At 46.8% G+C, this 71928-nt stretch overlaps 3 long non-coding RNA genes across 3 annotated transcripts; 1 reads left to right on the top strand and 2 right to left on the bottom strand.

The window, feature by feature from the left end:
- Positions 1–18249: 18249 nt before the first annotated feature.
- On the bottom strand, positions 18250–26107 carry LOC147584621 (uncharacterized). Its single transcript, XR_015251778.1, has 2 exons — positions 25793–26107; positions 18250–19070 (listed from the first exon to the last, which is right to left on the bottom strand). It is a non-coding gene; the product is annotated as an uncharacterized LOC147584621 (long non-coding RNA).
- A 1402-nt stretch (positions 26108–27509) lies between these two features.
- LOC147584620 (uncharacterized) lies at positions 27510–31882 on the top strand. Its single transcript, XR_015251777.1, has 2 exons — positions 27510–30187; positions 30317–31882. It is a non-coding gene; the product is annotated as an uncharacterized LOC147584620 (long non-coding RNA).
- A 12138-nt stretch (positions 31883–44020) lies between these two features.
- On the bottom strand, positions 44021–46928 carry LOC147584619 (uncharacterized). Its single transcript, XR_015251776.1, has 3 exons — positions 46821–46928; positions 46273–46460; positions 44021–44154 (listed from the first exon to the last, which is right to left on the bottom strand). It is a non-coding gene; the product is annotated as an uncharacterized LOC147584619 (long non-coding RNA).
- Positions 46929–71928: the final 25000 nt, after the last annotated feature.

Genomic DNA, 71928 nt, shown 5'->3' with positions numbered 1-71928 from the left:
ACCTTAGCTGCTCCTTTTTGGTTCTTCTCAATCTCTTAGTTTTCAATAGCATTAAAAAAAAAACAAGGCACGCTGAAAGTTTTCCGCACATCTCTCCTGATTCTATTCACTCCGTTTTGGGTAAATCCTTTACCTTCTCTCCGCTTCGGGAACTTCCTATGTGATGGCTTTCAGATGCGTGAGCAATGACAGCCTCCTCTGGTTTGTCCAGGGGCCTGTGTCTTGCCCTCTGATGTCTCCTCAGTGTTGTTCCCGTAATTTCTTTACCACCTCCGGAGACAGCACAAGAGTTTGCACTCCCTAAAGTGCCCAGGGCACTGAGAAAACATCCTGCATACAGTAGGGCTTTTGATAACAGCAAATTGATGAATTGACGCCAGAGGAAAATACTAAGGAATCGTCCTTGTCTCTCTAGTAAAACATAAACCTTGGTGCGGAAAGAGTTGTCTCCTGGCATTTTCATCTCCAACTGGACAAGAAAGGCTAGAAATTCAGCAGATACCTATCAACAATCAGATGGCAACAAAACTTGTTTGAAAATGGAAAAGGAGCAGTATTTAAATATTGGCAAATATGCAACTCTTCTTAACCCAGTAGCATTTTACATAGAATAGCTCAGGAGGCATTAACACTAAGAATCTGGGGAAAGTTCTGCCTTCTTTTCTCCTGTAGGAAGAAAAACACTTTCTTCAGTCTTACCCTCAAGATTCTTCTGGAATATAAAATCATCAGGGGCGCCGGGGTAGCTCAGTCCATTAAGTATCTGACGGCAGCTCAGGTCATGATTTCATGGTTTGTGGGTTTGAGCCCTGCGTCCGGGAGGGGGTAGGCGGCTCCACGCTGATAGTGAGGAGTCTGCTTGGGATTCTCTCTCTCTCCCTCGCTCTCTGCTCCTCCCCTGCTCATGCTTTCTCTCTCAAAATAAATTAATAAATAAACAAATAAACTTAAAAAAAAATCTTCAAGAACTTTCTGAATTCAAGCCAGGTCTTGACCGCATCTGAGATTTTTCCACAGTAAGCTTTCTAATCGCTGGGCAGTCTGTCATAAGAGGGACAGTGACATTATAAGATGCAAATCGGCAGACACAGGGCAATAGAGAAGGTTCTGCTGATGGTTAGGCTTTGTGATGGGTCAAAGCGAAAACAGGCCTGACAGGCAGGCGCGGCCAGCGTCAGAACAAAACTGTTTCTAGGGCTCCTCACGTGGGGCAGACACCACACTGCTCTCTGTCACTCTCAAACTCGGTGTCCTCCGGAAGCCATCAGAAACCAAGAGCACTCCTGCCGTACCCATTGGGAACATGCGGCAGAGAGGGGCTAAGTCCCTCATTCTAGAAACTGACAACCCAGTTGTGTTCATTTCCAACTCTTGGTTTCCAGAATGTGTTCTGCTCTTTAGAGAGCCGGCCTGTGCCGTAACCCTCATTTGGGTCTGCACTTAACTCTCTGAGAGGCTCGGAGTCTCCCTGCCATGCATCACATCTCCTTCCCCAGCTCTCCCCTTGCTCCTAGACGTGGCTGATTCTGTGGAGCCCCAGAAACTCCTTCCAAGGCCTTCTTACCCACCTGAAGCAGAGAACTGCTTTTCCGTTGTTAACCACAGCATGCCCTCTCCATCCAACATCTAGCAGGTCTGTTTCCACAGTTAAGCCTTCACCTTTTCCTCTTGTAGTCCCTACCCTGGTGCTCATTTGGATGCTGATGACTGCTTTATTTAATTGCCCATAAGCCAGGCACTATTTTAGCTTCTTGGGATAAACACTACTGAACAAAATCAACGCAGCGCCCTGCCCTCACAGAGCTGACCTTCTATCCCAACGCAGGCAAACAATCAGTACCAAACATAATGGGTAACTAAGTGATAGAGCATGTTATACAGTGTTAAGAAATACAGTAGAAAAAAAATGGAGAGCAGAATAAAAGGGACCCAGAAATACTAACAGCAAATCATAATGTTACACGGACTTATCTGAATAGGTGACCTTGAGAAGGTAAGATTTGGGCAAAGATGTGAAGGAAATCTGGTGGAAGAGCATTCGGGCCTAAGAGCCCCACAGTGCAAATGCCCTGTGGCAAGTAACTCTGGGTATGTTTAAAGAAAAAGGAGGAAGTCAGTGCAGACAGAGCAGGAGGGAGAGTGTTGTTGAAATGAAGTCAGATTTAGGGTCTTGTGGCCATTATAAAAGAACTCTGGTTTTTATTCCAACTAAAATGGCAAAGTGCTGCAGGTTTTAAGGAATTGAAGGGCCTAATGTGCCTTGTTTTCAAAAGGTCATTCTAACTTTCGGGTTGAGAATAAAGAGAAGAAGAGGAAACTGGGGCAGAACGGTCAGGAGGCTATTATGGTGGTCCAGGCAAGAGCTTACAAATGCTCAGAGCAGGGACAGCAGTGCAGGGGGAGAAGCAGTTGGATACTGGGTATGAAGTCCTCTGAGAGCAGAACCCAATGTGACAGATGGTTGTGTGGCCTGAACGATGAGGAAAAAAATGTTGCTGCCACCACGGTAAGATGGGGAAGGCTGTGCGGCAGCTGAGGACGGACAGACCAGAAGTCAGAGTTGGCCGTGTTGAGTCTGAGGTGCTACCAGACAGACAAGTGGAGATGGTGGGAAGTGAGATGGCTGGGCGAGGGTGGGCCTTGGGAACGAGGTCTGAGTCAGGCCCGTACACGTGTGAGCCCCGAGCACACTGGGGGTGGATAATTAAGGCCCCGAGACTGGAGGAGAATCCCCAGGAAAATGCGTGGTGATCTGGGAGAGAAGAAGGGCCAGACATCCGTCCTTGGACACTCAAACTGTAGGAAGGCAGGCGGAAGAGACATTGCCAGCAGAAGAGACAGAGAAGGGACAGCCAGTGTCATCAGAAGACAGACGAGAAGGTGCAGTGTCCTGGAACGACCAAGGTGGAGGCAAAGACCAAATGTGTTACATATTCAGGTCAAGAGAGCCAAAGACTGAGACTGGGGTGGTCCTGGGGGTCTTGGTACGAGCAGCTTCGTGCAGAAACTGACCTGTGGGCACGATCTGGCCGTGTTTGGGAGAGGACGGGCGGGGGGAGTTTACCCAGAAAGCAGAGGCAGCTCTTGCGAAGAGTTTTGCTGCAAAGCAAAGCCAGAGGGGAAATGGAGTCAGGAGACGGTCAGCTTAAGACCAGAGAGATGCCTGCATGTTTCCATGGCGATGGGACTGGTGCAGTGGAGAGGAGCAAGCTGGTGATGGAGACCGTGGGGTGATGGAGACCGTGGGAAGCTCCCGGGAGACCCTGGGAAGAAGGGGGAGAGGGCTGAGAGGCACGAGGGGGCTGGAAGTCACCGCGGAGGCAGCAGGGAGGAAGCTCAGGTGGGAAAGGAGGCCAAGCCCAGCATCCAGGTGCAAAAGAACGTCTCCCCTCCAGCGGTGAAAGTCACATATCAAAATAATAGCAAAAATCAAACTCATCCTCGATTATTTTTCTCGACTCCACCCCCTCTCGTGCATTTGCTGGGTCTTGTCATTCACCAAGATGCCTTCTCACTGTCCCCACCAGAGCCATGGCTGGCAGGCAGCATCAGCTAGGAGGGCACGTGCCCTGGGTGGAAAGAGGGACCAGGAGTCCGTGGGGAGGACTGATCGTAATGGAGTCATTTCCCAAATCCTTGCTTTGCATGGACTCTTTCCTCTGGCTCAAAATGGCACCCTGGAAGCCCCTGTCCTTAATCACCCCCTCACATTTGCCTGTCTCGTCTCCCACTGCACTGGAGGCGCATGCACGCCCGCCCTGACTGCGCTGGTACTGGGCTGGGCCGGCGCAGGGCAGCCAGGGTCCTTGACCACGAGCAGAGGAAGCCTAGGAAGGAGGTGCCGAGGGGCAGCGCCCCGAGTCAGGTGGGTGACAACTCGTGGCAGCTCTGTGCTGGCTGCACCTGCCAGCCCACCTGTGATGGACTCAGAACAACACGGTTGTCACAGGAGAGTGTTTAGTCAAAGTACGAAACCAAGATAGACTTAGTCTGTCAAAAATAAGCCCACGTTCACCAACTGGTTTGACCTTGGAGATTGGCTCATCCTGTTGGAGTATGCGATACTCATTTTAGGTGAGTGTGTGGGGGGGAACCTTCAACTCCAAAGTTTTTGTTTGCTTGTTTGTTTGTTTATTTTCAGAGAGGGAGAGAGAGAGTGGAGCAGGGGAGGGGCAGAGAGAGAGAATCCCAAGCAGGTTCTGTGCTGTCAGTGCAGAGCCTACCGTGGGACTCGAACTCACGCACCATGAGATCATGACCTGAGCCGAAACCGAGGGTCAGATGCTCAACCGACTGAGCCACCCAGGTGCCCCTTCAACTCCAAAGCGTTTGCAAAACTACCTCCGGAACAAATACACCGCAATGCACGTTCTAACGGAAAGTGAATCCATGCAGCTGTGAAACGTGATAAAATGCTCGTTTTCAACTTAAACGTGTACACGCTGTCCCACATTCCTTGAGGAGCCACAGGACCAGAGATGTGTGCAGCCTCCAGGTTCTCTGATCCTGTCCTCAGATGCTGGAGCAGCTTGCTCTCCACGCACAAGTCCCGCGGGGTCGCCTGAAGAGAACCCCAGATGCACAGAAAAGGCTGTATCGCTGCTTTCTGTGCCTACCGGAGAAGAAAAGTTTCCATTAGGCCTGCGAGTTGCTTTCTTGCTGCCGTGTCCCTGGTGGCGACATCGCTGGGGAGGAAGCCCCAGTCTGGTCACTGTAAGAACCTGACCAGCTGAACAGCCAAAATGCCTTAAAATCGTTCATAGGGGTCCCAGCGTCCACACACAGAGGCTGACCACCCGTTAGGACGTGCTCGTTGCTGTGGCTTCATCACCTTCCTGTCCATCCCTAGGACACGAACAATGCTCTGCCTTGTGCTCTCTCGACACAGAAGGGTCTGTGTGTCAACTGGGTTCCTAGCACCATAGAAGGATCAGTTTTCTTTGTTTTCTTTTTTAATTTTTAATGTTTATTTATTTTTGAGACAGAGAGAGACAGAGCATCAGTGGGGGTGGGGCAGAGAGAGAGGGAGACGCAGAGTCCAAGGCAGGTTCCAGGCTCCGAGCTGTCAGCACAGAGCCCGACACGGGGCTCGAACCCACAGACCGCGAGATCATGACCTGAGCCGAAGTCAGATGCCCAACCGACTGAGCCACCAGGTGCCCCTTATTTGATATCACTCTAATGTTCGCTTCCCCAAATGATAACGCTAAAAATAGTCTTTTTAAAGAAATGTTCATTTATTTGGATAAAGAGAGAGAAAGAAGGAGAAAGAGAGAGAGAGAGAGAGGGAATCCCAAGCAGGTTCCACGAAGTCAGCACAGAGCCTGACACAGGGCTCGAACTCATGAACCATGAGATCATGACCTGAGCCGAAATCAAGAGCCAGACACTCAACCAGCTGAGCCACCCAGGAGCCCCTCAATACAGACGTATAATAAGGCATTTCTCCCCTGGGGGCAAAAACAAAACAAACCCCTCAGCATTTTTAACTCAAGACAGAGGACAGACTCAGACTGTTCAGAGAGCATTTAAGTCAAACCCATTTTTATCCCTAATTGTTACAATAATGAATTTACAAAAGGAAGTATACGTCAAGAAACACCTTGCGAGGCACACGGAACACATGATGAGAACTTGAGTTTTTCCCTTTTATGGAACCTTCTGTAGAAGGAGATAGCATGTCTCCCTTCCCGAGTGTCAAATGCTGAATGTGCAGGTGGCCGGGCGAGGGCATCAGAACCGTTTGGGGGGACGCCCCTCTGTTCCCACCTGAGCCACGGGAGGGGACGCCCACCTGCTAGACGAGGCTGCTGGTCCTCATCCAGAGCATCGGGACGCGTGCCCCGAGGTCTTTCCATGTGTGTTTCCTTCCAGGAAGTGTCAGCCAAGAGCTGCGTGAAACCTTCCCCAGCTTCCCTGTAATAGCCTGCAAGCCCCAAAGGGAACGAGCAAAGGTCACCCCGAGCCTCTTCAGAAGGAAGGAAGTGTAACATGTTGAGGTATTCGTCGTCATCCACACATACGTGTGGAGGGTACGGGGTGCGGTACTTGCCTCTAATTTTAAAACCTACCCCGCTCCATGGAACACAGCTCACATTCCCCTCTTCGTGCGGCACGAGGACCTTTCAAGTGGCGGCAAAGCTGGAGGAAACTACCTCCTGAAGCACTTTTGCTACATCTGTAACGTGGGACATTGTCCTTAGCGAATATTTAGTCAACGAGTCACAGTATCTGCTGCTGTGGGGGAGGCACGACAGGTTCATCTGGGTTTCTCGCCTTAAAGAGTTGATGGTCTGGTAGGAGAGACACATGAGGCCACGCCAGGATCATTAAGTGGCTTCCCTTTGCTTTTAAAACGAAAATGCATCCTCTCCTCGTGACCCCTCAAGATAGGCATCACACCCATACATGCCCTTGCTCTGCGTCGACCACACACAGTTCCCGTCTCTCTGGGACGTGCTATGCTTGGATTCATCCAAACCACCCTTCGGATCTCGGCTTAAAGTTTACTTTCTCAGCGTGCCCAGTGTCCTGAGGATGAAAATCAGATGCGACGCTCGTGCTGAACTTCTTCCGTACGCCCCATTCACAACGCGCCTGCTTTGTGCGGCCGTGTAAAAGCACGGTGTGCATCTCCTCTACTTAATTGCGCTCCGTGAGAGACAAAGAACATGGGTGGTGTTCACCCTCACGCCTCGGCTCGCATTATTCCCGGTCCACACTAGGCACTCTGTAAATAGGTTTGATCTGTAGACCAGTGCGTTGGAAAATGCGTGTTGAAGCAATCCACCTACACATCCTCAAAATGCCATGCCGGATAAGTGGATAAATGTTATTATTCCCAGGGTGTGCGGACGGAGAAGCCAGGGCTGAGAGAAGTCTGGGGATATCTGGACGACGGTTTCTTAATAACTGATTTCTGGGAAAGCGTTTTTCCCAAAGCTCCATAAAGATGTCAGTATCTCCACCAGAAATATCAGGATCACAAATCAGGGAGGAGAGGAAGTTTGGGAGGCGAGTTGGACGTAGCTCCCAGGCATTGCTGTGATGCAGGGACGGTCCCAAAGCCGTGCCTGCAGTCTTGGCGACGGACGAGAATCTTGGCTGCGGGATCGCGTTGTACGCTGTTCGACAGGACCCGATCCCCCCAGGCTCTTGAGCATCAGCAGCTGCCTTACCTGAAGTGGGACAAGGAGACCCAGCTCCGAAGGGCAAGCGTGTCCCCTCCACGGGTGAGTCTTCCAGTGCTGGGGGCACCGTTACTTTGCACCTGCGGTCCCAGCGTCACCTCCAGGAAGTAAAGTGATTGAAGACACGGGAAGTGTTCACTAGTGTGCAGCGGCTGACGTGCTGGCCGTGGCTTGTCACGTACAGAGACGTCACGTGGAGGAGGAGGAGACCTGGGTGAGGGCCGGTTCCCTGGTCCGTAAAAGGTACATTTTTTTGTCTGTAAAACAGGAACGAGTGTTTGATGTGAAATTATCAGGCTACCTGGTCATTGCCACCACTTTGTAATGCCAAACTCAAAGGATTTACTGAGTAACTAGTTAAGAAATTGGACGTTTGATATTGCTTTTGGCTCATCTATCTAAAATGCCACTCTGGGGTGCCTGTGTGGCTCAGCTGAGCATCTGACTCGATTTTGGCTCAGGTCAGGATCCCAGGGTCGTGGGATCAAGCCCCACAATGGGCTCCGTGCTGAGTGTGGCACCAGCTGGGAATTCTCTCTCTCTCCCTCACCCCTCCCCTTGTGCACTCTCTCTCTCTGTCTATATAAATATAAACAAACACATAAGCAAACAAACAAACAAATGAACAAAAGGCCACTCCTGGGATGCCTGAGTGGTGCAGTCAGTTGAGTGTTCAACTCTTGATTTTGGCTCAGGTCATGATCCCAGGGTTGCGGAATCAAGCCCCTGCCTAAGATTCTCTCTCTCTCTCTCTCTCTCTCTCTCTCTCTCTGCCCCTCCCCCTGCTTGTGCCCTCTCCCTCTCTGTCTCAGTAAGTAAGTAGGTAAGTAAGTAAATAAATAAATAAAATGCTACCATCACTTCGTTTATTGAAACAAAATCCATCATCCAAATTTTAGTTAAAACCTTCCAAAGAGACGCCAGCTCAGGGAACTCGAGCAGATCTTGTTGGAACCCCTCCAATTCGTCTATAGGGCTAGTGTGTAATCATTCCTGAGCAGTTTTGCTTGGGAATCACTGCTCCTGCGGAGACTGCGAGATCCCTGGCAGGAGAGTAACGTGTTGGAAGGAATCCGGCTCTCATGTTATCTCCTTCTTCCCCATCATCCGTGGCCACAGCGTGGCTTGAGGCTTTTGCTCTGGGCCCGCCCAGAAGGGCGTGAAACCCTGGCTCAAAACTGTCCCTCTCTCTCTGTCTCTGCGGCACACGCCCATGCACACATACGCACACACGCCCCTCCGAGCCACCTTACCTCGTGCCACAGTTGGAGGACACTCTATCCCAGGGGTTAGACCCCTGGACCTGGGTCTTCTGGTGGGCGGGGCTACGGCATCTTAGAGCAGCACACAGCCAGCCGTCGGCCACTCCTCTGCCTCCTGTCTTCTGTGAAGTCCTGAAAGGTGGCTGGATGGCTGGGCATCGACAGACGAGAAGGCCCATACTGTGCCGACGGACCCCAGTCTCCCAGCCCAACTGGCTGTGATGCCCTAGGTGGCGGTGGCCTCACAGAGTCCACACAGAGGCCACGGAGGAAGGAGAAGGGAGAATAAGGCTTAGGTCCCATAACCTGGCTTCGTCATTAACCCAAACTGTTGAACTGAGCATTCACCAGACATCGGGGGCCGGGGGTGGGGGGGGGCGTCGAAGGGGTGCCCGCTGTTTGTAAAGTAATATTCATTTGCTCTTGGGTGTAGACATTCGTGAGCCCGGCAACCCCGGCAGGGATTCTCCAGGTGACGAGGGCAAGAATAAAACCTGCCTCTGAGGCCCACCCCAAATTGCTGGAACCTTCTGCTTCACAAATATGGTTGAAATGAAGATCTGCTTTCAAATTACAATGATCAGAAAACTAGCACGTTCTCAGCGGATGTGTTTGGAGGTCCCCGTATCTGAAGATTTCTCATCCATCGAGTCTCCACAAAAGGTGGGTCCTGGTGTTTTCTGGTGTCAGGCCTGTGTTCCCCCTGTTCAAGGAGAGGCAGGACATTTGATAAACACTAACTCCATCTTCGAGGTCAGACGTCACTGGAGCATCTTCTCTAGGTCTGTAAACAAAGGCAGGCGCTCTCCCCTTTGGGGCCCAGGATGTTCCTGCACTTGTCTGACCCCATACATGTTACACTGTGTTATGAGTTTTTTAACTCTCTCTCTCTGTCTCTCTCTCTGTCTCAGCTGTGCTCTCTCAGATGGCACAAATCACGACCGATGCTTTCCTGTCGTCCCAACATCTGTCCCAGTGGCAGATATGGGAAGTGAGTGAATCGGCCAGTGACGGCCACCAAAGCTGTCCTTTCTCACACCTGCACCAACCAGATGAAACAGGTTAATTTAAAATAATCGGTCCCCCACATAACGTAAGATAGTATTATACTTTTCTTTGAAATACCTTCTGCTGCTTTTTCTCCCACGGCACTAAATGATGTGGATAGTAAACAGATTTCTGGATTGAGACCTGCCAACACTTTTCATAGTCTCTTTTTCCTTCTAGGTGCTCTGCCAAAGCACTTGACAGAAGGCACCCTCATAGATTTGTCTTCCTAGACGTGAGGTTCACAACAGCAAGTGAGCTCCGACCAGTTTCTACCGGAGCCTCGGCGGTGCAGGAACAGACCGGGGGCTCGTTCTTACTGGGGGACTGAAGGTAAGCCACCACCGCCATAAGCTCACACCTGCAGACAACCGTTGTTGGCGAAGATTTCTCCCCTTCTTTCCGCGTACTCCTTCTGCGGTTACCCTGTGTACAGGTTTGGGAACTTACAAAGCAAATCACAAAACATAACAGGATGGCTAAGGGCTGATGAAGGTAACGTTCTCATCTAGAGGTGGAAGAGATTGGGGAGAAAGAGGTCTTTGTTTCTAGAAGGACCTCGGGAGTCAGAGACGTCCTGCTCCGAACAGTGAAAGCGTCCGCCGTTTTCAATGCGAAGGTACCGCTGTCGCACGATATCCCTGAACCGTGGGATACAGACACTTGCAATTATTTATATCTGCATCAAAACTTTTGCGGAAAAGCTCTGCTTTCAGATTCTCACTGAGCAGACTTTAATTTCATTGTTTTCGACAGACTTATTTATGTTTACCACCTCAGGCAGCTAACCAGAAACCCAGGGGAGGTACTTTTAACTGAAAAACAGTACGTGGTAGACGCACGTTGCTCTGGATTTCCTCGACTTATTTCCCCCTTCTTTTGCTAACGGAAGAACTCTCCTCGTGGGGGCTTTTTGGGCGGTAGAGACAACAGGTGACGCTGCTCCCCAGTGCGACGCTGCTCCCCAGTGTGCAGTCACACGCAGGCTGTCCCATCAATGCAACCCACACCCCTGCCTCCGGGCCAAGTGTGGGCAGACCAGAGTTTGTGCAAGGACTTTAATACCGAAGCTATCAGGCTGACCAATTTTGCGAGCACTGGTAAGCTAGTAGTGAGTCACAACTGATGCGGGGCCTCCCGCCTGCCAGTAATCTTGGCCTCTGCCCATGCGGGCTGCCGAGATGCTCCTTCACGTAAACCGTCTCCCGCGGCTTTGCCACAAACCCTTAACTGGTCCGCCTGCTTTCTCCCTGGCGGGCTCCAGCCTGCTCCCCACACAGCTGTCAGAGTCAGCTTCTAAAGTGCAAATGATTGTTTTTACTCTTTTGCTTAAGAACCTTCAGGGCCCCAGGCTAAAGTGCCAGGTCCCGGAGGTTTGTAAGGTGCACCCCGGTCTGTGTGCACCGGCTGGAGCCTTGAACAAGCCACCCGTGCTCCTGCTCCAGCCGCACCCAGCCACCTGCAGATCCGGGAAGACTGTGCTTTTCTGTCTCCCTGTCCTTTCCCCCTCGGCCGCACCGGCTTGGGGTTCCTGGGTGCCCTGTCCCCTCTCGCTGCAGCCATGCCATCTTTCTGCAGTGAGCGACCACACTGTCCTGGGTGGCCTCAGTGCACACTTTGCCCCCCCCCCCACTAGTCCCACATCAGCATCAGGCCCAGGAAATGCCCTGCGGTTAGCAGCTCCTCATCGATGGCCGAGAACCTGCAGCTTGAGGAGCAAGGGGTGAAGTCCCAGGAGCACTCATGGTTATGGTCCAGGGAGGGCCAGCAGACTGAACGAGCCCTGTGGACGTGAGCATCCCGAGACAGCTGCGGGCAGGTGTAGGGGGACCACCCCGGGCCTCTGTGTGTCCCGCTCCCTGCCCGCTCCCAGCCCTGGGCACCTGTCATACAGGGGCTGCTGCTTCTGGGGCCCTGAGAGGCTTCAGGGAGGCTGTGGGGGCGGCCAGGAACGCCGGGGCCGGAGGAAAGACAGAGGGAAAGAACACTGGAGGATTTCACGCACATCAACGATCACGTGTGGGGCTGGGGGTCGCAGTGCCCCCCTCTGAAGATAAGAGGCACGCAGTCCTGCAGGAGAAAGTCACCGGAGAGCACAGGAAGGCAGGGGAAGTGGGGGCGAGCAAGGAAGACGAACACCAGTGGGGGAGGACCGCGAATAGCCAGTAACCCGGTGTGTTCGTCTCGCAAATTCCGAGGCCAGCTGCTGAGAGCTCAGGGTTTAGGTGGAGAGCCCACGGGAGGGGAAGCATGCGGGGGTCTCTGTGTCTCTGGCAAAGACCCTCAGGGCTCTGCGGATGAGCACCAGCTCCTGAGCACAGGGCTGACGAGCACGTTCAGAGAGGGCTCATCCAGAGAAGGCACCTTAAGTCTTCCCAAAGACTTTTTTAAATCAAGTATTTTACAAAAACAAGCAGGTGTGTGTGCGGGTGCGTGTGTGATGTAAAAAGGGCTGTATGTGGATTATCTCTCCCAGTCTTTCCACCTTTCCTCCCTGCCAAAAATGGGAAAAGTTTTTATTTGGTTGAAAGGCTAGAGAATCTCCAAGTTCAGTGATGCTGCTTGGAAACCTTTATGCAGACCCAAATCTGGTCAGTCCCCCGCACTGGCAATGAATGACTCCTCCGTTGTACCTCAGGACATGCGACTTTACAAAAGCCATCAGACAAATCTCTAAAAAGAAATCTATCCCCAGCAAACGTGCAGGGTACGTCAGATCACATGGTAAGAGCGGCCCTAAAACCCTCTTTCTGGAATTAGTTTAAACACCCGCCTCTGTGTGTTGGAAATGAAATCAACATGGCAGACTCAGAGTCGCATTTCTGGACCTTTGACCTGACGTTTTTAAAGATCTTTGCGAGTGTGGTTTGCATGTGTAGAATTTGAAAGCGTTGGCCATCACTGCGTTTGACCTCAAACCATTTTTACCAGCTCTATAAATAGAAAGTATTGATGTTTTTACACAGGGCTGTTCACTGTCTTGCATTTTCTCGGTGAAAAGCTAAGTGTGCTTCTGTCTACAGCGACCACTGCCCTCACCACGGAATCAAGTTTCCATTCCTTCAAAAGAATAAAACACAAAAGGAGTGCATCCAGCTTGTTGAAAGAGCGTCTCCTGGGGGTGCCTTCCCACTTATTTTAGAGGCACCCCGTCTTTTCTCTCTCCCCCGACCCATGTGGCCATCAACGCCCAAAGCCGTGCTGTCTTTGGAATAACGCACTTGGTTCTAGAGCTTCTGAAAGATCCTTAAATGCAGTGCAGGCTTGGCCTCCCCCGGAGAACAGAGGGAACAGAGGGGCCCCGGTCTCTGATCGTTGGAGCCTCCCTCAGCCCAGGGGTGCAGGAATCAGTCACTTCCTGAACGGAGCATCACTATCACACTGCTTTGCTTCTGAGCTTCAGGAGGACTTATAAATATGCATTTACAAATGCATCCCTGCGGTGGGGCAGACATAAATCCCCATAAACTGTCGCCATGCAGAAAGTAAATTTTACAGTGCTTGCCACGAAGACCGACTCTTTTCTCCTTCTCCAATTAAAACAACTTAACGTTTTGTTTTCGTTTTTGTTTTTGGAGTCTGAGATTCTCTCTCCCTCCTTTCCAATTTGATTTTATGACCTTGGAAAATTTCTCCTGGTGACAGTGTGGTTTTTTGTTTGTTTGTTTGTTTATCTTTTAGCCTACATCCTGTCAATGTTCCCCAGACCCCAGTCCATTCACCTACATTCTGTTTATGCCTCTGTCTACAATATTCATCGTAAGACAGTTCGCAATGCAGGGTTGTCCGCAGCATGACTTCCATACACCCCTGCAAATATCTGCTCCCGGCCAAGCATTACTGAGGAGTTTCTGTGCGCCGTTGACAATAGATGTAAGGCTCCTGCATTTTCTCAACTACAGAGACAATAGAGAGATGCAAAGTGATATTGCAAATTACGTCTACCCCCCCCCCAAAAAAAAAGGTAGAGGGAGAAATTAGCCACTGCCCTTCCTCTGCCCCTCCCAGATGCCCACCCCTCCCCCATGCCACCATCTGTGCTGGCTCTGGCACTAGATTTCTCTGTTAACAAAGCCCCACCTCGTGATTCTGCTTGGATTCACCGCCCCGGCCCCCCTCCCTCTCCTTGTGCCCCCAGAAAACACGATTCCCTAATGCTGATCCCTTTGTCTACAGAGTCATGATCTGAAAAGGCGTGCTGCCCCCCCCCCCTTCTTCCCAGGCTAGGTTTCCAGTGCTGGTTCAGGTCACAAATCAGGAGAAAAATCAAGGGTCCTGTCCTTCCCGATTCCTTTCAGCAGTTTCTAGAACCCACCTCAGACAGAATTCAACTCAGAGCGCGTGTAACCCGAGAATACAAGGACACGCTTCCTGGTGGCTACTGGGCTCCTTAGAAACACCACTTCATCATGCAATCAGCGTTTTATTAAAAAATTAATGCCTGTGAAATGAGTTTTTGATACAAAGCCGTGTGCCTGTGACTTTTTTTTTTGTTTTAAAAACATCAGTCTCTTCAATAATTCATCTTTTATTTCTTTAGCCTTGCTAAATATTAAACAGGTTAAAGTTAAATATTTGAAAACTCGAGGCAGCTCGAGTCCCTCAGAGAAGGTCCAGGCGAGGCGCCCTAGTGCGGCTGCCTCCTGGTAGCGTTTGTAACGTGCGGTGACGGGTGCTGGTGGCCTCTGTGGGCCAGATGTGTCCTTTGCTTGGATCTTCCCTGTGGGGCAAGCGACGTGGGTACCCACGCGTGCATGCCAACCTCTGAGCGGCTGCCAGCGTCCCGTTACCTGAGATTGACGGTAGAAACGAGGATTCTGAAACACGGGAGGATGTGTACCTGTTATCAGCGGCTGGGCCCACTCAGCTCCGAGAGAGAGAGAGAGAGAGAGAGAGAGAGAGAGAGAGAGAGAGAGAGTGTGGGCACTCCCCATATGCGGTCAGCTCAGCCGCGGGGTTATCCGTCCCCCAGCTTTAGTTCACTCACTTGGGGGGGTCACCACATTCCCCGCCCCCAATCTGATTCACTGAGGCAACAGCAGGGTCCCTTTCTTGCTGAATCATCTACATGATTTCACCTGAGTTGATCTGAGCTAAGAGATGTAAATGCCTTTCCTATCTGGTCCCCTGACAACACACACCCTTTTCATTATTAGCAGTATTAGTTTCCAGTCGGCCGAGGAATTAATTTTAGAGTGTGTGCTTGGGACATAACTTCCAGGGTAATTTTCCTCGGATGGTTTCTAAGCTGGCTATCAGCATTGCTACCTCTCCCTGACACCTTATGAAGACTGATGGCAATTACTACACTATTGACGTTTAAAAAAATTCTTTTCCTTGCAAATAGCACGTGCCCATCGAATGAGAGATGGGGGTTGCTTTAAAGTGTGTTGGGCTTTCAATGTCCACCATGGCAGAAATGAATGCTTGCTCAGAAATGGCCACTCAGAAACCTCAGCGCAGACGCAGAGACCGTGCATCTCCCAGTCAGAACAAACATCAAAGAACAAATCACTGAAGGTCAAACCGTGCTGTGCTGACGGCTCTGGATCCAGCCCTCAAACAATATTTCCACCTACTGGAAGAGAGCAAACTTGTAAACTTGACCGTGTCTAATCTGACCTTCTGCGTCGAGGGCATCCGTAGAGGAGCCTATGATGTCATCCCCAGGAAAACAGGTGGAAGGAAGGGAGTATGGCTTTGTGAAGAGCGTAGGTGCTCGGCTAGCAGGCGTGGTGCTGACTCCACCCGGGCTTCCCTCCCTCTGTCCCCTTCTTGGTCCGCGGAGCTTGACCAGCTCTGGAGCACACAGGCTTCTGATGCTCTTTCGAACAGAGCCTTCTGATGACAGCAACAGAGCTTTTCACGAGGCAGAGAAAGCTGTAGGCAGCCGAGTGGACTGGACGGAAACACAATGAAAATGCTAATGGGAGGCTCAGATCCACTGCCATGTTTTATTAATGACATCTGCACCATATTTGTAAAATAATTTGCATAATATGTTAATTCTCTGAAAGAAGGGGGGGATGGGAGCTCATAATAGCATAGGAAATCAGCACTTTCCCCCACTATTCCAGAGCTTCGTAAGGCTTTCAATTGTATTTTTTTTTTTAATAGGGATCCTTATTGGGCTTAGGTTCCATTTAAAAGTCAGTCAAGATTAAAGTTTGAAATCTACTTTTTGGGATATAAGCTCGTTAGTAAATGTTCATCAAGGCTTCAGACCCCGTAGAGTAGTTTTGTTTTTAAGACGAAGGAAAGATTCAGCAGCGACCGAGCCGCACGTGAGAGGAGACCAAGAGGGCTGGGAGCTCACAGAAGCACTCAGAATCTGGTCCTGCCACTGGCACGAGGCTTCCTGGGTTTATACTCGTTTCAGTCATCAATTTGCTACTCTGGCACTTTTTTTTTTCTTTCACACAGTATGGAAATACCACACTACAACTCCTTTCTTAAGTAGAGGGATTTGTCAAAATTGTTCTAGAACTTTCTAAGGGGGCAATGAAAATACCGGGCAAAGGAACCAGTTGAAGGAAAAAGACTTTGGGGCAGCGCAGCGCCCTTGAGCACAGGACAAAGCTGAAGAGATGCGGATTCAGAGACCCAGGAGTAAACGCCAGGGCGGCTTTGATTCTAAGGATGCTGGGTGATGACTATGCTGATAGCACCCCTGCCCCCTGCCCCCTGCCCGTGCACAATTGAGCTTCCCCTTTTTAAAGTTTAACAGGTTACCCTTTATTAACACTAATGAGTGCTGGTCACGTAGCTATGCCCATTTCAGTGGTTTCAAAAAATAAAATTTGAATTCTCCTTGTTCCTAGTCCACTGAAGTTTTTGCAAGTTAGCAGAGTTCGTTCGTAAATGACTCTGCAACTTTGCAAGCCAGGGTGCTACGTAGAATCCCGGTGATCTGAAGCCTAGAAAGGAGGCTTTCTGAAGAGCATTCCTCAGACCAGAAATGCTTAGTCGCTGGAAAATCTGGGCAAATTTTACTCTGCGTCCACTGCTGTAAACTGATGAGGCCCAAACAGAACAGTGCAGATCCCTCTCTTTTTGCCTTTGAATTCTGGAACACGCGACTCACAGAATCAAAGTAGTATTTAAAGTATTTAAACATGGCTACATAAGGGAGCGCCCAGGTGGCCGCCAACTTCGGCTCAGGTAGTGATCTCAGGGTTCATGGGTTCGAGCCCCGTGTGGGGCTCTATGCTGACAGCTCGGAGCCTGGAGCCTGCTTCAGATTCTGTGTCTCCCTCTCTCTCTGCCCCTCCCCCGTCTCAAAATAAATAAACATTAAAAAAAATTTAAACATGGCCACATAGGTATGGGTAACAACCAAATACTCTAAGAAGGTACAGAAAAAAGAATGAAAAAAAAATTGTAGGTGCATGACCAACTCCTCTGTTTCAGGAGTTTTGTGGCCATCCAGCACCAGTAACTGTTGGGAGGAAGGGGTTATTCTTATCGGTTGGTCCAAGAGAAACATTTGTTATTTTGAGAGTTGCCAAATTGCCCTGAGTACATAGCTTCTCCCTTGACTTTTAACACGAAGCTGATTTCAAGCTCTTGTCATAATTTAGTTATTCTAGTTACTGAATGAGCTTAACACACATACTTCGTACACATAACTTAACACACATAACTTCACCCATTCCTTTCTCCTCCATTGAACACCTACTGTGCGCCCAGATACTGTGCCCTGTGGTAGGGCTGGCGTGTGAGAGGGTTCCTCCTTGAAGGCTGGGGAAGTGTGTTTCTCCTTTCTACCCACACTGTATTTCTGAGGCTTAATTGCTAAGTGGGCCTTGCCTTTGACAACCTGATTTCTTTCTATAAAAACCAACATTTCCTGCAACAACAGAACTAAGTCCTCCATTGGAAAGTTCAACAGACTTACGGGTTCTTCAAGCACCCTCTCTGATAGTTCCCCCGAAACAAGCCAAAGACTGACGCCAACATCCCGTGGAAGGCTGTGCCTTCTTCCAAACTCGCCCCTGCCAATGGGAGGCACCACTGAATGTGTGTGCCCGCCCCCCAAATTCATGGGTTGGAATCCTAACCCCCAAGATGATGGTATGGGGAGGTAAGGCCACTGGGGAATGATCAGGTCATAAGGGCAGAGCCCTCCTAATTAGGATTAGAGCCCCTTTTTTAAATGTTTTTTTTTTAATGTTTATTTATTTATTTTGAGAGAGAGAGAGAGAGAGTGCACTCAACGGAGGGAGGGGCAGAGAGAGAGGTAGAGAGAGAATCCCAGGCAGACTCTACACTATCAGCTTGGAGCCGGACACAGGGCTCAATCCCATGCCTGTGAGATCATGACCTGAGCCAAAATCAAGAGCCAGACACCCAACTGACTGAGCACCCCAGGCGCCCAGGATTAGTGCCCTTTGAAAAGAGACCCCACAGAGCTCCCTCACCCCTTCCACCGTGTGGGGACATATAGTGACAAGCCTGCAGCTGGGAAAGACCCCTCACCCGCCCAGCCTGCCACCCCAGTCCCAGATTTCCAGCCCCAGAACTGTGAGTGATAACGCCGTGCTGTTTACAAGCCGCTCTGCCTGCCGTATCCAGTTCGAGCAGCCCAAACAACTTAGACGCTAGCAAACTGCTGAATAAAATGCACTCTGTCTTCTGCCCTGACAAATAGATCTTCATAATTACAAAATAAATTAAACGTGCCTAGGTCTAGATGTTCTGATGGTGGGGCAGACATGTTTGGGGAGGCAATAAAATATTCACACACAAAATTAATAAATTATCATGTATTTATTTCATGCAATTTTCCTTGCCTTTATTTGAATAAAAATCACTGATTATGGTCGTATAATGAGGATATTTTTCACATATTTGTGTTCTACTGATGATAATGGCAGGTTAAGCAATCTTTCTTGGGTCATGGTTTTAAGAGCTTTGTAGGCAAGGTTTTGTTATTTCAATTTGGAAAAATATCACGCTGCCAAAGCAACGGAAGTGGAAATGATAAATACAATATTTTTAAAAACACTTTTAATATTTATTTTTGTGAGAGAGAGAGAGAGAGAGAGAGAGAGACCGGGGGTGGGGAGGAGAATGTAAGCAGGGGAGGGGCAGAGAGAGGGGGACAGAGGATCCGAAGCAGACTCTGTGCTGACAGCAGAGAGCCTGATGTGGGGCTGGAACCCACGAACTATGAGATCATGACTTGGGTCAAATTCGGGCGCTTAACCGACTGAGCCACCCAGGCGTCCCTGATAAATAAAATTCTTAAGGCAATTCACAGGTTGGAAAATAAAGCATGAGCTCTACATGTCATATCTGAACATTCCAATGCGGCTGTATGGGATGAATCATTATTGCAGAAAATATTGAAATATTATAATTTTGTCATATAAATGACTATTACTAACATAGCAATTTTCTCTTGAATCAGTAGCTGGACCCACAAAGTATGTCTTGAGTCTTTCAAGTTTTTCAATGCAGGGAAATTTTAAATAAAACCCCAAATTGGAATATGTCGTTCATGGTCAGAACAATCTCCTTAGACATTCATCTGGGGGTGATGTACCCAGGAATTTTCCTCATGTTAGTCCTGCAAAATACAAACCATACATTCATGAATGGCAAGAAAGCACATAGAAATATTCAAACAAGCTGAAAAGTGCTTTTGAAAATGTCATAGAAGTCTCATTAACTACTTTTATTAAAACAATTCACAATTTTGTGTTCAATAACCATTGAGTTCCCATGTAAAAAATGAGTATCATGTTCAATCTGGTAACATCTAGACCTACACGTATACAGATTTAAGATCCAACTGGACCTATTTAATGTTGCAAAATGTTCCTCTCTGCATCTTTCTCCACCTTTGTGAAATCTGCACTAATTCACAAACACCTTTGAAACAAAAACTGATACCTGAAGAGAAGTGAGGTATGGAATCTCCCCGTTGCTGGGGAGTGACACTTGATTATGCAAGAGTCTGTAGCATCCTTGCTCTCTGAGACGAAGGATTTGACAAGCTAATTAATTTGTCTTTTCTTTTACCTCAGTCTTTCTGACTCACACTCCCTCTGAGCTGACACCCAGCCCCCACCTTCCATGCTGGCGGCTCAACGCAAGCCTTCCCTCATTTAGTCACCTCTCATGTCAAGGTCATAGCAATGGGTGCGGAGAAGGAATTCTGGGGATCACACCGTGCTCCCTGATGAGCTATTTAGGGTTCTGGGCCGCCCGAGACCACACTAACAGCCACGGTAGCTGACGAGGAGCTGGGCACCGGCTGAACTAAGGAAGGGGCGACTTGAACAACTGTCCAGCCATGCCATCGGGAGCCAGCTGATGACCACATTTGCCTGGCACCTGTAAGGCCCTCAGAATATTTATTAAGTGGGTGATGAGTGAATCAATGAAGGCAGGAAAAATGAAGAGAAAGCCATGCTTGCCATAAAGGCAGACAGGTGCATCAGCAAAGACGTGGCAGTTTGGGGAAGGGTCTCAGAAGTGGGGTAACTGGAGGAAAAGAAATCCACCTCCCAAGGAAGGTGCGCTTTCCTCTCTGGACTTGACCACCAGGCATTTTGTCCCTACGAAGCGACAGGATCTTAAGCAGGCCGGGGGTTCCTCCTGTTTACGTTGAGTGCTGTCCGGTTATAACCATGGCCAACTTTTACACATTTGGTTAACAATTTGAGGCTCTGCTTCCGAAATCTCAATGCTTCCTTTGCAACTTCAAAGAGAAATCCCAGAATCTAGCCAGAAAGTGAGGCTGGCCTTATGGTATTCCCACGCCCCTCTGAAAACAGGAAGACAGCACAGTGATCATGACCACCCCGCACAAAGGGGCTCCCGCCTAGACCTGTCCTTGGCTCCAAAAGCGGCGAGGGCTTCTCTCACTCTGGACGGGTGACAGGTGCAGGCAGGGAGCAGAAAGCAAGATGAGGTCAAGAAACCAGAATTGATCTGTAAATAGAAAACAAACACTCCTATGCGGTCACAACCTACGGGGATCGCGGAAGAGCCACGTTTGTATCTGTTTGGCCCGAGCACACCTGCCTTCCCCGCTGGGTCCTCAGCAGCGCTAGGGAAGAAATTCCGTGTTTCCCATCTTTGAATTCTTGGAGCTTCCCACTCTGCCTGGAACATGACAGGTGTGCAAGAAATGCCTGCAGTTGACTGATTCTCCATACCTTCCACAAGTTCTGCATTAAGCTCTCACCACTCCCGCCATGTCCTGGAGCTTCAGTTTTGTTCCCCCCTCCTTTTTTTATACCAAATAGGCAGAATTTCTAGATGACTCAGTGAGTGAGGTTCACCTCTCCCAGGTACTGTTTTTTTTTTTTTTTTTTGGAAAAAAATTATTTTGGGGCGCCTGGGTGGCTCAGTCGGTGAAGCGTCCGACTTCAGCTCAGGTCATGATCTCGCAGTTCGTGGGTTTGAGCCCCGCGTCCGGCTCTGTGCTGACAGCTCAGAGCCTGGAGCCTGCTTTGGATTCTGTGTCTCCCTCCCTCTCTGCCCCTCTCCCACTAGCGCTTTGTGTCTCTCTGTCTCTCAAGAATAAACAAACATAAAAAAATTTTAAAAAATTATTTTGATACAGCCTGTATTACATTAAGGCCTTTAAACTCGAACTTGAATCAGAAACAGCCCAGAGTTTTATTATCGGGGACCAGCAAGGGTCACAGAAGACATACGGTTCTATTTTCCATCTATTTTCAGAAGGATGGGCTGAACATTCACCACACCAAAGCAGTGATCTCCAACATTTAATTAAAAAGCTTCAAAAAAAAACCCACAGACCGGTTTATTCTGGTACGTTCCTGGGGCTTCGTGTGCTGTTAGAACTTCCATCCATCTCTGAGCCTAAGGCCTTCATGCAGGGCCTCAAACATAGTAGCTGCTCAATAAATGCACGGGGAAGAAAGAAATGTAATAAAGGAAAGAAGAGAAGGAATGGAAATCAGGCATGAACCCGGAGGGTCTGCTTCCTGCCCTGCCTAAGTGGCAACGCCAACTCTGAGACTTTTTTCAGGCTCTGACCTTTGTGGGCAAGAGTTCCCGAACTTCAGAGGGTCCGTGGGTAGCGGCTTGTCAAACCACTGACCCCAGAATCTTTCCGTCACCCGCTGTTAACATTCCTATTCAGCAGGTCCGGAGTGGGGTCTGGGACTCTGCCCTCCTCACAAGATTCGGGTACCAGTGATGGGGGCAGCCCGGGGATCAACAGGGACAGAGAACCGCCGGCTCCCAAGAGCACAGGTTCAAGCTCTGGCACAGACACCAAACTGCTTCCTGAGAAGGACTACAACTTTACATGCAGCTGTCCCTACAGCCCCGCTCTGTGCCGAGTGGGGTGGCCTTCCCTTCGGGTTTCCTGATTTTTTAAGGGAAGAATTAACTCTGTCCCTGTTTATCTGGCCACCAAGGTTCCTGTGTCTGTCCCCACTCAGCAATTAAGGCGATCCGTTTCCATGCTAACGACCGTCACTGTTATCTCCGGCCGTCCAGCTGCCATCAACAGCCTGCTTTCGGGGAAATAATACTGGGGAAGATAATCTAAGGGAAGCTGTGATGTAGATATGCTAAGTTCCATCTTTGGACCCAATTAATGGCCGGAAAAAATAAACGTGTTCATGAAATTATACCTCAATATCATGTCTGATTTTTACTAAAAGTTGCCCCAAGCTATATGTAAATGAATACTATCGATGTACTTGCCGTGAAATGATGGTGATATGACTGTGCAGTGTAGTGTCTGAATCTTGCCGGCTGGGCGTAGGCCACGCGGAGAGCGATCTTCCCTTCTGTGAGTTACCGGGAGCTGCTACCTCTCACGTGCTATGTTTCCTGCTCCCCGGGGCCGCCAGGAAGCTCAAAGTTTGGGTTTATTTTATGCACCTCGCCGCTGTAGCCTGCTTTGTTTCTGATGCACTGAATTTTTCACATGGTGTTTGTTTGTTTTCTTCTGTTTTGTTTGCAAGATGCCTGAACTCCCTTTTAGAGAGAGGACAGATAGGGGTTCCCGCGAAGTCACAGTGTTACTGTGATAAACGGCAAATGCGTGCAGTGTTACTTTATTATCAGTTATTACGATGAACACGATGAAATAGTCGCCCATGGTAACCACGAATGATCCTCGTGTGTGGCCCCCGTGGCCACTGCCCGGCTTGTACTGCTAGCGTCCGTCCTTTCCTCCCCACCCTCTTCTCTCAGAAGGGACCCAGAAGGTTCTCCTGTTCCTCCTCCGTGGAGTTCTGAGCTGCCCTCTTCCAACTTCTCCCCACCTGAGTTCATGGATTCACCTCTTGGCGGGTTTCACCTGCCTCTGAGCCCACGGCTCCCAACCCAAACTTCCAGCTACAGAATCTCTTCAAGTTCCGGAACCCGTCACAACCAAATAACACCCTGCTACTGTTGTGAAAGTGGGTAAATACTACACACGTCGAGAGCATGAGATTGCATTTGGAGAGTTCACTGTTCTCAAGGAAGACGAAAAAGCACAAATTGGGATAGTATCCGTGCGCCTTGATTGAAAGCTCTACTCTGTCATGTGGGTTGTCTAGATCCTTACTTCTCCGCGCAGATCCTTGGTTATCCCTCTTGCCCATGGCTTCTACCTGTTACTTGAAAAATCCATTCCCCGGGCAAATAGGTTGCAAAGCCCCTCGTCTTCTCGGAGACACTCGTTACAGGGGATTTGGGGGCGGGGGAAGGTATACTTGTAACGTACTGAGTCTTGTGTGTTCTTCATTGTAAGATGCACCGTTGTTTCATGTGCCACCAGGACAGGAAGAAAAATAATGCCCATAAAACTGTGAGACAAGGCTTTCTTCTCCTTTCAGATTTCTGATTTCTACTGATTGAGGTTTTCAATATCTTATTGAGGTGTAACTGACACTCAACAAACTGCATATCTACTGTTCAGTTTTTGTGTGTGTTTACCTGCGATGCCATGGCCACTATCAAGAAAATGAACTCACCCGCCACGTCCAGATGTCTCCTCCTTCCCCTTCGTCGTACCTCCCTGTCCCTCCCTCCCACCTCCACCCTTCTCCCCAGGGAAATGCTGATCTGATTCCTGTCTCTACACAACATTTTGCTAGAATTCCATTTACGTGGAATTGTACAGATTCTTCTTTGTATCTGACTTCTTCCTTGCAGCGGAGTTAAGAGTCATCTACTTAGAATAAATATCACCAGTTCATTTATTTAGTGCCGAATGGTGTTCCATTGTGTGAATAGACTGGTTTGTTTATCTGGTCACCTTTCATGGGGTTTGGGGTTGTCTCCACCTTTTGGATATTACAAAATAACCTGCTATAAATACTTTCGTACATTCCTTATGTGAAAATATGCTTTCATTTCTTTGGTTTTATGACCAAAAATGCAGCCTATCTTGGTAAATATTCTGTGTGCATTTGAAAACACTGTGTATTCTGCTTTGTCTACAATTGTCAGGTCAAGTTGGTTGGGAGCGTTGTTCAAATCTTCTATGTTCTTATCGGTTTTCTATCTTTTTTAATGTTTCTTTCTTTATTTTTGGGGGGGGGGGAGTGGAGGGACAGAGAGGGAGAGAGAGAGAAAGAATCTCAAGCAGGCTCCACACCATCAACACAGAGCCTGATGCGGGGCTCAAGCCCATGAACTGTGAGATTATTCTGCCCTGGGCTGAAATCAAAAGTTGGATGTTTAATCAACTGAGCCACCCAGACTATCTCTTTATCTTTTTGTATCAATTACTGAGAGACAGGTATTGAAATCTCCGGGTTTTCTGCTTCTTCTTGCACATCTCTCGGTTCTTATCTCAGGTATTTACAAGCTCTTTTTGGTGCATAAACCTTCAGAAATGCTGTATTCTCTTGGCGAATCGATTCCTTTGCCTTTATCCAATGAACTTTCTTATCCTGTAAGTGTTTTGTTGACTGAAATATCGAGGGGTTCTCACTACCCCCTCATGCTGTAGGATTTACAGCTAAGTCACACGTCATTAGGGCAATGGCAGATTGGCCACCTGTGCTTAGCAGGTGCATAGGGATTTCAGGGATGTTACAATGCACAACATCAATGTATGCTTAGAACTGGTGATACACGGACATTACAGCGCGGTTGTGAAACTGATTCTTTTTAACGGAAATCTCGCAGGAATGTTCTCTGGCAAGTCTTCATTCACCTTGGGTTGCTGTTTCGACAGTCCAAACTCTTTTCAGCAGTGCTATACAGTGACGTGATAGAGGCAAAGTATCGTTTTGGGCACACTGTTAAAGGTGGTAGGTTGTGGGTGGCGGGGGGTGGGTGGGGGAGCACCTGGAGGGCTCAGTCAGGTAAGCCACCGACTCTTGGTTTGGGCTCGGGTCATCATCTCACGGTTCATGAGTTTGAGCCCCCTTCAGGTTCTGCACTGATGGTGTGAAACCTGCCTGGGATTCTGTCTCCCTCCCTCTCCCTCTCTCCCTCTCTCTCTCAAAAATGAATAAATAAACTTAAAAGAAAAACAAGATGGAATGGTTGTTTCTGCTTCTCCCTGAGGGGACAGTCACGAAGTCCTCGGCTCGGGCTGCCTTCCTCACGGGGACACTATCCTGCCTGTGCCCGTTATTTTGTGAAAGATTTCCTTACTCTTGTAAGTCTGTCTGCATTCCGGCCATCACCGCACGCGGAAGACGACGCCCCAAATGGAAACCGTTGTCTTCCCCCACACTCCCCGGTGTCTACACCCATTCTCAGGTAATGAAATAAATGTGGATATGGTCACATGCATGCCAGCATGTGTGTGCGTGTGTGATCCCTATTCATTTTGCCCACTATGCTCTTGCCCTGAAGTCCCTGTGCCTGTCACCTCTCCTGGATCCCTTCCCTCCTTCTCTCCTTCCCCACATCACACCTGTGCTTCAGCGGCCCTCAAATCCCCATTATGCCTCGGGCGTGCATTTTCCCTTCATTGATTTGTGCCAAGAATACACTTAACTTTTAAATTTACATCTAGAAAATTATTTCTCCTCCACTGACACAGCTCCAAGTGTGTCCCTCAGCAGGGATGCCCCAGGGTCCCAGGGCACAGTTAGCGGCTCCCTTTCATCTGTGCCCCCTCCCCACTCATACCTGCGCTCAGGTGCTGGCTGACCGTTCCTGGCTCCTCCTTGGGGCCGCGTTCTAAGGAAACATCACCTATTTTGTTAACGACGTCTCCTCTACTGTCTGTCATACGCCTCAACCTGTCAGCTGAAGGCTGCACGTGTGACGGCTTTCCTACCCTCTGCCACTCTTACAGACCCCATCCGGAGTCTGGCCTCCTCCAGTCTCCCGGGGGAAACTCACAGGTGCCTACTTGCTCCTCCCTCCTCCGCCTGTGCCGCAGCCAGTCCCGGCTGGCGCCGAGGTCTGTACGCTGCTCTCCGGTCACCTGTCTGGTGTCGTCCACGCCCTCAGTCTTCCCGTGACAGGGTCATGCTCCAGCCATGCGCTGCCCTTGGGTGTGTGCCTGCAGCTCTCAGGTTATCTTATTAACTCTCCATATAATGGGAGGGGATATTTATCTACCCTTTGGAAGAGCATTATTTCTGGGAAAAGAGCCTGGATTCCTGGCAGAGGGTAACCGGGAGGACCATTGCCCTGTAAACAAAATCGCATCCGTGCCGCACCTAAACGGTATGTTCTAAAGGGCTCTGTGCCTGCAAGCCAGCCCTGGCCACGGCAGGGCCCGGGCATTCCGCAAATGTTTGCCAGGACCCTGGCCCCTGCTCTCTAGAACATTCTGGGTTCTCAGTAGTGTGAAGCAAAAGAAATAATTTCCCTAAGCTTACACTGGTAGATCGAGACCAAATGAGAAACTGATAAAAATAACTCTCAAAACTCAGCATGTACAGAACTAAGATTGCATTTTCATGACCTTGACCTTGAATTACAGCCATACCCGAGAATGGGAAACAACATTGATCGAGTATTTTGGAAATCAGTAAAAAAAATAAAAATGGCAGATGGTCAGAGGGGAGAATTCATACTTTTATGTACTTTTATTCATTCATTCGAGTCAAATCCAGTCCTCTCCTCTGCCGGAGGACAGGAACGGAGACCTTCATTCAGGTATTTCCAAACAATTAAAGTGCCCTGGTTTTTAATGTATTATCCCCAAACGGGAAACTTTTCTTAATCTACTCATCGTTAAACTTGGGAAAATCTTCTCGGTTTAGCTTGTGAAATAATTTGCCTAATGCTTAAGCTGATTGATATTTTATTTTTGCTGGAATCTCGGACATTTTCAAAGTCAGTCGGCTTTTACAAAAGGACGAACATCCCCCAGGCACAGTGTGCATATAAATAGAAGCTGCACACGTCAGGCTTCCTCTCCAGATCATGATGTTAAAGATAAATTTTAAGTAGTTTTTCGAAGTCTCAACAAGTAGGTCTACCTTCTAAGGAGCCGTATACATTTTATGCAGATGCCCAGAGCTGTCCCAATACATGTGTTAATGTCCTGAAGAGAAAGTAATCTGAATGTATTGCCTCAAGGTAACGTATGTGGATTTTTAAATTTAATATTGCTTGCTTTCCCATTCAAAAGAGCGTTAACCATCTTCCAGTAAAGAAAGTAATACAATTCGGAGGAATTCTTTCAACTACATAATTTTCAATAATCCATAAATGCCTTAGGATTTATTTTAAAAGAAAGAGTCATCACCAGATTGCTTACATTAATTCTTATAAAGCCACGTTCAAAATTCATTTTGGGCCTCTGACAAAGCTTTTATAGTAAGGATGTTTTGTTTTGTTTTGTTTTGTTTTTTTCATTTATTAGATTCACTTATGTGACAGTTAACAAAAGCTGTTTACTTGAATGCTCAAACAGGCTATCATGTTTTCAGTGTGTTGAAAAATGTGTGTTATATTTGCCTTTTGATTATTAAAGAAAAAAAAAAGACGGAACGGACTTTTCAGCTGGTCTGCTCCTTCTTGGAAGTTTCTAGTTTACTTTTGGCCCCCCAGCGCCGGTCTGTGCCCCCAAATCCAACAGAGATGTTTTTGAGAACAGTTTCTGTTCTCGAACAAAACAAGAGTTTATGATTCACTTTCAGACTTTGTTCCTTCAGGCTAACTTGTTTGTCTGAGAAAACAGATTCCCGACCCCTGCGCTCAGAGCAGGATCCTTGTGCCCCTGTTTTTACTCCTCTGTGGCTCAGACGACGCGACTTTTGGCCCATGAAACATGCACGCGAGGCAAACGGAGAAAAACATGATAATCTTGTGAGGTCTTTTCCAGCGACGCACCGTCCCCAGCAGAGGACAAGGGCAGGCATGTAAACTGACCCAGCAACGAGGGACAGAGACACTTAAAATCCCCCACCCTGCCGGCTGCCGGAGGTGTCTCTGCCCTGTGTATCTGGCCTGCCGGGACCTGCCAGCCTGTTACATTTGGATACATTTATCCCAGCCATTGGCAGCTTCTTCCTGTTTTCTTCCTAGCGGCTCCCTCCAACTGCTCCGTTCATCCTCTGCTGGGTGCTGGCTCCCTGCTGGAGTCTTCTGCCTCTGCTCCAGTTGTTTAAAATTACTGTCCCCTTATCTCCCAGCCGGCCACCTGCTCTGAGCTCTAAACGCAGGTGGCTACGTCTTCCAGTGGAAAGACAGAAACCTGCTCCCTAGCCTCTACTCGTAGGAACACAACCGCGTGGAGGGTTTGCCATGCAAATCAGCTAGAAGGCCCAGTCCCTGCATTTCTACACAGTAAAGGAGAGATAAGGGCCAGTGACGTTTAAACACCTCTCCCTTCAAGCTCGGAAAAGAAACAGGCATTGTTGGCGAGTGGTAAGTATGGAGCACCAATGTCCTACGGGTCATGCGGCTCAGCGAGGCCTCAGTGTGCACTGACACCGTGGGGAGCTTGGCCGTCACCCCACAACTGTGCAGGTGTAGTTGCTGTCGTGATGCAGGGGCACCCACAAGCTTCGGGGCGGTGGGATCAACCAGCTCCCCGGAAGGAAATTGTAGGCCCAGCATCTGACCGGAACTGGCCCCCGTTAGGCAGAGAAGGAAAACAAAATACCCACCCGTGCGTCTGATTCGTGCTTTGAGTCAGGAGGTCCCTCCCGGGCAATGCAGGTGCAGGGGGGGAGCCTGGGCCTGGTCTGCTCTGCGCTCGCCCCCTCCTGCCTGGCGGGAAGACACAGGGGGCCTGCAGGCAAGGCGGGAATAGTGATCAGAAGAAGGTTCTGGCTTCCTGCCACCTCCTCCCTGACCGCTTTGAACCTCAGAGTCCCCTTAGCGCCAGATGGGTTTGCCCCCCGCAGGGTGTTTGAGGATCCCATAAGAAAGCACTTGAGGAAACTCTGAAAGGATTGCCCGGGGCTCCTCCGTTCTTTGCGACTCCATTTCTTCTAGATCTTTCCCCAGCTACTTTTGCCCAGCTCTCCTCCGCTCTGTCCTCCCCAGCGATCCCTTATTGGCTTCAGTTTCTCCTTTTACCAGCTTTTCTCCCTTCTGTCTCTATTTTTGTGTTCTCTTTCTCTGTCCTCTGTACCGGGGCATTCAGAAAATGTCAACAAAAGCTTACTTTACCATTTCACCCTCGCTGGCAAGAAAAAGAGGGCTACAACCAGATGCATCTAAATTAGAAATGTTCCAAACATACACACGATCCTGCCTGCTAGAGACAATGAAGGACGAGACTGTACCGCTCAGATAACTTTGCTGAGAGATGAGAGAATTGTGTGTGACTTTCTCCTCGGCGTTTTCAGTCTATTTGGTTTTTTTTATTTTTATTTTTTTTTAAAGAGAGAGAATACGAGTGGGGGAGGGACAGAGAGAGAGAGAGGGAGAGAAAGAATCCGAAGCAGGATTCTTCACTGTCAGCGAGCAGCTCGATGCGGGGCTTGATCTCACTCGCCATGAGATTGTGACCTGAGCCGAAACCAAGAATCGAATCTCAACCGACAGAGCCACCCAGGTGCACTAAATGTTTTCAGCCTAAAGTAAGCTTATCCTGGGGCATCTGGGTGGCTCAGCAGGTTAAGCAGCCGACTTCAACTCAGGTCATGATCTCACAGTTCCTGAGTTCAAGCCCTGCATCAGGCTCTGTGCTGACAGCTCGGAGCCTGGAGTCTGCTTCGGATTCCATGTCTCCCTCTCTAAGCCCCTCTTCCATTCGCGCGCTCTCTCTCTCTCTCAAAACTAGTTAATTTTTAAAAAAAAATTTTTTTTAAGTAAAATAAGCTTATTCTAAGAAGCTAGATTCATTTCCTGTTAATACACAGACCAAGTGCCGAGGACACACGCACGCGTGTATGCGTGAAATCTTTTTCCGTAAACTACTGTTGACTAAAAAATACTCGCAGGCTGCAATGGTAGAATAAAGCATAATTTAGAAATTATTTTTCATATTATTACAATAGGAACCGAAAGAGGAGATGGTGGGGAAGAGAAGAGGGACAGAGAGGGAGAGCAGGAGGTGGGGAGGAGAGAGGGAGGGACGACAGGGAGATCCATCTGAATGTAAACCCATGGTGCATAATGGATGGCACTAGTTCCCAAAATCCTGTCTGTAAAAAACATTGTCAGGGAAGTTTTATGTCAATTTTAAACCCAGATCCTTGTCCCCCACCCCGTGTCTTCTGACCTGGGAAACCCGGGCTGGCGTCCTGGGGGACCTGGGCTGGCGTCCTGGAACCGACCCGGCTCACACGCCCTGCAGGGAACCTACCTACAGGGGTTCACTTTCAGGTTAGTAAAATTGTCTCCAGATCCATGTTTCATGCTAGATTCCTCCAGGGAACTCTGACGATAAGGGGGTTGGTTGCCAGATGGGGTCCAGGCATCAGTCCTTATAAAATCTTCCTCCATGATCCCCAGGCTCAGCCCACGTCTGAGGTGACTGTCTGGAGGGTATCAGCTTTGGGCTCAGAAAACCTAGGACTCCAACACCCTGCTGTGTGACTTTCGACACATGAGTCCACGTCTCTGGGCCTCTGTGTTCACCTCTGGAAATTAGGGGACAAATCGTTTCGGCCCCAGGGATGGGAGCAGTGGTTCTTAAGCTAGGCTGCCTCTCACAATCATCTGGGAGGTTCTGCCTGGGTCAGACCCCACCCCAGCGGAGTCAGAATGTATGGCAGCAAAGCCAGGCTTCAGTGTTCGTGAAGCTTCCCGGACGACCTCCTGCTCGAGAGCCCGAGGTTGGAGACCAAGTGCCCTCTCATGCTGGTATCAATGCTGTGCTCCTAGCAGTAGGGCCTGGGGGTTTTGTGGGCGGCCAGGAGCGGCTGGGGTTGCTTCAGAACCGGCACCTGCAGGTGCGGGGTCATCTACTGGAAGCAGGCAAGCGTCCTAGTGGAACAGAATAGTCGGGAGAGAGACAAACAAGGGGTTTGCTTGGGTCTAGCACAAGACGGGAAGCTGAAAAGACTGGATGTGCCGTCACTTAGCAAAAACTTTGGTTGCAACTTGTGGTCATTTTTTTTGTGTGTGTCTTGGATTGAGGAGTTGATGCTGGGGCATCTCGAATTCTCCTCCTGACTTTTGAACTCTCACCTGTCCTCTTCCCGGGCGAGTTACTGATGCTGATGTTCTCAGTCTTTCCATCTATGAAAGGGGAATTTCTTTGGTATCCATCTGACCTGACACTCTGTGTGATAGGAGCCATCATATAACGCACACCGAGTGTAAAATCTCAAGAAAGGTGTGTGAGCTTCTGGGGGGTTCTCCCACTAGGACGGTCTAACTTAAAAAAGAAAAAGAAAAAGACCAAAGGTATTTTCTCCATACCACTCACATAAAGACCGTGCTTTCCGCGTATTTCTACAAAGACTGCTCTGTGTAAATTTTATGATTGTTACGCACTATAATAATTAAGTAACAAAAAGCTATGGGGAAGATTACTTTCCCTGAGAATCAGAACAGTGATAATGAAACAGGGCCAGTAATCTGGCTTTAATGAAATGGGGAATCCAACCCACTACATCAGAGAAAGCAATAAAATGTGTTCCCATATCAATAAAACTCAATTCTCTATGTTCTTATTATGTAAATCAATACACCCTGCTCCCCGAAGAAGACAGAGCCTTGCCCTGCTGTGGGTTTTTGTTTTGTTGTGTTGTGTTTTTTCGGGGATACCTTACAGCTTACTTCGTATGCAATTAGTGAATAAACAGGTCTGTTTCTGAAAAGTCCGTTCATCACATCACTAGATTGCCTGGATGGCATTTTCAACGGCGAAACAATTTGCACAGCAGATATACGCTTACGGGAAATTAGGCAAATGGTGGAGCTTTAATGCATACGGGCAAGAAATTAATGTAAAATTTGTGGGTGCTCAAGCCACTCTTTCTAGTAATCCTTCCAAATCTGTATTTCATCTAGAAAGCTTTTATTTTAAAACCAATTTAAAAAGTCAATAATCATTAAATATGCAGAGACATCTGTGTGCTTCCTGCGTCGTATTTCATTCGAAATTAGGCCATCCGTGTTTTGTCTGTCTGTCTGTTTGTTTGCTGCATCTGTGGGGAACGGGGTGATGTCAAAATCAATTATGCTGGATCCCCCAACGCCGATGGGTCCCCCCCCCCCGCCCACGCCTCCCCTGCAGATGTTACATGAAAACTGCTCTTTCCCCGTTGGGCCCTTGAGGGACGGGGGAAGAGAACGCTGCCCACTGTGCGTGGCCCAAACCTCCTTCCCGGGGCCCGGCCTGCCCTCTCCGGATGGCCTCTCTCTGATGTCTGCGTGCTGCACAGTTGGCTCTGGGGGCCCATGCTGCCTGTTCCCCACTCTCGAACCCGTATCGTTCGGTGGGCCTCTTTCCACCTTGACATTTTGACACACTGACAACGGCCGAGAATTTTCCTACCTGCCCCTGCGGATTCCGAGGACTGGTTTTCACGGGACAAGGTGACCCCCTTTGTAAGGGCATGTCCTCGGGGAGCCCGTGGTGACCTCACCCAGGCCAGGACGCACTAGGTACAGAATATAACTTCTTGCTATTTGGCCTCTGGAGTCACTCATTCATTACACAAAGTCTTTATCTTTGTGCACATCCTGGAACAATACTCTTAAATAAATACTCTCCGAGGCATTTTACTCCATGGTTATTTACTTTGCATTTCCATGATCTCAATGGAACACAGAAAGGGAGGAGATAGAAGGCTTGGCAAACAATAATTTGCCACCATCTACGCACAAGGGGACAACTGTGAGGTTCATTGTTCTGTTTTAAAAGAAAAACACGTCATTGACTTGACATAGTGCATCTGTGTGCGGACCAGAGTCACTTAGGAAATTCCACTTGGCAAAGCCCACGAGGTGACCTCTGTCTCCGGAGAACAGAGGCCACGTGGCCATGATTCGTCTTGCAGACCCAGCTCTCAGCCCGGAGGTCTCGGGCAAGTCCTTGAGATTCTGAGTCTGTTTCCTTCTTCGGTCAGGGAATAGGTGTCCCACCTTCTCCTCCCCGTCCTGTGTTGAAAGTGAGAAGCTGTGCCCTGACTGCACCCAAGTCTGAAAAGCCAAGGGAAGACATACAAAGGCATGAATTTGCAGCCCGCTTTGAAAGTGATCATCCTGACATTCTGGGCCTGGATTTACCAGCAGCAGCATCGTCATATTATTATTAGCAGGAGTTGAAAAGCCCGATGAGATTAAACATTATTTTTGAAAGGGCTTCGAGTCCACAAGTTAAAAAAAAAAAAAAAAAAATCAGAATTTGTTTTGGACGCGACCACATTCATCAATGAGACTTGCTACTCGAGTCCCCTGCTTCTGCCTCCTCCTTTTCAACTATGAGCACAAAAACCTGCCCTCAGCAAATACACAGATTCCCATGAAAACGTGCCAAAAGGCAAACAAGAGTGGGAGAGGATATACGATTCCTCAAGGGTCACTGTGTTTGCTCCTACTTAAGCCAAACTGACTTCATTCACAGCCTTACGGAAGCATGTGCTAGATTTTTTTTTTTTTTTAATTCAAGTGATTCATCACTTCCATACGACACCCAGGGCTCCTGCCAACAGGTGCCCTCCTCAGTGCCCGTCGCCCATCCAGCCCATCCCCCACCCACCTCCCTCCAGCTGCCCTCAGTTTGTTCTCCATGTTTAAGAGTCTCTTATGGTTTGTCTCCCTGTCTGTTTTCATCTTATTTTTCCTTCCCTTCCCCTACGTTCATCTGTTGAGTTTCTCAAATTCCACACATGGGTGAAATCATATGATATCTGTCTCTCTGAGGGATATATTTCGCTTAACATAATACCCTCCAGTTCCATCCACGTCTTGCAAATGGCAAGATTTCATTCTTTTTGATCACGGAGTAATATTCCATGATATATATACCACATTTTCTGTATCCATTCATGTTTTTTTTTTTTAATTTTTAAATGCTTATTTATTTGGGGGGGGGGGGGGGGGGTCAGGGGAGAGAGAGACACACACACACAGAATCTGAAGCAGGCTCCAGGCTCTGAGCTGTCAGCACAGAGCCCGACCTGGGGCTCGAACCTACAAGCCACGAGATCACGACCTGGGCCGAAGTTGGACATTTAACTGGCTGAGCCACCCAGGCGGCCCTCGTGTTAGTTTTTATGGTAACCGCCGCAGGGAGGCTACCCCAGAAGGCTCGTGGTTTATTTTTCCTTCCATGTATGAACACTGGGGAGGATGCAGGCACTCAGGTTCGGGCTCTGGATCTTTCTGTAGCGGCCATGACAGCGCAGGATGGTGAAAGTCACATGTGCCTTTTCAAGCCACAGAGGAGGGTGGATGTATGCAAGGAGGATCTCAGGTGCTGGCTACCAATCTGTGTCTCCTCACACACCTTGTGTCCAGTTGCACGGAGTAGAATATCTTTTTTTTTAAATACAAACCTAGAAGTTCGGACACTTCCAACCTCGTCGGTCAACAGCCCTGTGATGACCTGGTACACCATGCTTGTGATTCACTGAAGTCCTTCGTTTGTTCAAAACATTTCTTGGTGCTCATTAAAAAAAAAAAAATCTCTTTCGGGGACGCAAAGAATCTCTTTCGGGGACTCCAGAATAACCTGAGTGAGTAAAATCCTCAAGCGTTGAGGGAGGCTTGATTTGGAGAAACAATAAATATTTTGAGGCTCTCCAGCAAATGTGATGACTTCTGAAGTGAAATCATATTGCTTATAATGTTAAAGGAAGCATAATTAACACAGAAAGGGGTTCACGTTGGAAATGACCAGAAGATGTCTGTCCAGAGAGACGTGCTTTGCTGATGGGAGTATTGCAGCTCCCCAAAGCACCTCTCCTGACAGGCTGACAGGTTAGCTCCATTGCTGCATGGGTGCCATGCATTTTGGCTGGTGATGATGGCAATCCTTTTTACAACAGTTAGCGAGGAAATAGCGTCTCCCTCCACACCCCCATCACCACCACGTTCACGAACACAGAGAGTCTGAGTGGGGCTGTGCAGGAAAGAAGGGAACCAAGCAGAGCAATCGTTTAAACCAACCCAGTGGAGAAATCCCAAAGCTGCTAACAGCTTGATGAAGAAGCCCCCCTCCTAGTTGTGCAGAGTACCTCAATTCCATACCTGCAGACCCCGTGGGAGAGGGCACACGGAGAACTATTTCCAGGGCTCATCTGCTGTTGTGAGCAGGAGCCGTGTGCATGCTGTGACGTCACTGCACCCACTGCCTGATATTAAGCGGGAATCATAGCCACACATCACAACAATTCGTTCAAGTAATGACTGAGTTCATGGTTGAATGTGATACTACAACCTTTGTTGGCAACTTGGGTGGATGTCTGTTAAGCCGAAGCTCGCTTCAGAATTCCATTTTACTATAATCGCCATTTACTGGAAATATTAGAGGGGGATCTGTGACTCCAATGAGAGCCATTGCTCAAAGTGGTGAGTCAAGGTCCACCCCGGGAGCTCCCCATGTAAGACAGAACTTTCGGGAATGCGGAATAAAGGTACACGTGGAAACAGAACCCCCCCTCCCCCCAGCTCGGAGTAATCCCAGATCATAAAATATAAAGCAAACTTCCGTAACATGGACACAATTTGAGGGGGGGCATCGGAGGCAGGGGAGGACCCCAGAGGGCCCGGGTGGCCATTCTCGCCTCATGTAAGTGGGTGAGGAGTCTCTGCCTCGAAGCTGGCTGGTGGCCACTAGAGGCTCAGGGAGAAGTAAAATTTAGAAACCATTGAAATGATGAAGAGGAAGAACCTGGCCAATATCTCTCGGTACAAAAGAATTAATTTAAGTTAGTACAATCCCGGGGGATCCCTCTAATCAGATGCAGGGATGAGAAAAGCAATTGTCAGAATGAGACCAAGAACTTGTTTTATCTGCAGAAAAAGGTTGAGTTTTGGGTAGCAGTTCTAACTTTAAGATAAGAGTGCCATAGACTTCTATAGCTCTGAAGATACAGGGACAGGGACATCCTGTTATGTAGGTGACGGAGAGGCTTCCCACACCGGAAGGAAGGGTGAGCCGTGAGTCTCGCTTTGAAAGCTCACCCAAATTGGCAGCTCTCACCAAGTACACGCTGGAATTGGGGGTAAAGGCAGAATCTTCCCTCAGGAAACAAGCTCTTGTTCACATTTCCTATTTTCCCATCGACATGAAAATTGCCCAAGAAATATAGAAATCCCGGGGGTACCTCCCTCTTCAACTCATTCCTTTCCCTTTGCTTCTCGTGTTTTAGTTGCCCTGTGTGCGTGTGCATGTATGTGTGGGAATGTGTGTGTACACGTGCATGTGTACATGTGTATGCTTTGTGTGCATGTGCGTGTGCATGTGTGCACGTGTGTGAATGTGGGTGGACGTGTGCACGCGTGTGCATGTGTGTATATGTGTGCATGTGTGTCCACGTGCATGTGCATGCATGTGTGTGCCTGTGTGATGCGTGTCCACGTGCGTGTGTGCACATGTGTGTGTGCACGCTCATGCATCGTGTGTCTGCATGTATACGGATGTGTGTGTGCGTTGTGCACATGTGTGCACATGTGTGCATGTGTGTCCATGTGCATGTGTGTGCATGTGTTCCTGTGTGCATGCATGTGTGCATGTGCGTGCATATGTGTGTGTGCCTCCATGAAAAATCCTTCGTAAATGTAGGCCATGACCTTCATCGGCTGGAGAGTTGAAGCAAGCGCCTTCCAATACTAGACCCATCCCTCTTTTGGAACATCTGAGGTTTGTCTTGGGAAGACGGACAGACATTTAATTGCAAATCACCTTCCCCTCTGATACTGACTCCCAAAAAGGAAAGCCGGTATGAAGAATAATTTCAACACCACTTGGCTCGCTGAGATTTTAGAATGTGCCCAAGGCTGTTTCAGAGAGAAATCTGTGCGTTCGGGTTGCATGGAGACCTGTGTGTCAGCTTATTTGGAAAAGCAAATTACATGTGATGTGCTAGCAGCTAGTTAGTGTGCGAAACACTGTGAAAGCCTGTTGTCACCTTGTTTGTCGACATTACAGATTCCATTCATCTCACACACACACATTATGCACTGCAACTCACACTGTTACACTGCGGATGGTTATCACCCACTCCCTCACACACCTAAGATGCTTCAAGAGGCTGGGGGCGGGGGGAACCCTCTTTTTCCACTATTAAAATATCTTTACAGGGGCCAGGAATTGGGGTTGTTGGGATGCGTGATGGTTAATTTTATGTGTCAACTTGTCTGGGCCACGGAGTGCCCGGACATTTGGCCAAAGCTTCTTCTGGGGTGTCTGTGAGGGTGTTTGTGGACGAGTTTAACATCAGGGTCAGTGGGGGCAGTAGAGCAGATCCCGCCTCCACCCCGGCCCTGTCCTATCAGGGGATGAGGACAAACAGGAGATTGTCGTTAGAAAGTGGGGGTCGTAGGAATTTTCGGGAGATGCCAGAGAAAAGTGATTTTTCTCTGGCTCGTTTTGCTCCAAACTCAGTAATAACTCAGAGTTACACACAAAGACCCCTCGTGCACAGGGGTCTAGTGGATCAGTCTAACATGTGACCGCCCTTCTTCAGCTGCCCTGGAACAGTCTGCCACCTTCCCCAGTCCAGGGCCCGGGCGCGGACAGACCACCGTGACCTCCCAGGGGCCGTACATCCTGTCTGATGGTCCCTGACCTGATGAGGACCCGATGAGACCCCAAGGACCTTCACCCTCTTCTGAGGAAAGCTTTTGTTCAATATAACAGACTACCTCTTATTTATGAAAACCTGTTGTTGGGGCATCTGAGTGGCTCAGTCGGTTAAGTGCCCGAGTCGGTTAAGACTCAGTCGGTTAAGTGCCCGACTCTTGATCTCGGGTCAGGTCATGATCTCAGGGTCATGAGTTAAGCCCCACATTGGGCTCTGTGCTGACAGTGCCGAGTCTGCTTGGGATTCTGTCTCTCCCTCCCTCTCTCTCTGCCCCTCCCCCACTCTCTCTCTCGGTCTCTCTCTCTCAAAATAAATAAACAAACTTCAAAAAAGAGGGGCGTCTGGGTGGCTCAGTCAGTTAAGCATCCAACTTCAACTCAGGTCATGGTCTCACGGTTTGTGAGTTCAAGCCCTGAGTCGGGCTCTGTGTTGACAGCTCCGAGCCTGGAGCTGCTTCGGACTCTGTGTCTCCCTCTCTCTCTCTGCCCCTCCCCCACTCGTGCTCTGTTTCTCTCTCTCAAAAATAAAAAAACATTTTAAAAAATAAAAAGAAAGCTTGTTCTTGTCTAAGAATGGAGTAAGCCTACAAGGAAAGCACATAGAGAAAAAACAGTGAAGAATGGAGCAACCTGACAGGCAACACCGGAGCCGGAGACAATGATTGGGGGTAGGGGTAGGGGTGGGTGTGGTGGGGTGGAGGTAAGGGTGGGTGGGGTAGGATGGAGCAGAGTGGTGTGGAGTGGAACAGAGTGGGATAAGGGTGGGGTAGGGTGGAACAGAGTGGGGTAGGGGTGGGGTGGGGTGAGGTGGAGGTTGGGGTGGAACTGAGTGGGGTAGGGGTGGGGTAGGTGTGGGGTGGGGATAGGGGTAGAGTGGGGTGGGGTGGGGGTAGGGGTGGAACTTAGTGGGGTAGGGGTCGTGTGGGTTGGGGTGGAACGGAGTGGGGTAGGGGTGGGGTGGGGTGAAGTGGAAGTTGGGGTAGAACAGAGTGGGGTAGGGGTGGGGGCGGTGGGGGGGTGGGGGGTGGGGTGGATGGGGTGGGGTGGAACAGAGTGCGGTAGGGGTGGGGTGGTGTAGGGTAGAACAGAATGGGGTAGGGGTAGGATGGGGTGCGTGAGATGGGGTGGAACTCAGTGGGGTAGGGGTCGTGTGGGGTGGGGTGGAACAGAGTCCGGTAGGGGTGGGGTAGGTGTGGGGTGGGGATAGGGGTGGAGTGGGGTGGAACAGAGAGAGGTAGGGGTGGGGTGGGCTAGGGTGGGGGCAGGCGTGTAGTCCATTTTCTGCTGAAAATGTGAGTCAGAGTCATGCAACAACTGAGCTCTGCAGATACTAGCTCTCGCCGCTGCCCCTGTAACCTGTTAGGGCTGCAGGTGCCTCGGAGACATCCCCGGACCCTTGAGTTCATTGACGTCCATACTGCCATCTTCCAGTGCTAGAAAAAGTTGGTATGTGAGCCTGAATGTGTGATACCTGCGGATCTTCTCACCAGAGTAGCACTTTATCATTGATATGTGCAATATAGAGAAAAACGTGTGGCGTTTCTGGCATTAGTTTATTGATTTTGGAAGGTTCTGGCTCCTTTCGGAGGTCACTTCCTGGGTACTCACGTCTGGAACCAGTAATTTGCCATTCACTCGTCACTGTCACCACGGTGTGGTTGCTGCATTGACCTACTTGGGATCAAAGGAAAGGTCTTTCCGGTTACAGTCAGTGCTGGCCGCCCTTCAGCAATAATAGACACACACCTTCACGAGTCTGTCCCTGGCCAGTGTCTCAGCTGGTGGATGAATGCCGCCTGCCAGCGCACAGGTAAGATTTTCTCCATCTCCAGAAGAGCCGGCCCCGGTGAGCTTAATGCCACTTCCTCATCTGGTTCTCGGGTCTGTCTTCAGAGGTGCCTGGGAGCGTGTCCTTCCATAATACAGAGTTACGGAACTGTTTTCCAAGGGGAAGAAATAACATTTTGGATTTGTGTGACTGATCTCCCAGGAGGGGAACAATGGAATGTTGTGGATGCGTGGTAAATGAGATGGGTTGTGTTGCATCCACTGCGACATCCTCAGAGCAGTGAGTGAAGAATCATGAAGGCATTGCATGTGTAGACCATGCGTGTAGACGTGAGGTTGCCCGCAGGAAGGAGGTGAGGAGATCAGAACTGGTACGGATAACCCGGGGATGGCTCTGAGTCTTGCCATGTGGTAATAGCACGCCATACCCAATCGCTTAGGAAGGAAAGAAACAGAAGGAGGATGAGCAGAAGAGTAAATGAAGGAGAGCGTTCTGTTGTGTTGTTTCCTAATAAAGTCAAGGGACTGTTTATTTTGGAGAGAGCGTGATCAAACGAGGGAGAAGGGCAGAGGGACAGAGAGAGAGAGAAAGAACCCTAAGCAGGCTCTGTGCTCAGCACGGACCCCGATGTAGGGCTCGATCTCTCATGACTGTGAGGTCATGGTCAAGAGTTGGACGCTCAATGGACTTAGCCACCAGGTGCCCCAGAGTCAAGGGACTTAAAGCCAGCATCCGAGGAGGGCTCCACTGGGCTAGCGCACCTTACCTGTCCTTGCAGTGAGAAGGTATGCTTGGACATCCACGGGCTGCTGGGACTCTTTTCTGAGCTGGCTCTGAGGGCACAGATCCCCACAGGGGCTTTGTACCAAACGCAAGTCCAAGCCCCACGCCGAAACGGACCACACACGCGTGAAGAGCAATAAATAAACGTAAACGGTCACTGCAGACTCATCCACAGACTGCAGTCACCTACCCAGACGTTTATTGTTCATTTTGTTTTTATGACACTGAATTCCGTGCAACCACTTGCATTTCCTAGAAGCCAAATCAGAATCAGCATCGCGTTGAGACTCGCTCCTCACCTGCTCACTCACTCAACTTAGCAGCATACATCCAGGCCCACACAGACATGATCCTGAAATGGAATTTTGGAGACCGTATCCCATTCCAGGAGAGCAAAACTTTCCTTGCTTCTTCTGTCGATAATTTTAAATATCTGCACGCCACGGGTTTTCAGCAGTATATTTCATCTTGCTGAAAACTGGTCTTCACGTTATAGGCCATTGAAAGGGTTGTGCAGCTTACATCTGGATATTACATATGGATAAAGCATCTCACCTCCAGACTGGAAAGGCAGCGGCACCAAATGTGGAAGAAATGAGAAACTGTATATTTTCAAGTGCCCAGGAGTGATATAAGCATGCAGACACAGCCAGGGTCTCTGTCCTCCAAAGCTCTGGTCCCATGCCCCGCCCCCCCCCCCAGGACTCTCCAGACTCCCCATCCCAAGGTGGGAAAAAGCCAGTTCAGGTTTCTGGCTGTGGCTGGGGGAGTCGTTCCTTCTCTTCAGAAAAAGGAGGGACCAACAGCGGTTTCTTATTGAATTAAAATATGTGCCGTCTACATCAGTTAGAAGACCTTGGGCAGGATGCTGGGTCTTTGTCAGCCTCGGTTTCCTTTCCGATCAAACAGAGACAGGATCACCTGCCCCGGGCCCTGGGGTGACAGCGATGGCCACACCAAGGGGGGGCTGCCCTTCTGCTCCTCCCTCTACTTTCACTTCTTTGTCTTATCGTTCTTTTTTTTTTTTTTTTTTTGCTCTTCCTTGACTCTTTCCTTAAATTTTATTTTATTTTTTTTTAACGTTTATTTATTTTTGACAGAGAGAGAGAGAGAGACAGGGCATGAATGGGGGAGGGTCAGAGAGAGAGGGAGATACAGAATCTGAAACAGGCTCCAGGCTCTGATCTATCAGCACAGAGCCCGACGCGGGGCTCGAACTCACGGACCGCGAGATCGTGCCCTGAGCCGAAGTCAGACGCTCAATCGACTGAGCCACCCAGGCGCCCCATATTTTTTTTATTTTTTTCATGTTTTATTTTTGAGAGAGAGAGAGAGAAACAGCATGAATAGGGGAGGGGCAGAGAGAGGGGGAGACACAGAATCCGAAGCAGACTCCAGGCTCCGAGCTATCAGCACAGAGCCTGACGCAGGGCTCGAACCCACGAACCGTGAGACCATGACCTGAGCCGAAGTTGGACGCTTAACCGACTGAGCCACCCAGGTGTTCCTGTTTCATTTTTTTAAAGCTTTTTTTTGAAGTTTGTTTATTTATTTTGAGAGAGCACCAGTGGGGGAGAGGAAGAGAGAGAGGGAGAGAGTATACCAAGCAGGCTCTGCCCTGTCAGTGCAGAGGCAGATGCAGGGCTTAAACCCTCAAACCATAAGATCATGACCTGAGCTGAAGTCAAAAAGCTGACGCTTAACTGAGCCCCCCAGATACCCCTCTTTCTTTAAATTTTAAAGTAAACTTTTAAGATCGAGGTCTAACACGGATGCAGGAAAGAGAACAAATCGTTTAAGTGTCCAGTGAATTTTGGGGAACCCATCCATGTATCCAGAGCCTACATCAAGAAGCAGATCCTTCCAGCACCCAGAAAATGCCCCCTAGTTCAGGAAACCCATTCACCGCCCCCTCACGGAGGTCACTGCTTTCAGACTCCTCTCCCCATAGATTAATTTTGCATGGGTTACAGGCAAGCACTCTGGAGGCTAGCTCTTTTCTCTCCACATTGTATTTATGAAAGTCTCCTTGTTCACCAACCCCATGGCCACACAGCAGGGGTCCGCAAACATTTCTGTAAAAAGGGCCATACGGGTCCCTGTCTGACTCCTCGATTCTGGCATCGTAGTGGGAAAGGCAGCCGCAGCCGGTCTGTCAACACGTGATCCTGGTCGTGTTCTGATAAAACTTGGTTTATGGGCGCTGAAATTCAAGTTCGGTATCTTTTCCCATGATATGAAACGTTTCTCTTCTTTTATTTTTTTCAAAATATTTTACATTAAAAATGTTTTACAGGCTGTAAGAAGCAGACGGCGTTCGTTTATGCATTCTATGCTTCATGAACATTTTCATTCTGTTTCTGATCCAGAACAAAAAGATTTCAGTTAAAGCTGATACACATAAAAGCCGTGGCGACAATAAGCCTACGTCTAAAAGAAAATGAAAGCCATTAATTTCGAAGGAAATTGTATATTTGGGGGAAAAACACTTTTTTTTTATCAACATCTAGTATCTTTAAAGCAACATAAAGGCCCCCTTTAGCAAATCCATGAAATTGCCTATCATTTTATTTTCCTATAATAAAATCTGCTTTATCTTAAGCATGATTATTCCTTCTCCAACCCCATCCCCCCCCCCCAAAACAGAGAGGGAAATACTCTAATTCGTTTTTGTTTTAATCAGGGGCCTTGCACAGCACTGTTTTGTTATGTGTGCCTTTTCATCTTCCTGGATTTCAAACCACTTACAAAACAATGGCCTTGGATGTAGCAATCTGGGATCCTATTATAACCTCTAGTTTGAATAGCGTCTCTATGATAAAGTCCTTTGAATTTTGGCTCTCTGTTGACAAATGAACATCTAAAACACAGCTAATTTGAAAATTGGGGATGGCCTATAAGGATTAATTCATTTAACTTTCTTTTCTCAAGCTACCTCACATTGAAATCCAATAGCTGATAAGAGATAAGGCAGGAGACTGGGGGCAGGAAAGAATATCAGTATTCATTCATTCATGCATCCATCCACTCATTCATTCATCTATTCATTCATATATTCAACAAAGATGTCGAGTGACTCCCCCGTCAATACGACATCCGGCATGGTCGGACACACCGCTGACCTTGGCAAATGGGGCTTTAATTAGAGAGAGAAAGCAAACTCTTCCAAAACAGTAGAAAACGACGCAAAGCAGGGTATGACTAGGCGACAGATGATCCTTAGAGACAGCCTGCCCTACAAGGAACGCTGGAGACAGCGTTATGGGATAGAGGAGACAAAGAAGGCGTCATGGAAAAGGTAAGAGCCGAGCTCTCCTTTTGAAAGAGGAGACAATGTGGATGGGTGTTTCCCAGATAAAACGGTATTCTGAACAGAGGAAATAGAGTGGGCGAAAGAACAGGGGCAGGAGAATGCAGCAAGGCAGGCTCCCTAGCAGAGGAAAATAGCATTTGTTCCCCTGCTACTGAGTTGTGTGAGGTCCTTTTATAATTTGTATATCAACCCCTCGCCAGATATATGCATTGCAAATATTTTCCCCGATTGTATGTTGTCTTTTTATTTTGCGGTGGAATCCCGATCTTGAAACGTCTGCACTTAAGTTCACTGCCACGTTATCCACCAGGGCCGAGACGTGGAAATTACCTAAGTGTCCATCCACGGAGAAATGGATTAAAAACTGTGGTGTGCACATTCAATAGAATGTTACTCAGCCGTTGGTTAAAAAGAAAGGAAATCCTACCATTTGCAACAACAGAGAGGGACGTGGAGAACAGTCGGCTGAGTAAAATAAGCCAGACACAGAAAGGCCAATAGCACGTGAGCTCACTTACAGGTTGAATCTAAAATAATCAAACTCAGGGCACCTGGGTGGCTCGGTTGAGCATCCGACTCTTGGTTTTGGCTCAGGTCAAGATCCCCGGGTCAGGAGACTGAGCCCCGTGTTGGTCTGGGCACTGGGTGTGGAGCCTGCTTCAGATTCTCTCTCTCCCCCTCTGCCTCTCTCCCCTGTTCGTGCTCTGTCTCTAAGACAAAAACACACAAAAAAATAAAAGACAAATTTTATGCAATCAAACTCAGAGAAGCAGAGAACAGAAAGGTGGTTGAGAGGGGCTGGGGGCGGGGGAAATGGGCAGGTGAGGGTCAAAGGTATGAAGCTTCAGTTCTGCAAGATAAGAAGCTCTGGCGAGCTACTGTCCAGCATGGTGCCTGTGGTTCACAATACTGTTCTGTATACTTAAAATTTGCTAAGAGGGTAGCTCCTATTTTAAGCGTTCTTACTAGATGCACACACACACACACACACACACACACACTGACGATGATGATGATAAGAATACTAATGGAGACAGAAGGGAAATTTGGGAGATGATGTATCTATCTATGGCCCTGGTGGTGACACGGTGACACTGGTTTTGCTCAGAGTTCTATACATTACATAAACATAGCTTTTTTAAATGTCAGCCCCACCTCAACAGAGCGTTGAACGAGAAAGCAAGCGGCAGCATTAGTGTGCCTGTGCAGAGTAAGAGAAGGAGAAAGGCAGACTGAGGTCAGAGTCTGGTAGGTTTTCAAGGCTGAAGAGTAAAGAATTGTTAAAAGCAATGTTTTCAAAATAATTATCCAAAAGCCATGGTAAGGACGCGTTGGGGAGAAAAACTGAAGGCAGGTCTATCGGTGCGAAGCCAAGAGTACAAATACAGATGCGAGGTGATAAAGTCCCAGCAGCTAGGAGAATGGAAACACACAGATGTGGGATATATGGCAGTGAACAGAAAGGAGGAATCAAATATTCAGCTCTACATTTTTAAATGTGTGTGAGTAGGAAAATGTGGCTGTCGTTGCCAGAAATAGGGAAATCTAGGAAAGGAGCTATTTTAATGGGAAAGGAGTTTGGTTTTTACGGTGAACTTAATCATAAATCCACAATGGTTTCATATTAGATCAAAGCTTTGATTTTCCAACGGAAATTTTATAGTCTAAGGCAGGGGAGTCCAACTCTAGCCTACCGGCAAATCCTGCACGCCGAACACTTTTATGAATAAAGTTTTATCGGAACACGGCTTGCCCATTCATTTACACGTTGCTTCTGGCTGCTTTTGCAACACAACAGCAGATTTGAGCAGCTGTGACAGAGACCATACGACCTGGGAGCTTGAAATGGAAAAGGCTTTGATGTTGACTACTAATGGAAAAAGGGGAAGAAACAGGTACGCTGGGGGACAGAGACAAAGAGCAAAGAGCAAAGTCACACATACAACCATGGCATCAACAAGGCAATTCAAACTTTCTGAGGAAAGGTAAGGAGATCCCTCGAAAGGGAATCCCAATTCAGATGAAGAAAAGGGAACATACCTGACAACAGGAGGTTTGACTGACTGGTGTGGTCAGAGAGATAATCTACGGGCGCCGGTGCTTCGAAGTTCCCGGACATAATTTTAAAAGATGGGTATCTAACCAAAGATAAGGATAGCAGAGAGAGGTGGGGCTCCAAAAGTACCGCCACGAGGCTGAAGTTCCAACGAGCTAGACTCACAGAGTGTAAACAGGCAACACAAAGGACCCGGCAGCCATATTCAGAATCAAAAGGAGAGCCAGAAAGACAGAGAGGAATGCAGAAGGGAGTATGGGCTCTGGCAGGTCTGGGTCTGAATCTGGGTTTGAATCTGGCTTTATCGTTCTCCTTCCAGGTGACCTTGGGGGGATTTCGGACGTGCCTGTGGGGGGACTTGATTGTGGTTTTCGTTTGCAAACTGCTGGCGCTAAGTGTGCTACCTTAGAGACTGATGGGAGGGAAACAGGCTACGCGACAGCGTGTGGCCGGCAACGAGAGTTCGGTACAGATTTGCTCCTATCGCCAACACCAATTAGGATAAAGTTTAGCTCGAGAACGTTTAAGAAAGGGAAGCATGCATTTATAAAAAATAAATTATAAAACAGTGTCACCGTAGGAGACGGATATAAAAATTATTTCCCAGCCTTATTGAGATAGAGTTGACAGTCGGAAAGCTGTATATATTTAAGGCTTACAGCTTGATGATTTGACGAACGTGTACTCTAGCATATCCAGCAGAAAGGTCATTTCAAAATACTCGTCTGGCACGTAAAAAGAAACTGGAACATAAGAGGAGAAGAACACTCATCTCTTAAGAAAAACCATCAAAAATAAGGCTGTTGGGCATGGATAAAAGTAGACACGGAGAGATGTTCAAGGGTCATCCTGGCTTCATGTGGTTGCCGCAATACATCTGGAATCAGTGGGTAGAAGTTATAGGGACAAACTTCTGATCAGTGAGGTCCACCGCTCGATGCTTGCCGGAGCTTTCTGAAGGACAAATAATTCATCAAATGAGTTCCCACCATGCCCCAGCCCCGCACATACAAGTTCCACGCATTACCTCCTTTAATCCTTATCCCACTTTGGGGGGTTGAGATTTCTCTCCAACAGAATTCCAGAGGATTGGAGGCCCTCTTAAAGGAATAGTATAAAGTGAATTTGATACAAAATGGTAATAAAATCATAGAATGTGTAATATCCCTGGGCTATGGTCTCCATGACCCTGCCCTAGAGTGCAGAAGAGAACCAAGCACCATCACTAGTAGGGACCCCCAGAGACTGGGGACACGGGAGGAGGCCAGTGCAGGAGTGGAGCGTCCTGGGACAGGCCGGGGGGGACATACTCACTCAGGGCTCTTGCCTACAGGAGGGGCCATGACATAAAGTATAGACAACATGAATCCATGAGAAACTCCTTTTATGGATCCTACAGACCTGTCTTCTTGAGAGGAGAAGGAAGAGAATAAAGGTTCTAGAATTTTTTTTCAAATGGTTGTGACATACGAAAGAAAGAATGTAGAGGACATTTGGGGCTATATTTTCTGCCTTCCCTTTGCTTTCTGTGGGTCAACCAGCCATGCTGCCCTTTACGACCAAAAGGTTCTGGAATCAATGTGTTGTGTTGTTTGCGTTGTTTGGTTTTATTGTCCATACAAGCGTGAGGTGTGGGCTGTGGTGTTGGGGGAGAGGGAAGTGTGGCAGGAGAAGGAGCTGACAGGTGCCCCTGTCCTCTCCTCCCCCAGCGACTGAGGAGGCTCAGAGCCATTTCTCAAGCATTTCCATTGGACGGACTGACCAGTCGCCCAAAAGCAAGATCATCACCAGAGCCCATTCCTTTCGCATTTTCGCTATAATTTCCGTTAGTCCCTGAGGCCTGCCCAGCTCCTGGTTGGCCTGTGATTTCCTTCTGCAATCATTTCTTTGCCAGTACAGTGGACTCACTTCCCTCTCTTCCAGACCAAGAAAGGTGTTCATAACCCTGCCCCTACCGAGGTTGACCCTCTCGCTGAGGGAGCAAACCGTTTTCTTAAGTGACTTACAAAGTGAGCCTCAGTATAAGCTCTAGCGGGTAAACTTCAGAAGTGTTCTGAGCTACAGCAAAGTTATTGGGAAGTTGGAAAAGATTTGTGCAATCTTCCAAGCAGGCCACTTGGGAGGGCCACGTGTGTTTGGCTCTATACATTCCACACATCTGCAAAAAAACATCCATCTTTTCCCTTTTTTTCTTTTTTTTTTTTTTTTTACGGTCTCATTTTATCCTTCGACTATTCTCAATACGTGGCAGTGTTTCCCTTTTATTTTTGTGAGAAGGGTTTAGCAGCCTTTTCGTCTTGGTGGTGGTCATGGCTAATTGTTCCCTGATTCTCACAAGCAGAGGAAATACATAGGCGCAAAAAAGTGATGTTCCCTTACAGCGGCTTCTGGGAGTGAATATGCATAAAATAATCTGCTGAATGGAGAACAGAAAGAATTACGTGAGAATGCTCAGGATGCATGTTGATTATGGACGCATTTATGTTACCCACTTGGGGCCGCAGACGTAGTCACCCTAGCCTGACTCAAAGTGTTAATGAGAATCCTCAAAAAGATTAATGCCCCCAAATATCACCCAGCTACCTATGGCTGGCACTGAATTTTGAAAGCTGTGACTTTCTTCTGTATTTCCTGTACTCTTTTACAAACCTGTTTATCAAATGTATAGAACACTTTTGTTTATGATAGCTTATGATTAATCATTCACCAAGGACACGGGGCCCTTTGTACCTATTATTGTCAAGCATTTGTTTGGACTGTGTTTGACCCTTTGTACCCAAGTGGTCTGTGTTGGAGCCACTCAAGAACAATCTAGCTGGCCAAACGTGCGAACAGCACTCACTGAAATCCTATGGCTCTGTTCCTATAACATCCTGCCACGTAAGAGAGACCAAAAGCACAGTTCCATTTACAAAATCCAATTGTCACCCTGAGATAAACATACTCACCCTGGGTTACTTCTAAGCACTCTGAAGTGAAAATTTAAACACTATTTTGAGCAACGATGCCCACTTTTGTGACCAAAGTGTGTCTGTGAAGCCTACCTCTTTGCAAACTACCGGAGGTGAGCTGGAGTCAAATCTGTTTTCGTCTCTGTTGTGAGTGTAACGATCAAAGTTCTTCTCAAGTACAGCTCAAGGGAGTAAATCCATACATCTGATTACTCAGTGACCAGAGGATCTTGACTTCCAGAACAATGTCACAGGTCAGAGGAAGAACGGCGTGTTGTTGCACTGGTAATCATTCACCGTTTAGATGCTTCTTTGATGAGCGTCTGCCTGAGTCTTCGTCTCTCCCCGCTTTGCTCATGCGGTCAACGGACATTCATTGCAAGGCTGGCTGTGTGAGGTACCTTGCAAAAATCAAGTCAGGGTGGTCTGTGGGTTCCGAGACGGCACATTCTGCACTGGTCATAATGTGCCCGAATTAACTTAAAAACAAAGTTGTAAATGTGTGTGCCACGAGTCTGATACAGATGATCACTGATAAGGGTTGGGAGTAGGGCTATATACTTGTAGTCTGTTAACCTGTCATTCAGAGACCATTTTACAGAATAAATAGATTTGGGGTGAAGGAATGGCTAGCAAGATGTTGATAAGAAGAAATGCCAGGAAGAGGAAGGAGAGGCAGGGAAGCCAAGGGGTCAAGAATTCATCTAGAGACTTTGGCTAGACAGGAGGGGGCTTGGTCTCTGAACAGGGGTGGTGGACATGTGACTGCCAATGAATGTCATGGAGGTCTTCTATTTTGTATGAGTTATAACAGCTGTCAGAGGGTGGGAAGAAGGAGCCCTATAGTCAAGGAAACTAGAATAACTGTTCAAACTCCAGAATTAAGAGAGTTGGCAGACTGCATCACATTTTTCCATGTGTAAAACACCGTGATATTGACTAATATTTTCATAGCGTTTTCTTTAACCAAAGAATTTCCCCAGGATAACTCTGATGGACTTACTTCTTACGTGGTCTCAAGAGTGTGTGAGTTCATGTTAATAAATCAGTAAGGAATTCTCAAAATGTTTAAACATCAATGATTGGACCCGAGGTTTCTGCCCTCCTGGGTTGTGAGCTCTTAACCTCATAAGGAGACATTGATGGAAGCAATGGCATTCTAGAGAAAGTCCAATGATGACCTTCATGTTGTTTCAATCAATAAATTATCACATTCTAACAACTATAAACTCTGCCAATTTGATTGTTTGTTGAGCTAACTCTTGCTTAAAAATGTTTTCAAAAATGGCAAGTGACCCCATGTCAAAGGACTCAAAGAGTGTGATAACATTCAGAAACAGTATTCTCTTCGGTTCCCTTCACCCTTTGCAAACAGTATGTGTATAAATTGTTTTTCTATTGGGTATATTTTATTTTATTTTATTTTATTTTATTTTATTTTATTTTATTTTATTTTATTTTAACTTTTCAAATGCTTAGGTGCACCTGGCTGGCTCAGTCAGTAGAACATACTCCTGACCTTGGGGTTGTGGGTTCTCTACTGGGGACATTTTACAGCACATGTATTCATAGGGAGTCTTGGTTTTCCTGGGCTCGGGAGGGAAAACCAATAGTTAAAGATTGATGAAAAGTCCCGTGTCGTCTCAATATTGCTTTAATTCCTTTGAAAGTATTTTAGGATTACATGATGTAACTGAGAATGAGGTTTCACTCCAAAATAATTACTTTTCAGGACACTTTTCAGGAAACATTGTTCTCATTTTGGTTTGGAGGACTATGGCGTGTTGTGTCATTATGCTCAAAGTTCTTAACGTCGTTGTTCATATAGTTAGGAAACCAGAGAACCCTCTGGGACGCATTCTGCACATAAACCAGACCACAAATATTTTAGGATCATTTCATTTCTTGAAAGCGCTTCAAAATTCCAAAGTTCTTCTTGAAGCCAAAGGAAGAAGCCAACTTCGGAAGTACAGTCAGGGCTCCACAATGACACCCGCTTGTACGTATCCCATATTTATCCACTCGTGCGTTTACTACTTCCTCCATCGAGGAACAACCATAAAATAATAAACCATTTAATCCTTCCCTCAACTAACACATGCTCCACAGCCTAGAAAATACGAGTAGGAAATGCTCCCTCCGAGGACTTGCTCTCTGGCCTCATCTCCAACTGAGTCTCGTAGTACGAAACTCCACAAGCTTCTGTATTTATCATCGCCCGGAATGTGTTTGAATAAACCATCTGGGAAAGTATTGCAAAAACATATCTATTATCATTCCGATTCATTTTATGGATGATTCCCTTCAGATGTTTGAAAACATGAAATCCTAGCACATGTGAAAAAAATAACTTCTTGTTGCTTTGTTGTCTTTGTTTATCTTTAAAGGCGGCTTTATTTTATCTTCAGGCTATAATACGTCTCAAAATAACCAGCTAAATCTTGATCATCTACAGGAATTTGCAGGGACAGAGGCTTGGACCATCTAATGCAGCTCAAAATAAAAATTTTATTAAAGCTTTCCTGAACTATAATCCACATAGCATTCACTCTTTAAAGTTCAGTGGTTTTTAATGTATTCACAGAGTTGTGAAACATCACCACTGTGTCATCGGCATCACCCCAAAACAAACACTTCAGGTGACTCAGCTCTGCCCTCCAGGCCTCCCCACCCCAGGTTCTGGAAACCACTGATCCACCGTCTATGGTTCTGGATTGGCCTCGAGTGGACATTGCGTGTCAAGAAATCACACAATATGTGGCCTATTGTTACTGCTTCTTTCACTGAGCACAGTGTTTTCAAGGGTCGTCCATGTTGTAAAGTATGTCAGAACTTCATTCTTTTTTTTAACAAAATATCAAATAGCCCACTGCACAAAAACCCACATTCTGTTTACTCATCCATCTGTTGATGAACATTTGGGCTATTTCCAATTTGGCTATTATGAAAAAATGCCAGTAAGAACTTCGGTACACAGGTTTTCACAGACACGTGAGTTTTCGATTCTCTTCGTGTGTAGGTCGGGGTAGAACCTCCCGGTCATATGATAACTCTACGTTTAACATTTTGAGGAAGTGTCCAAGCGTTTTCCGAAAGGACCACACCGTGTGGCATTCCCGCCAGCAATGATGGAAATTCTAATTTCTCCACACCCTCACCAACGCTTCTTTCAGAAAGACTTTTGCAGTCGCATGCGAATAAAGTGTCTTCATTTCTCATATTCCTTTTCAAAGAATATGATGAAAGGGGCACCTGGGCCCCTCAGTCGGTCGGGCGTCTGGCTCTTGATTTGGGCTCAGGTCATGATCTCATTGTTCGTGGGATTGAGCCCCGTGTTGGGCTCTGTGCTGCCAGCACTGAGCCTGCTTGGGATTCTCTCTCTCTCCCTCTCTCTCTCTCTCTGCCCCTCTTGCTCCCTCTCTCTCTCTCAGAGTAAATAAATAAACTTTAAAAAATATAAAATAAAACAACGAATATGATCAAAGCACACTGTGACAATCTTCTTTAGAGAAGGTGAGAATGCTGCCTTTCTCTCACACTGACGGCTTCTAGAATCCCTGTGCCTCTGTTTGCCAGGATTCCACGACTCTGGGAAGTGAATCCCTCACAACCACAGCGCTGAGTGCTGAGGGACTTGGCCGTTACCCTGGTTGAGGAAGGAGCATCACTTCAGCATCTCCCTAATGCAGACAAACTATAGTGTGCGGGCTGAGAGCATTGTTTTTCAAGGCTGTGAACTCCAAGCGTTGGCTCATGGTTTGCCTCTCATGCTGTAGAGATGATTTATACTTTCTAATTGGAACTTTTGACTTTTCTTATGATTGCCATGTATCTTTCATGAAGCCAGTGCCCAGTCATCCGATAAAGGTTTCGAAGTGTCAGTGGCTAAATGTTTCCCTCAGGCACATTCTTGAAGCAAAATTAAGGTGCACAGCATGGCCGCAAGACGACAGCCAGCAGCAGCCAATTCAGCGAGACTTCAGGAATTCCTGATTTGAATACCACGTTCAATTTCCTCACCTTTTAGAAGTTGGAACAGATTGCTAGTGACCGGCAAATACTTGAAATTCTATTACAGTGCTAGCATGTGAAAATGTACAGGGTGCTTTAGGAAAAGAGTTCAACCTTGCCCTTTATGGAGCCAGCATACGTAAATAACTGTAGAATGTGCATGATTCTTTTAGACACAGCGGTGAACGTGAAAGTGAGATTGATCTAACCAGATTAGGTGAAGGGTCTCAGGTGACTTTTGTTGGGATGTACACATTACACACGGCTGTTTGAGACTGGTAAACCACGTACAGACACACACAAGCACACACATATTATTGGACCACACCATCCAAGCAAACGTGCTACCAATACACTGCTGTCATGAAGTTCTTTGTGAGCCCTGGCCCTGAAAAATGTTTGCGAAATAATGTAAAGTTGCTGCTAAAACCACTCGATTCTGCAATTCTCAAAAGTATTAATTTCCTTTTATTGTTACCTTTCATACTGTTATTACTCCGGATATGGAGTCGAGGTCAGGGACTGTTGCTGATGAACTGTCTCATGAACAGAATAGGGGCATGTGGGGGAGCGGGGGGTCTCAGGCAATCCCCAGAGACCTGTAATCTCTCCTACTTTTACACGAAGGACATTATCTCCACTCCCTCCTCCTGGTGCTGACCAAGATCTTCACATTAGATGCAATAAACCTAGCAATGCACTTTCTTACTTCTAAGGATACTGTAACCTTGATTCTTGCTCTGTTTGGAAAAAGATCACAGCTGGAACCACTGTATTGCCTCAAGTCCACGGTCAGAATTTGGGGAATCTTTACACATGACTTCAGCTTGCCCAAGCCACCTCGCAGGAACTGACAACCCAAGAATTCAATGTGTCGAATGCTTGGTGAAGGCTCCAGGCAGAATCGTACGCCCCGCCCACCATCGGGGCCTTTCATCCTCCATGAAAGGAGGCCACCACTCCGGGCTCCTCTGTGTCCATACGGTATCCATTTTCTAGAAGGTATGCCATGGGGCAAGGGTCAGGTCTTGGCCGTTTTTCTATCTCCAGGGTCTGTGGTATGAATTTGATGAATGTGGGACCATCTGTGGGGTTGACCACCATCATCCTGAGTCCTGTGCCTAATGAAGTATTCTATTATGGCTGCTCCTGAGATTTAAGATGACCTGAAACAGGTTAAGAGGAGAAGCACACACGGGTTTGTATACGGACACGTACACAGGAAGCCCTACAGGAAAATGAAGACCCAAAGAAGTGGCAAAGCCATAGGGTAGGTTGAACAAAGGCAACTGAGGGACAGTGACTAAAAACTAAGGGGAGACCAAAGGAAGTGGTTATCATAACAAGGTCTGGTTGTAGGGATTTCTGTCCACCTCAACTCTCATCCCTGATGTTGAGAATGTTTCTTTCTTCCCGGTTCAGGGAGGGCACATTTCACGGGGGGGGTAGCTCTTGCTTTAGGAAGAAAGGGGAGGGGTAAGCATCCTTCCTGCACCTGCTGTTTTCAACTGCCTTGTGCTCAAAATAACCCTTACGCCAAAGCGTCATGTTTTCAGGTGACACGTTCTGCCGCCCCTCATTCATTTATGCAGATGATGGCTATATGCCCCTCATATGGTTGCTTTAGAGAAATCAATGAAGTGTGTGCGTGTCTGTGTCTTAGAACAGGGCCTGGCATTTAATAAGTGCTACACAAGTATTAATTACTACGTTTAGTTTAAGGAAATGATCTGAATAGGTAAAGTTCCACCAAATTTTAGTCCAATCTGCCTTCCTGATGTTCTTTGTAAAAAGTGTGAAAATTCAAACATGTTTACTTTGCACACAAATGACTTTGACTTCGGTTGAACATCTAGTTTGTAAAAATAAATTATTGGGGCACCTGGGTGCCTCAGTAGGTTAAACGTACAATTCTTGGTTTTGGTGGCTCAGGTCACTATCTCACTTGTCTCTTGAGTTCCTGCCCCCATCGGGCTGCATGTCCACAGTGGGGAGCCTGCTTAGGATTCTCTCTCCCTCTCTCACTGCCCCTTCCTCACTCGTGCTGTCTCTCTCAAAATAAATAAATACACTTACAACAAAGTAAAAATAAATAAAAATAAACTATTAATTTAGTTAGTAATCAAAGTCCAAACAAATCCCTAATCATGACATCAAATCATTCTTTTATTCTTCCCAGCTATAGACATTACAGGACCAGAGACAAGAGGGTTTTTTCGGGAGAGTCCACATGTGACCTGTTTATATGTGATTAAATTATCTGTTATCCCAGTATTTTTCTTAGGCTGTTGAAATTATAAGCTTCTTGACCATTTGCCTCATTTAATAGTGACATCCACATCCCAGAGACTCTCAATAAACATTAATTGAATGAGTAATTGAAAACAAACCCTTAAATCTAAGCCTCTGCTAAGTTTTAACTTTTGTGATCACTTACCATTTACAAAGGACAAAATCTAGTCAGTGCTGAGTCACTTTTTATCTTAAATTCTACTCTATTCTGGGTTTCAATCACACACATGACAGGTTTGATGCGATTTATGTAGTTAGCTTTCCACTAAACCTAGAGAAACTGACTGAGCAAATCCCTAAGTTTCCCTTTTTAAGAATCTCTAGTTATGTCTGTTCGTTTAGCCTGGTTGTATTTCAATCGTGTATCCTTGGCTCTGCCTACGTCAGGTGACTGGTCAACATGACCTTGGAAGAGTGCACTCCGCGCTGGGGAGATTCGGCTCCCTGCAAACACCAGAGATGCCTTGCAAGCAGCAGGTGAAATAGTGGTGCCTCCGTACTTCTCATCTTCAAGCCACCAACGTGTCACGTCAAACTCTGCAGCAAGAAACTTAAAGTGTGAACTTACAGAGGAGTGGCCGGTTCAGAGACATACAATCTGCACCCGCCACCCCGGACTGCCTCTGTGGTGAAATCCATACCCACCAAACCCCACTTGAGGACCATTTCTCCTGGGTAGAAACTTCTTTTTTTTTTTTTTTTTTTTTTCTCGTCTGGCTTGTCATCATGATTTTGCCAGCACGGAGAGCTCTATTTACATAAGAGCACATTCACGAGTGGAAGAGTCTTATCGGGAAAAGCAGATCCGAAAGTTCCAAAATTAATACATCAATAGAGCGCTCCAGCCAATTTTACATACGATCAGACTAATCAAATTTGGCATCACGGAACACTTATCATAGGGGAAAATCTCCAAATGAACGCATTCTGCTTGTTCTCTTTTCACATCGGAGACAATTTAGGTAAAGGCAGCTGGTTGGTTCCACAAATGGAGAGGGGAATGAGATTTTCTTTTGGAGACTGAGGGAGAAAAGTGATTTTTTATTTGCATAATTTGAAAAAAAAAAAAACCAACTTGAAGATGGAAATGTTTTTCATGCTCTTACCAGGCCCAAGCCCAAAATAAGCGATTCTAACTCAACAGTCCAGGGTTGTGGATAAATGACATGTTCCATGGATGGAGCATTCTGGAAAAAAGCTTTATGTATCATCTTGCTAGGTCCTCAGGCAGCCAGACAGCCCTGCCCCATCTCATCCTGCACACTATTTATGTGTTTCCATTTGCATGAACCTTCTCTAAGGTTTTGCCCGGTTGATTTTTCAAGTTAATGACAGGGCACTTGGGGAAAGATTAATGTCAGGAATGCAGAGCTTCCGCAGATTGTTGAAGAGTTTCACCATACAATTAATCTCTCTCTTCCCTACATTACAAAAGTGCGAAGGATGGGTGTGGGGAAGCTGTAATAATGCAGATATCACAGGTCTGTCTGTAAGCGCTGGGAGAGTCAGCTATAAAACTGATAGCAAGGTGCTTCTCCGCTCTAAGGAGGATTTATAAATCACTCCTGCTCCCTCCACCTCCCTTCCTTGCCAAACATTCGAGGTGCCTCCACCCTGTTTCCCATTCTGTTCAGAAAGGGACAGTCCCCTAAGCAGGACCGTAGGGGAAGGGGAAGCTGAGATGGCATCTCAATTAGGGCGATGCCACACTCCCATCCCCATGGCGTCCCTGATCCTCCTTTATTTCCAGCCTTGTCTTCCTTTGACTTAAGACAATTCTCTTTCTACGACCCGGGTGAGACAGATACCTCTTCCCTCCAAAGCAGTGCTGTGCAGCACGCCAGGGCAATATCCAAAATAGTTAACTGGTAATGCCCAGGAGACCAAGGAGAAGGAGGCGGGCCCTGCCGAATCCCTGTTAACCCCTTACTTACTGGATCGTGGTTTTCCAGAGACTCTGGGGAAGGAGAGAGAACACGGAGACACGGCAGTGAGGGACACAAGACACGTGGGGACAGTGCTTTTCTCAGTGGCAGGAAAGGCTGTCACTGGCTCTCTTGGCCTCATCAGCATCCATTGCCCTCTTCTCTAGCCTCTTAACTGACTCAATCCGGGGCTAGAAATTGTTTTCTCACTGAGACTCCTGAACAAGGTGGGGGGCGATGCTTATCAAGCCACAGAGCCTTTCCATACCCAGCTGTGCAGACTGTCCTTGCTCTCAGTAACGTGCTGTGGGCTGTGGGCTGTGGGCTGTGGGCTGCCGACCTGTAGGGATTTTTGGAGCCCAAGCATGAACTTTGCATTTTGAAAGAAAAAAATGTGCTCTTAATTCAGGTATCTAGTGATTTTGGAAGGAAAGTTTAGAATTTAGAAGCTAAGCCACTTTGTTCCAACATTAGCAGGAACTGAGGGAGAAGCAAGAGTCTCTGGAAAATGCAGGTGCCTGACTGGTCTCCCAAGAGAGACAGAGATGGTGGCCGCCTGGGTGGGGAGACAAGGGAATCTGGGCTCCCACCGGTGCGGCAATGGGGCCGCCTAGGGCCTGAGAGAAGGAAACGAACAGCGTTCGCTCTGTGAAAATGGGCCCTCTTGCTGATGATAACATATTGGTCTAGTCGACATTTGGATAAGCAACCATCAAACACAGTTTTGGACAAGACATCGCATATGAACTAGAAGACTGTCCCCATCACCAGGGGGGAAATAACAGTTGGTGCCACCTTCCAGATTTTGAACAACTATCTGAATTGAGTTCTTTGATTCCCTTTGTTGCCCTATCTCAGATTTTGGTGAGACCAGTATTTGACTCAAATAAGTAAAATGAACAGAATCCTGTTGACTTATGTCTAGGTCAGTATGTTATTGCTGTCGTTTATGACTTCATCTGAGGTGGGGGGGTGGCTCTCAGGGCTGGAACGAAATTCCACTGCAAACCCACCACTTTAGCACCTCAGCGAGCAGCTGAGCACGCCCCCCCACCCCCAACAGGGCTCCTGCCTCAGACCACCCACCTGCACACAAGCTGGCAGACAGCCACTGTGGTTGACTTCTCTCATCTGTGTGTGTTTATATCTGTGCCCATGTGCTCAAATCAGAACTGAGGACTTGGGGGATCCCCAGGAAGACCCTTCATTCCACTGCTACCTTCCCAGTCTATGAAAAAAGAGATTCTGGGGCGCCTGGGTGGCTCAGTCGGTTGAGCATCCGACTTCGGCTCAGGTCATGATCTCACAGTCCGTGAGTTCGAGCCCCGCATCGGGCTCTGTGCTGACAGCTCAGAGCCTGGAGCCTGTTTCAGATTCTGTGTCTCCCTCTCTCTCTGACCCTCCCCCATTCATGCTCTGTCTCTCTCTGTCTCAAAAATAAATAAAAACATTAAAGAAAAGAAAAGAAAGAAAAGAAAAGAAAAGAAAAGAAAAGAAAAGAAAAGAAAAGAAAAGAAAAGAAAAGAAAAGAAAAAAGAAGAAAAGAGATTCTGCAAATGAAAAAGCCTCTTTATTCCTGGTCGAAGACAAAGACATACGTGCAAGATGGAGTGACTCCTGGCCCTTTGCCCGTGAAAATGAAAGAAAGGCTTGTGTTTGTGTGACTTTGTGTTAAGAGGTGACTCATGCATCACCCCACCCTCCGGGTTCAGAGTGTACCCTGGAGGCCATCAACCACACTCCCGTGAAGGAAGACAGGGTCAGACACAGTATGGCCTGGCTGTCCTCCTGTCTATGAAAGTATCTGGTAGAGTCAGGGTGGAAGCATCCTCAGTAGCTTTGTTTGCTGGGCCATAGGCACAAGCAGACATGATGAGCACAGTCACACGGTCATATGCCCAAGACTCCAAAGTGCCATGTATTATTTTGGTATAACTTGGACGGTGTAGGGCTCTGGGTTGATCATCACAGCAGTAATCCTGAGAGGCAACAGCATCATCATCTTAGGGACTTGGGACTTAGAGCCCAAAGAGGTTGAGTGAAGTGCAACCCATCCGCTTGTGAGCCACAGAAGTCCTCCCCCACCCCCACTCAGCTGGTCCGGTCCTCCTTTCTGTGGGACCCCGTGACAACATATGGAACAAAGAGTGAGAAGAGGACAGTCAGTTACATAAATATAGCCTTGCACTTCTGGCCTGAAACACTCACTGAATTTAGGGATGCTAAGTTCCTCTTTGCCGCAATACAAAGGAGACGAAGGATGTTACTAGGAGCCCACGTGTCAAGTGCACTGAAAGGAAAATGGGAGGTCCCCTGCCCCTGTCCTGGTGCGCAGCCAGACAGGGGACTAGAGCGGGGCACAGCTGCCTGATCCCAACTGTCTTTCTCCCACAAGACTGGTGTCAAAATACAGAGGCCAAGGGCTGCTAAACCTACAAAGTCATAGACGGTCGATCCTCATTATTCAGAGATTTGTGTGTGCAAATTTATGTGTAACCCCCAAATCAGTACGAGTGGTGCTTCTGCAGTCATGCACAGACGTGCACAGAGCAAATCTCTGAGTCTCTTGACCCACATGAGTCCAACAAGGCCACACTTTGCCTTCCTGGTTCATCTCTCATACTGTAAGTGCCTTTTTGCAATCCATTTAGTGCTGTGTTTTATGCCTTTCTATGCTTTTTGTTGGTGATTTCACTGTTTAAAACGTCTTCCTCATGGGGCGCCTGGGTGGCTCAGTCAGCTGAGCGTCCAACTTCATCTCAGATCATGACCTCACGGTTCATGAGTTCGAGCCCCATGTCAGGTTCTGTGCCAGCAGCTCACAGCCTGGAGCCCGCTTCGGATTCTGAATCTCCCTCTCTCTCTGCCCTTCCCCTGCTTACACTCTGTCTCAATCTCAAAAATAAATAAAGAATTAAAAAAAAATTTTTTTAAGAATTAAAATGGCTCCCACATATGGTGATGAAGTGATGTGCTGTTTCTAACTTCAGGAAGTCTGGGTTGTGGTTCTCAGATGAGCTTCCTCCAGGCATGGGTTATAGAGCTGATGGCCATGCATCCAATGTTGATGAGTCAACAGTTGATGAATGAACAGTTGATGGACTGTTGATGAATCGACAGATTAAAGAAGTTATCCTTAAACAGAAACACACACAAAGCAAGGTTATGACCAGTTGATGAAAATGTGGTCACTAGGAGCTCACAGGAACCTAACCCTGTCTTTCCTCTAGGAGCGAGGTGTCAGTGTTTACCAGTTCAGTGTTTGTGGTGATTTCATAGAACATAACCACCAAGAATAATCAGAATCAACGATTAACAGGACACCAAGATCTTCAGTGTCTGGCCAGGCCAGGTCGAAGCAAGGCCACATGGCCTGCAAGGTGTGCTAAGGAGCAGCTGTTCATGGAGGGGGTAGGTGAGGAACTGAAATCTAGGGGAGAGGACCATGTGCATAGGAAATTTCTTGCTCCTCACTTTCTTATCCCCGTGCACTCTAGCTCTGCCTCCCACAGTTGGTTGCTGTGAGATCCCCCATATCCAGTGGTAAAGCCACATGAACTCAAGAAAGCATGGATGCTTTTCGTTTCTTACAGACACATTTGTGTAGACTAAAACTACCCGATGTTACCAGTAGACATCTCATAATTAGATGTTCGAATTGAGTCACAGATGAAATGTACACATCTACCAGATCATGGCTGTTATTATCATCCTAGCACTAGTGAAATGGAAGAGAAATTTAGCAAGTAAAGTTTTAGATCCTGATCAATGACCTAATAGCCTAATAGCCATAGTGTTCCTATGCTCTGGAATTTCTAATTATACTGTATGTATTTGGGACAACTTCTACTTTTCTTTAAAATATATATATATATTTTAAGAGCATTCATTTAAATGTTTTCCTGTTGGGGTGCCTTGGTGGCTCAGTTGGTTAAGGGTCTGACTTCAGCCGAGGTCATGATCTCACCATTTGTGATTTTGAGCCCTGCGTTGGGCCCTGTGCTGACAGCTCAGAGCCTGGAGCCTGTTTCAGATTCTGTGTCTCCCTCTCTCTCTGCCTTTCCCCCACTGGCTCTCTCTCTCTCTCTCAAAAATAAAATAAACATTAATTTTTTTATATAAATAAACGTTTCCCTATTACCTTCCACTAAAGAAATATTTTCTCCCTTTCATGCTTGACCTTGGCCAAAGAACTGAAATCTTGATACAGAAATGAGGCAGAGCATGCTGATTTGGAAGTCAGAGGTCATCAGAGCCAATCTACAGCCTCTTGATTAGATGGTTTTATAAGTAATACAAACTTGTTCAGCTTTGCAAAGCCATTTCCATGTCTTTGCTTTTCGGGATAATCTGTACCCAGTGCTAAAGATCAAAGCAAAGCAGAAAAGATCCGGAAGATCTAAGCTCTGTCTCATTTATTTACCTGCTGTGATAAAGAAAGTAAGGACGAGTACAGTGTCTAGAATGGCCACTCTCTGCCGACTGCTTCTATACATCAGTGATAAAGTGTTTGATGATCTTGCAACATAGATCATGACTGCCGTTTTCCACAGAAGGAGACTGAGTATCCACACAAATTAAGAGCAGCCTAAAATCATACAGAGGCAAATCTAGGATTAAAGCTCAAATCTATTGAACTTCAAAGTCGTACTATTTTCACTTTACTGTGTTATTCATGAAGGAGTGGGTTAGGGAAATACATGGAGAATGGTTTCCATAAACTGTAGTTATAGCAAACAAGGCAACATTTCATATCCTTCATGAGGACTTCCCAATCCCATACAATCTGTGATACCCTGAGGGCAGACACAGAACAAAACCAATTGGCCTCCCCATTCTCGGTGGCAGTTAGTTGCTGGGAGTTTTATTGCCAGTGACAGCCATTGTTTTATCCTAAGAGCAGGAGACTCCATATGCAAGCCTTGGGCAGCCTCCTAGGTTTGCCTAGACACTGTCAGAGAAGGCATCTGTGCTCAACCCACAGAGAAGTGTGTTCTCACCACTCTCTGGAAGAGAGCTTCCATTTCAGCAGGACTGTCATCCCTGTGGATGGGAAAGGGTGAATCTGGAACATCCAGTTTCACAATCTTTCACTTGTCCTTCGGCGAATCGTAGTAAAGAGGAGCAAATCTTACTTGTTTTTGAGAATAAATATGTTATACTTTATACACACTACAAAGCACATGGCTTAAATTATGTGGAAAGTACAGGCTGTGGAGTGCATACAGCTGGAAATATTTGGCCCCACAGTAAATGTGGCATATTTGGTCCAAAGCATTTGTATTATAAATATATGAAGTGTTTATGTGACCCACAGGTCACCATTAATGCACCAATAAAACCCAACAGATGGCAGAGTTTTTGGTGCAACCTCACTGGCATCCATACACAAAGTATTTATTCATGGTGTCTCTTTCATCCAGTGTGTTTGGAACTCTGCTCTGTTCTCAATTCACAAATGGCACATGTGTCTGGTGACCAATGTGTAGATGAGATAAATTACGGGGCATCATTCTACAAGACCAAAGGCAAGTGAGGTCAAATATATATCTGTAAACTCCAGTTATAAACCTCCTCTGGGATTCAAGTCAAATGTTTGACTTGCAAATGCAGTCACCAAATGTAAAAACAACACGACCAAGGAGCCTTGCTCACTTCTCCTTGCCAATGAACACCAGGTCCTGTGTATGCTCTGCCTTGTCTTCAGAAACTGACACCTTGCGAGACCTGAGCCCAGCAGCAAGACGCTGTACTTCCCTCTCACCGATTCTGGCACCAAAAGGGGGAGAGCTGCCTTGCCGGTGGATGGAGGTAACGTTCCCCAATCCCCCAGTTTCTTAGATGTCTTTGCAGAGTCCCCAGGAACCAGACTCTCCTTTATCTTTCAAGAAAATACGTCATACAGCAATTGTGCCAATAGTTTTGTAGAATTGCTCTGGCTAAAATTTCACCATTAGCCTCTGAATGATATCTCAAAACTGCGTTTACTAGTACAACTCAACACTTCTGTTCCTCTCGGACACCTCTCAGTGTCCACACCATTTGACAGCCACTGCTATGTGCACATCCTGCTTGCCACTTCCCACTCAAGCCAAAAAATATTTCGACCACTTCTTTTCCCCATCCCTCTCCTCTTATTTTCTTTTCTTAGCCCCCGTAAAACTGCCTGATTATCTGTCAGGGGAGGAGTGGGTGTGCACGGCTCAGAGTGCTCTGCCCCTGGGCAAGGATAGCAGAGCTGGCCACATGGAGTGTCTGCTTTGGTCAGCAGCTTGATGGTCTTTACAGTCTGGACCGAGAGCTACACATATCCCATGTTCATGGATACATTTTGGTGCTGTGATCATGCAAATTACAATATTTGGATGTGTACTCAAATTGTGCAAGGTGGAGAAAGTGTAAAAACAAAACCAAAAACCAAAAAAAGGTGCGAATTAAGTGAGTATACTGAGAGAAGCTTACTCCCAAGGATTTGGTGTTAGGTGGGCAGATAAGGTGTGGTGGTCACTTACAACTTTACAGATTTGGGAGGGCTTGAGAGGCCTCAAAGGAACTGACAGGCAAAGCTGTCTCTGACAAAACTCAATTTTCAGTTCCAGGGAAAATCTCGTTTGCATCTTTGCACCTCAATTCATGCATGTCTTTGTTTTAACTTCTTCAGTTGTGAGATACAGTACCATGTTTCTACTTAATGGCATTATAAAATAATCAGCGAAACATGGTAAATTTGAATTATCTGCATACATCTTGAATCTCCAGTAAGTAATAGAGGAAAGGGAGGTGGAAATCTGAAGGCATCCATAGGATAATAGAACCAGGAGCCATAATCAACCAGGTGTTTGTGAGGAGCAAATCATTCTATAGACAACTTGATTGCTTTTTTGATGGAATTACAAGATTTAAAGATGAAAGTAATATAGTTGATGTAATATGTCTAGAATGACAATTAAAATACATTTGATACAGTATTGCACAAAATCCCACTTGCAAAATCCATTTGTGTACATCGGGACCATCACTAGAACAGAAACCAGGCAGAACGTGCTAGTGAACAAGTAGGAACAGACAGTACTGTCTTCTCGCTCCATACTTTAAACCCTAACTTACAAAAACAACAACAAAAATGACCTTTGAGTCTGAGTTGAATATCTGTTTAAAAATCAACAGTCAAAAGATTGTCACACGTATTGACCTTGTTGAATATCTGGAATTTCAGAAATCGTGCCAAAAATTGATAGGACTACAGATCATCAACCACAGTTTCTTGAGCAAAAACTAAAAGTTGTGTAAAAGCTCTGATATGAAGAAGCATGGCGTGTGCCCTTGGAGCTCTAACTGAGGACAGTCTAATTGATGTCTTGGAGGCAGTCGCTAAGAAGTGACTCAAAGTGAAATACAACACACGCTCTGGGGACAAGGGAAGAAACGGCCAAGACTTTCAGGGCAGAGAGGGAAGTAAGAGAGAAACCCTAGTGTGAGTGGCTTAGGAAAGGTCCCTGTTGTAGTGAGTGTGTGTCCAGTGAGGGAACAATGTCTTCCGTGATCAGTCACCTCACTTCATAACGTGCCTATGTGGGTGAAGTCTAACACAAAACTAAACAATACTGGAAACACACCAGGAAATAGAAATCAGAAACCACGAGGCTTCCCAACTACAACGCTGGGTATGAAAGAACACAAAGTGACATTTTCAATTTAGAATTCTAACATCAGTCAAAATATCAAGTGGGAGGGAAGAGGAATGACCTTTTAAGACATGAGAAGGCCTGGGGACAGAATTCAACACATACGAGGAAGAAAACGAAGCATGCATTGTCCAGTTAAAGGGATTAATACACCAGGAAATGCAATCATAACACACTTCCTGGCTTTGCAAAGGATGTATATGTGCAGATGTCAACAGGGGTTCCCGCCTACCCAGACCTGGGGACATAACATCAGTGTGGGGACGAGCCGGACATGGGACACAGTGTCAGTGCAGGGACAAGCCGGATGTGGGGACGCCATGTCAGTGAGGGGCTCCTTGTGGCGTGCATTCATCCTACCAGAAAGAAAATGATCGGGCTTAAAATTGATAAATGATTGTCATGATTACAAACCTATGGAGCAGATAAGAAAAAACCCAGAGGAAACATATCTATAAGGGCTGGAAGGTTGGCTCTGGGGACTGGACAGACCGGCCAGGAGGGGTGAGGCAGAGAGTTTCTGGGGTTTGTTATACATCTTTCCTCCTATTTGATTTGGCTTAAATATGCAGGTATTATTTGAGTACAAATAAACATTTAGAACAGACATCGAGGCCTACCTGTGACAGAAAAAATAAAAAAAACAACAGAGGGAGAAAGAGGAAGAGGGAGAGAGAGACAGACTCACAAGAGAAATACATCACGTGACTGAGGATGTATTCGGGGGAGGGTGTTGTTGAGAGAAAAGTCTGTCAGACGGTTTCAGCAGTGAGGGCCTAGACACCACAAGGGGTTCCTACGCCGAACATTCCAGATCCAGCCAGAGGGTCTGATAGACAAAGAAGATGGAAGCAATGATATTTTCAAATATTGGATTCTGGACTCCTGGGGAAAAAAAGCTGGTATCTGTATTTTTTTCTATTTTTTCCCCCAAAATAATACCCCTCGTGAGCCACTAGTAAAAACAAAATTAACTATAATCCTAACAGCACATGCGTGGAGTGCCTATAGCACGCCAGCTATTGGGATACGCACGCCACATGCGTCCATCCACTCGGCCACACACAGACCCCTGAGGTGGGTCCCACTGACAGCAAGATGTGGTCGCTCGTGCAGTGGAAGATGCTGGTGTCCCACCCTGGCCGCCTTTACTGCCAGGTGTCACAGCTGGGAATGGCCCAGGGGTGGGCCCTGCGCCTCAACTGGCCTTGACCAATTAGGAGCCACAGGTTATTCCTTCCTGCCCCTGCCTCCCAGCAAGGCAGTCTATAGCCTGCAGCCAGCCACACAGGGGCACACAGGCCAGCTCCGGGCCTCCCGCTGGGACCTACATTGTACCACAGTCCATTTTCCAGAACCCCCCACAGGAGCAGACAACCATTACTCTAGCCAAGAACACAGGCATCGCAAGAGCCCAGCTCTAAAGCGACAGCCCAAATCCAGCCCAGGCTGTCCAGGGAGAAGCTGTGAGAGCTGAGAGGGAACGGGGCCACCCTGTAGAGAGGGGGCACTGAGGCAGTCCCAGTCCTGGGCCCCTTGGCCTTGGGGCCCAGTGGTGTCCTGCCCTCCAAGCAGGTCAACCCCAGGAGGCCATCAACTGCCATTTGACTACATTTGGCCCCATTGAGTTTCTGCCACTTACAACAAAGAATCCTAAGACAGCATCCTTAACATAAACAGGGAAGTTCAGGGGTGAATCATTATCTTGTTTTAGAGACAAGATAATTAGCTTGTTCTTGGATACATTCCTTGGAGATGCCCGAGGAATGAAGAAATTTGTATAACAGCCCTTTGCTAAGACAGAGAGGAATCAATGATATGAAAAATGGATATAAATCTTAGGCTGGGTACTGATGCTTTTCATTGAAATAAAGTTCTAGGAGGGGGTGTTCCTGAGGGTATTGTTCCGGCAGTGATATGAACAGGGTTGTCAGATTTTGTGAATAAAAATGGAGGGCATCTAGTTAAATCTGAATTTGCCTATAAACAGTGAACATTTCTTTTTTTTTTTTTTAGTATAACCGTATCCCACACAATATTTAGGACAATCTATTCTAAAAATGTTTCGTTGTTTATCTGACTTCCCAATTTAACTGGGTATCCTGTATTTTTTCTAACAACCCTGTTAGGCACCTTTACAAGCAAAATACTAGTGGAATTTCTGAAGCTGCCACGTACTGCTATTGGTTTTTACCTTTAAAAAAAAATTGCTCTTCTAAAATATTGAGTAGACACAAGGTGACTCCAAAGTATATGTAGTAGGTTACAAAGAACGGTGGTGAATGAATGCCCTCATGCTCACCAGTTAGCAGGGTAAGAATACTCCCCATAACTTGGGAAGCCCCTTCTGCCTTCCCCATCCACCCCCTGCCCCGCCCCAGGCTCCTCCTATCACACGCCACCTTAGTGCTCTATCTACACCCAGTAATACATAAAACACATGTGCAGTATAAGGAATTACACAGAGAGACCTGTAGAGCCACCATCCAGGCAAGAATGTGATCAGCGTCGATCCCTAGAAGTATTCTCCAGAACCTTCCCTCGTGGCATTCGGCCCCCTCCTCTACAGACAACCACGGGCTAGACTTCTCATGAAAATCATTTTCTTGCTTTTCTTTACAGTCTTATCATCTTCATGTATATTCCATCATGTATATGGTTTAATTTTGCCTGTCCTTGACACTTACATAAATGGAATCATTTATTTCAAGTGGATATTCTATATTCGTGTGGTAGGGTTGCCCTAAGAAAATATGACAGGCTGGACAGCTTAACCAACAGAATTCCTCTCCCCCCACCCTCCCGAGGTTCTGGAGGCTGGAAATCCCAGATGGAGGTATTGGTGGGTTTGGTTTCTCCCGGGGTGCATGTGGTCACCTCTGACAGGTTCCTCACGCGGCCTTTTTTCTGTGCACATTCTGTGTCTTTTCCTGTTTTTTTAAGGACACCAGTCATGTGGGATTAGGGCCCACCCTAATGATTTCAATTTACTTTCATTATCTCTTTATAGGCCCCACTTCCAAATACAGTCACACTGGGGGCAGGGTGAGTAACACTTCAACATATGAATGGTGAGGGGGCGGGGAATTCAATTCAGCCCCTAACACATTCTTTTGTAAAGTTTCCCCCACCCTAATATTATATTTGTGGAGTTTGCCCAATCTGCCAGAAGCAGTTTTAGATTGTTGTCTAGAATTCCATTGTGCATATCTAAATAACTTTATCCATTTACAGTTGGTGGACATCCAAGTTATTTCCAAGTTTTGCTTTTATAAAAAAACACTGCTTTGTACACATCTTTCAAAGTGAATCCTCATGCACAAATACGATATATAAATCCATACACACCATGAAATATTACTCAGCCATGAGAATGAAGTCTTGCCATTCATAAGATTGGACCTGGAGGCATTATATTAAGTGAAGCAAGTCAGATAGAGAAAGACAAATACCCTATGATCTCACTTGTACGTGAAATCTAAAAAACTAAACAAACAAGCAAACAAACATGGGGACAGACTCATAAATACAGGGAATAAACTGGTGATTGTAGGAAGGGAAAGGGGTGGGGGGAAGTACGAAAGAGCTGATGAAGGTTAAGAGCTACAAACTGCCAGTTAGAAAATAAGTAAGTCGCACACAACGTATAGTGTAGGGAATATGGTCAGTATTATTGTCACAACTGTGCATGGTGACAGGTGGTAGCTACAGTTACTGGGGTGACCATTGCATAATGTATATCAATACCAAATCACTATGTTATATGCCTGAAACCGATATGATGTTATATGTCAATCATTCTTCAACCAAAAAAAAAAAAAAAAAAAAAAAGTAATGTCATAAAGTTATTCGTAAGATTCTCTTATTGTTTTAGTATGTTTTTTTTAATGTCTACACCAGCCATGGTTATAAACCCCCATTTCATTCCTGATAGCTTTGTCTGGGTCTTTTCTTCCCCCTTCACTAGCGTTTAGTGTTTTTCACCAGTGTTTGCAAGTATCGTACTGTCTCTTATCCAACTCAGATAGTTCATTTGACTCGTGAGTTCTTTCGTAATGTACTTGATCACTTCTGAACCTGCCTGAGTTTTCTTCAGTTGCTGGTTTCTAGCTTAACTGCACTGTGTTCAGTGAACACACCCGGTGTGACTTCAGTCTTCTGACATGTAGGAAAATTGGCTTAATGGCCCAGAACCTGATCCACTTTTTATCAATATCTTATCTATATTCTGTGGCTCAGGGATGTGGTGTTCTGTATGTGACTGCTGAGCCTGTTTTCCTCTCTATGTTGTCCAGAATTTCTGTATCATTTTATCCGTGTTTACCTGTCTGCTTCATCACAGTTACTGTGACACGTGTTAAAAGTCACCCACTGTGATTATCTGTTTTCATCAATTTTTGCTCTACAGATTTTGGCACATACAAACCATTAGGCATGTGCAAATCCTGGGTAGGTTTTTTGGGGAGTGGGCAGATGTATTTAACTCTTTATCACCACACATAACCTCTATGTCTGTTAATGTTTTTTGTTTTAAAATGTATTTTATCTCATTTTAATATTGCAACATCATCTTTCTTTTTTTTTTAATGTTTATTTTTGAGAGAGAGACAGAGCATGAGCAGGGGAGGGGCAGAGAGAGAGGGAGACACAGAGTCTGAAGCAGGCTCCAGGCTCTGAGCTGTCGGCACAGAGCTCGATGCAGGGCTCGAACTCACGAACTGTGAGATCATGACCTGAGCGGAAGTCGGAGGCTTAACCGACCGAGCCGCCCAGGCACCCCAGCATCATCTTTCTTTGGTGAAATCTCTCAAAGTATCATTTCCAACTTTTAACATTAAATCTCTCGGAATGCTTACCTGTTATCTGTTAGATTTATTTTTTGCATTCAGACTGAAATCATCCTGGTTTAACCAGGCATGTCATCCCTTTATAGTAAGTGGAAGGGCTGATGTGTTTTGATGTATACTTATTATTTAATTTTATGTCTTGTCTTCTCCTTGTCTTCTACTTCCCTCCATTTTTTTCTCCTCTCGTCTGGAATTACTCATTCTCCATTCTTTTCCTGATACTCTAGCAATTGCACCAGGTAAGGTTCATCTATTCAAGTTCAAAGTTAACCAAAATATTCGGATCATGTACAGACCTCAAAACAGTGAGTTTTTTACCCTCCATCCGAAGTTGACCAGGCTACTTTTCTTCGTGTCCTGAACCCCCTAAGAAACCATCTTTATCGTTTTATATATGCCGTATGTGTCTAGGTTAACGCGTACCTTCTAACCTATTTGTTCTACCACTTTCTGCTCTTTATTCCTTCCTTAATCTCAGACATACCATCTGGAATACCTTCCCTTCTGCTTAAAGTATATCTGTTGGAGTTTCCCTTAATTAGAGCATCTTGGAGTCAAACTCTTTCAGCATTTGTTTTTCTAAAAATATATTTATTTTGTCTTTATAATCTTAAGACGTTTTGTTGGATCCGAATTACAGGCTGGCAGTATTCGTTCCCCCAAAACATTGAAGACATTCCATTATGTTCCTCCCATTATTACTGCTGATACAACGGAAGTACTTCTGTCATTCCTCTGACTGTATAACTTGAACCTGAAGTCCAGGGTTACGTGATTTTTCTGCTGTCCTTTCCACGAGGGTACCAGTACTGCATGGCCCCAGTGCTACAGGAGGCAAACAACTTCAAACCCTGACCCTGACCGCCCTTCCTCCCATCTCAGATCCCTGTATTTACACGAAGGCCAGGCCTCAGTGCCCCTGCCTCTGTTAACAACCACAGGGCATGGGCCCACCCTCTCAATGCTCAAGCTTTTCAACACTGACTTGTTCTGGAACCTTCAGAGTTTTATTTTTCTCAGGAGCTTGGCTGTCTATTTAATTTTTGTTCTCCTTTTTATTTTTACCTAGCACATCTAGGTATTTGTAATAGGAGTGTTCTACACTCCTATTTTGCCAAACACGTTGCTGGAACCAGAAGTCCCAGAAGCAGCAATGTCTGTCTAGCTAGTATTTAAATTTTTCCAGAGCATGGCAGAATATAAGAAGCTTCCCAATTAATTCAGTGACACTTATATAAGCTTGATGTATTAAAAAATAAAATTGTAGTCACAAAACAGGGCCAATTTTCCCTATGAATAGAGATTTTTTCAAAAATTATTAGTATTTAGGGGTGCTTGGGTGATTCAGTTGGTTGAGCGTCCAACTTTGTCTCAGATCATGATCTCACAGTTCGTGGGTTCAAACCCTGCATCAGGCTCTGTGCTGACAGCTCAGAACCTGAAGCCTGCTTCCAATTCTGTATCTCCCTCTCTCTCCACCCCTTCCCTGCTCACACTTTGTCTCTCTCTCTCTCTCTCTCTCTTAAAAATAAATAAACATTAAAAATAAAGTTTAAAAAAATTAGTATTATTTAATCCAGTAACATATTCTATACTAATACATCATCAAGTAAAATTTATTCCAAGAATACAAGAATTGTTTAATATTAGGGACCATATCAATACTATTGAACATGTTTCAAAGAGTGACAACTTGAAAATAACTCTAAGATAATATTAATTTTAAAAATCAAGATATCAGGGCATCTGGGTGGCTCAGTCAGTTAAGCATCCGATTCTTGATTTCGGCTCAGGTCATGATCTCACAGTTTTGTGGGTTTGAGCCTCACGTCGGGCTCTGCACTGACTCTACCAAGCCTGCTTAGGATCCTCTGTTTTTGTCTCTGTCTCTGTCTCTCTCTCCATCTCTCTCTGCCCCTCCCCAGCTTGCACTCTCTCTGTCTCTCTCAAAATTAATAAACTTTAAAAATTATAAAAAATTAAAAATTAAAATTAAAATCAGGATAATAACAGGCTATGGAGAATAATTCCATTTTTATGCAGAAAAATATGTATCTCTTTGCAGCCCCCTACAAGGCCAACATAACCACACACAAATACTTATATGCCTTCTCCCAGTAGCAAGATCACAAGTGTCTTTTTTCTCCGTTACACCTTCCTGAGCTTTCCACATTCTCTGCGGTAAGATCGGTATCACCTATCAGAAAATACCTGTACAGTAAAGATCCAGTCTTTCTTGTCAACCACGCAGATCTAAGCCCTCGATCTGGCAGCAGGAACCCCTTAGGATGACACGTCTCTTCTAAAAGGTTTCCTCTAACAATTTTCAAAAAGGGACCTTCAAAAACAGTACTGTCACACCCAGACATCCTGCTCTTTCCCCGAGCAATTTTATTGCTCAAATTCTTTGCTCACAACATCTACCAAATTAAACGCGTGCACTTAAATACTAGCTTCATTCTGGGGGCACCTGGTTGGCTCAGTCGGAAGAGTATGAGAATCTCGATCTCAGGGTTGTAAGTTCAAGCCCCACGTGGGGAGTAGAAATTATTTAAATGGAAAACAGTTTAAAATAGATAAATAAATAAATGCACACTAGCTTCATTCTGTTCCCTGCAGTAGGACTTTCCCATCGAATACAACCCAAGTTCTTCTCTATAGCCTTGAAGCTTCCTCACACAACTTGGTATTGAATCCAGTGATGATGTGTC

Source organism: Puma concolor, chromosome A1 (genome assembly GCF_028749965.1).
Source record: "Puma concolor isolate L17-30 chromosome A1, mPumCon1.1.hap2, whole genome shotgun sequence".
NCBI lineage: Eukaryota > Metazoa > Chordata > Mammalia > Carnivora > Felidae > Puma > Puma concolor.
Note: the sequence above shows the minus strand (reverse complement) of the source record. Positions and strands in the feature narration are given on the sequence as shown.